A 60,948-nucleotide genomic window follows, 5' to 3' on the forward strand; every position below is an offset into this window, starting at 1 on the left:
CTTCCCCTGCACCACAGATTCACCACTCCCACTTCCCCATGATTTCCTGAGCCTCCCCAGATGCACCAAATCAAGTTTTGCTCTTTATAGATGCATAATTAACCCCTTGAGTAAACATCTATTCAAACCTGTATAATCACTACTTATTTTTTCAAAAAAGCTGCTGAAAGGCCCTTTTAGGTTCCTTAATTGGCTGCTGCTTCCTATTAGTCAACTCTGGGCATGAACTATCACCATGGGAAATGCTCTGTATGGCAGGAACTGGGAATGCAGGGCTGGAATGCAGGATGGCCAAGGATCTGGGTGCAGGATCAAACACACCTCGTGTGGGTTTGTGCAACACAGATTAAATGTGATTCAGGTGGAAGAAATTCAACCCCAACCCCAAACCCTCCAAGTTTTATCTTTAGGTCATGGGGTGGTTGTAGATTCTGGGATGGTTGTTTGTACAGTGGATCAGGACATGTCCTGGAAAGACAGTTTCCATGAAAACAATGTCAGTACAGGAGATGTGCAAGCTGGAATTATTTAGGGACAGATAATCAAGCTGTGCAGTAAATATACCACTGGACAGCTTAATTAGCAGTACATGCCCATCAGGAGCTAATTTCCTGATTCTTTACCATTTTAAAAGAAATGGTTAACACATAGTTCCCAGGACATTCATGACCAGGAAGGCTCAAAACCTGTGGCTCAGCTCTTTGGATAACTCAGTAACCAATTTAACCACTTATTTTCAAAAATAAAGCCTGAAGAGAAGAGCAACTCTTTCCAGTTGAGATAATATAGATTGAAAGAACCAGCATGTAGATCCACAGCAGCTCCTCCAATCACACTATAAATGAAGGATCCTCCTTGCTTTACAACATCCCTGGTTTAAGGCAACAAAGAAAATCAAATAATGCTTCCAGATTCCTCTTGGGAGGAACGAGTTATTGAATTGCACATTATTTCAAGGAGTTCATCTAGAATTACATCCAGTGCTTCCCCTGACCAAGCACTCAGAGTCCCAGCTGCACTGCTCATACTTTTATGACTTTTCTTTGAATAAGGACTTTCCCTTATTCCTTTCTCTTTGCTCCAAAGGCCAGGTTGATCCATTGGCTGTGCTGCAGTGCTCTCTGCTGGCACCAGCCTGGGAGTTCCCGGGATAATCCAGCTGAGCAAAGGCAGTGGCAAGGCTGTCCCACCCCCTGTCACAGGGTCAGAGAATCACAGAATCGTTTGGGTTGGAAAAGACCTTTAGGAACATCGAGTCCCACCATTAACCCAGCGCTGCCAAGTCCACCAACAAACCATGTCCCCAAGTGCCACCTGGGATTGTCCTTCTGCTGCTGCCAGGCACAAAGGTTTACAATCCCTGAGTCAGGCTCCTGGGAAACCCAGGGATTACCAACATTGCTGCTTTCTATTTGTCTTCTGAGTTTGTATTTCCATTCAGGGTGTTGTGTCTCAAAACTTCTCTGTTTGGAAATCCCCTGTGTTTGAAAACCCTGCTGCCCTGTTTGCCCTCTCACTGATAACCACACAATCCCCCAATGGTTTGGGTTGGAAGGGATATTAAAGATCCTCTATTTCCACCCCCTGCCATGGGCAGGGACACCTTCCACTAGCCCAGGTTGCTCCAAGCCCCATCCAACCTGGCCTTGGACACTTCCAGGGATGGGGCAGCCACAGCTTCTCTGGGAAGCCCATTCCAGGGCCTCCCCACCCTCACAGGGAAAAATTTCCTCCCAACATCTAATCTAAATCTCCACTCAGTTAGTTTAAAACCATTTCTCCCTGTCCTATCATTACCTACCTGTGTCAAAATCACTCTCTATTTTTTTGTAACATTCAGGAGATATTTTCTTCTCTCATTCTTTGCCAAACCTCCCAGGACTGTTCCGGGTTCCTTTTTCCCAGGAGTGAGGAAAACAGCTCCTTCCAAACCCCTCTGCAAAAGGGGCTGCTGTGATCTGTGCATTGTGCTGTTGTTTCCATCCCACCTCCTCACTCTGATTCATGCCATTAAAACCTGCATTGCTGCTCACTCTGAGTGCCTATGGTTAATAACTGCTATTTTAGCTCGAGCCCACGGAGAGCTCAGCACAAGTCCCTGAACTGAATTGCTACTGTCCCAGATTTCCATCAGGCAAGAGCACACAAAGGAGCCTTTCCCTCTTGCTCCTGCTGGTTGTTGGTGTTTTTCTGTGTGTCCCTGAAGGCCACACTGGACACTGGGGATGTTGCAGTTCTCACGTGCTGAAGAGCTCTGCTCTCCTTCCTTTTTTTTCCAGGCAAGTTTCTTCCTGCTCTAACTGCCAGTTGCCCCCAGCACTGCCCTGCTGCAGTCATGCCCTTTCTGTGAGATTTATAACATGTTTGCAGCAAGTTCTACAAGAGCAAGACAAGCCATGGCCACCTGCTCCAGTTTATCACAGCCACCTCCTCCTGCACAACTCGACCCCAAGGGCTGCAGGGGAGTCGATGCTTCCCTTTTGTTCTCATTATCTCCATCTTAAACTTCTCCAAAGCAGCCACAGGATCACAAATCATGTCATTTTTTCATTTCATTTGCCCTCAATCACCCCACAGTGAACCCAGCCTGGCTCAGTGCTGCCCCATGACAAACAGACAGACCCCGGAGTCAGACATAGCATCACAGGGAGGATGGATGCTCCTGTATCCCTGCCAGTTTGTGTTCCTTATTGGCATTCTGTTTGGAATTAGATCATAATGACCCCACTTCAGCAAAGCACTTGTTGCTCTCCTCCTCTGCCTTCCCTGAGCACGTCTCCCACCACCTCCCCAGGACCTGTGGGCAGCACCCAGCTCTGCTGTGGGTTCTTTCCACTGAATCTATCCTAAAAATCCCTCCCTGGTCCGGGGTGTCCTTTCTGGGTCATCTCACAACACAAGATTAAACCGTGGCTGTTAAATTTCCAGTTAGGATACAATGGCTGACAGCTTGTGGGAAAGCAAAATAAATTGATAAGAAAATCCAAAATCAAAAAATCGTTAAGTTTGGGAAAGGCCTCCAAGATCATCAAGTCCAACCTTCAACCAAACATCACCTTGTCAGCTAAACCATAGCACCAAGGGCCACATCTGCTGGTTTTTTGAACATTTCCAGGGATGGAGAATCCACCACTTCCCTGAGCAGTGTGTTCCAAAATCAGAGCAAGGCTTGGCCTGCATGTCCATGTTTTTACCTACTCACATATAGGGCACATTTCTGTCTGTATGGGGTAGATGTACCCCCAATAAACCACCTCATGGCTCTCTGGGCTTGTCCCAGCAGTGGGACTGGTTCCCCCTCACTCCAGAGGTACAGCTGAGGCCACAAGATGGATTTCAAGGTAAAACCAATGCAAATCCCACCAAAATGTAGCACTGAAGACAACCTGCACATTCAAACCCACATCCAGAAATTCTGACAAAAAGCCACTAATCCATTGTGGAGTTCACAGAGTTGGAGCCTGGCCAAAAAAAGAAAAGAAGAATATCAAACAGCCTTTGCCCTGGAACGAAGCTACTGAGAAAAACATATAAAGAAAAAGAATGTGATTTTCTAGTATTGCCTCAGAGCTGATTTATTCCTGATATAAAACTAAACTTCGCAGTGATATGTACTTTTTTCATGCATTATTCTAGGTGGCAGTGTAAATCAACTGAGAATGCAGTCAGTAAAGTCATTATTGCCAGCTCTAAAAATCCTCCACTGTAGAAGAGATTCAAAGAATTATTAATATTTCCTATATTCATGTGTGTTGTGCTGGAGGAGGCACTCACAGGGAGGGCTTGAAAGTCAAAATAGAGCCATTGTAGGGGTGAAAACAGCCCAAAAACTGGAGATGGAGATTAACCTCCGCTGTGATGGTTTTTCTCTGTGGGTTTGTACCATTTACAAATGGTGAGGAGCATCACTTTGCCAGGGTTGGAGCATCCTGGTGGGAAAACCTTGTCCTGGTGGGAAACCCTGTCCTGGTGGGAAACCTTGTCCTGGTGGAAAACCTTGTCCTGGTGGAAAACCTTGTCCCAGTGGGAAACCTTGTCCTGGAGGGAAACCCTGTCCTGGTAGGAAACCTTGTTCTGGTGGAAAACCTTGTCCTGGTGGGAAGCTCTGTCCTGGTGGGAAACCCTGTCCTGGTGGGAAACCTTGTCCTAGTGGGAAACCCTGTCCTGGTGGAAAACCTTGTTCTGGTGGAAAACCTTGTCCTGGTGGGAAAACCTTGTCCTGGTGGAAAACCTTGTCCTGGTGGGAAAACCTTGTCCTGGTGGGAAAATCTTGTCGTGGTGGGAAACCCTTGTCCTGGTGGAAAACCTTGTCCTGGTGGGAAGCTCTGTCCTGGTGGGAAACCCTGTCCTGGTGGGAAACCTTGTCCTAGTGGGAAACCCTGTCCTGGTGGGAAACCTTGTTCTGGTGGAAAACCTTGTCCTGGTGGGAAAACCTTGTCCTGGTGGAAAACCTTGTCCTGGTGGGAAAATCTTGTCCTGGTGGAAAACCTTGTCCTGGTGGGAAAATCTTGTCGTGGTGGGAAACCCTTGTCCTGGTGGAAAACCTTGTCCTGGTGGGAAGCTCTGTCCTGGTGGGAAACCCTGTCCTGGTGGGAAACCTTGTCCTAGTGGGAAACCCTGTCCTGGTGGAAAACCTTGTCCTGGTGGGAAAACCTTGTCCTGGTGGGAAAATCTTGTCGTGGTGGGAAACCCTTGTCCTGGTGGAAAACCTTGTCCTGGTGGGAAAATCTTGTCGTGGTGGGAAACCCTTGTCCTGGTGGGAAACCCTTGTCCTGGTGGAAAACCTTGTCCTGGTGGGAAGCTCTGTCCTGGTGGGAAACCCTTGTCCTGGTGGGAAACCTTGTCCTGGTGGAAAACCTTGTCCTGGTGGGAAACCCTTGTCCTGGTGGAAAACCTTGTCCTGGTGGGAAAATCTTGTCGTGGTGGGAAACCCTTGTCCTGGTGGGAAACCCTTGTCCTGGTGGAAAACCTTGTCCTGGTGGGAAAACCTTGTCCTGGTGGGAAACCCTGCCCTGGTGGGAAAACCTTGTCCTGGTCCAGTCCCACCGGCCCCACAGAACTCCCAGCGCCACACAGAGGAAAGTGGGGTGTTTTCTAAATACCGGGAGTCATCTGTTTGATTAAGGCAAATTAAATTCGCATCCCCACCGGGGGGATATTTCACCGCTGCCGAGGAGCTGCTGCTGCTGCTGCGCCTCCTCTCCCGGCGAAGGAGGCGATTCCCGGTGGGAAGCTCTGGGGTTCCCAGGTCCCGCCGCCTCCTCCTCTCACCCCCCTCCCAGCTCGTGCTCGTGGTGATTTCCTCGCCGTCAGGTGCTGCCTGGTTACCATCCCAGCAGCTCCATCATCTCCTCCTCCTCCTCCGGGCTCTAATCCCCGCACACGGAGCCGGGCGGGAGCGGCGGCCGCCAGGAGTTGCTTTGTTGGTGCTGACTTGGGTAAGCGAAAAACATCCTTTCCTTGAGAGCCATTTGCTTTTCCTCTTCGCCTGCTCCGGGCGCTGAAGCGGAGGGGGGGGGGAATTCCTGCTAACCTGCCCTTTTTTTTAAAGATGAATTTTATCTCGGAACTCTGTGCAGGCAGAATCCTCCAGCACTCGGGTTGTATTTAGCATTTCATAGAAAGCTGCCTCTGGCATTTTACTTCCAAAGTATTCTGTGGAACCTGGAATATTTCTAATTAAAATCGAGCTTTTGCAAGTGTCCATCTTTAACTACTAAGTTAAAGCACTCAATCGATGGAGTGGAGGGGGGAATAGAAGGTGTTTGAGGTGGGTTTGTTTTTCATGGTGAGCTCGTGTTTCCAATTTCTTGTTCTTTTGTCCCTGAACACAGAGGCTGCCCTGGCACTTCATTCATTCACATGCAGATTGCTTGCTTCGGTGTATTTTTTTTTTTTTTTTAAATCAAAGCCCTTTGAGTTTGCATTCTCCTTTTTTTTTTTTATTCCTCTAAACTTCTAATTCCAAAGGCAAACCCATGAAAGCTGCATGTCTCTTCCCAACCCCTCCACATGTAACTTTGTCACGAGACTATTAATCATGCCTTACAATAATTTTGCTAATGCAGTGCATCCATTCAGAAGCAGTGGCTGCCTGCAGATGGATTTGCTACTGTGGAAGCAGAACAAATTTCCTCAGGAAATATTTAAGCAAGGTCATAATAACATTCATTACACTCTGATGTGTCGTGCTGGATCAGAGTAGAGCAGCAGCCACGTTTGTTGACTTAGGCTGTAGAGGAGCCCAAAGGTTAGACATTAATGTAAATGCTGTTTATTACTTTATATATATATATATATAAACTCATCAGAATGAAGCCCATATGCTGCTTAATTTGTTCTGATGGGGAGGAGGGAAGCTGAACAAATGAAAGCAATGTTATCTACTTCATTTTCAGCTCTAAAGGTCTTCACCTGCCTTCGTTAATGAGCTTTGCAATCTTATTATGCAACCTTAACACTCCGGTGTGATTGCACTGCCCAGAGGTGAAGGGGCAAAAGGGGCCACACAGACCCTTGTTTAGAGCAGGTGTTTGAAATAATGTGTATTTTGGCTGCACTGTGTGTGTGCATCCCACTTTTGGGGCTGGAATGCAGGGTTTGGAATGCCCCCTGAGCCGGGGGTGAGGTGCACATGGAGGGGGTGTCAGGATGGACCTGACAAGTGAAGGAGGGGCAGGGGCAGGATGGACACATCACCTGGCAGGAAAACCTGCCAGTGCCAGCACAAAGTCTCTTTGCCCACCTGTTGTTCTGTTTTCTATTCCTGTGGGAAGTAAAGTTTCTTCAAGTAAGCGAGTAAATATGATAAATCCTATTCACCCACGTGCTGTGTCCCAACAGCAAGAAAGGGATTGGAAAGGTGAGGCCCTGGCACAGGTTGCCCAGAGAAGCTGTGGCTGCCCCATCCCTGGGAGTGTCCAAGGCCAGGTTGGAGCAACCTGGGACAGTGGAAGGTGTCCCTGCCCTGATGAGATGAGTTTTAAGTTTCCTTCCACCCCAAACCATTCTGGGGTTCTGTGGTTGTTGGGCCAGAGCTTGAATAAATAACAAAGCCCAGACAACAAATACATCAAACATTGCATTCTCACCAACTTCTGTGAAGTGCAACAGGTGACTTAACCAGATTGAGAGACAAAGACAAGCTCCTGGAGCATCAAGGAAGTCACAGGTCTCTTAATCCCATAATCCCAGCTGGATTGAGAGGTTGTTGTGTCCTGCCCTGAATCCCTTTGCAAATACTTTCCCTTGTACCAAAAGAGGAACAAAAAACACTGAAAAGGATGTGATCCAACACAAGGAGGAAGGTGGGCAAGTGTTCATCACCTGAGCCCATATGGAATCCCAGGATGGTTTGGGTTGGAAGGGACCTTAAACATCCTCCACTTCCACCCCCTTCCCCCTGCCATCTGCAGCTTTACATTTGAGGTAATTCAAACCTGCCATTATTTTGCTCTCAAAACAGCACCACTCACTCCCCTTTCCTGCAGAAAGGGGAGAGGAGGCAGGAAATGACTTGCTGATGATGGCACAGAAAAACTGAGAGAGCAGGAAATCAGCTCCATGTGCTGGGAGTCAGAGCTGCTCATCCAGCCCAGCAAAGCAAATGCCACACACACACACAGAGTGACAGCAGGAGGAACTATAGGATGAGCAGATGATTCACAGGAGACTAAGGAAAACATGATACCACCTTCCTTCAGAACCAAAATCCACTTGAAAACAAGAAAGTTGTTGTTTTCCCGAGGAATTAAAGAGATTGATAAGGGAGCGGCGCTTAAATGAGCAAATATTGGGCAAATTTGACACTTGGGTGTGAATTTATAGAGGTTCCACTGTACATGGCTCCCCTGTCACCTCCCATGGGGGGGACACAGTCACCTCTGCCCAGCCCAACCTCCCCATGAGGGGCTTCTCTGCCCTGTGCCCCTCCTGGGCTGCCCCACAGAGCTCGTGCCAACCAGGATGTGCTTCCATGCACAGGAGCAGAGCCCAAAATGCCATTTGTCCCCAGGGCCAGGCTGACCTACTTGGGTTTTTTTTGTCTTTTTTCACTTCATAATCTTTGTTTGGCAGTAGGCTGGGAGAGAAATGGAGGGGTCATCTCAGCTGTACCTGTCGTTCAGCACCACCCTCCCATCACGCATTTGGTATTTATTTCAAGTGGATAAAACTCACCTTTCACCACCAGCTGAATGGCTCTGCCAGAAAATTCTCTTTTCGTGATATTCCACATCTGTAGATTAGGGATGGGTGGGTGACTGCAAAGAAAACATCATTTAGGGGCTGAAAATAATTGGCAGGAAGGTTTCTACTAGTTGATCAGCATTGTTGTGAAGGACTTTTGACCTTCACTGATTCCAAACAACAAGATAAGGCTGGTTTTTATGGGGAGTTGTATTTTTAGGAGTTACCCATGCATCAGAAAACAGAAGGTAAATAAAGGCCAAGTGCATGTGGCCTTTGGTGATTTTATGGACTGAAGCCTTCAACTGTTTACAATGGAGTCAATTTTGTTTTCAATAATGTTAAATTAACCTTTAAAAATTGTGTCAAGGAGCTGAAAACCCCGAAAACGTGCTAATTAAGGAGATAAAGTAGGTTCAGGAGGAATTCAATACCTAAACTGCCTGTCATGACAAAAGATCCTTCAGCTTTTTCTCTGCTTTAATACTTCTGCCTTTCCCAAACGTTTATTTATCCGTGAAAGCTTCTGCTTTGTCTTCTGAAGGCTCAGCTGTGTCCCACAGCTTTTGGGCAGCCCTTCCTGCTCTGGGAAGTGGGATGCTCCATGTCCCAGGGGATGCTCCATGTCCCAGGGGATGCTCCATGTCCCAAGGGATGCTCCATGTCCCAGGGGATGCTCCATGTCCCAGGGGATGCTCCCCATGCCCAGGGTGCTGCTGGCAGCCCCCCAAGCCCCTGCTGCCTGGAGATATTTTCAGTGCATTTCTTTAACATCCTGATAGTGAGGACAAGCTACTTTAACATGTATTTTTTTTTTCTAGTCTCAGGGGCTTCTTTCTCACCTTCCAGTCCTTAGCCCTGATCTCATTTGGGGTGCTTAGAGGTTTGTGTAACCTTTCACACCTCCCGGCCCTTGTTCAAGCTCTAATTCTCCCTGTGCTCCCCATGCCCACAGCCCCCCTGGGTTCCAGCAGAGCTGCCTGGCCTGGCTCTGAAGAGATTAGAGCTGGGGGGGATTGGGACATCCCCAAGGTCACACTGCCACGAGCAGCAGCGAGGGTTTCAGGCATGGGGATCACCCAGAGCCTGCACTCACACAGGTTTGCTGCAGTTACACCCTCCAGTGCTGGTGACACACACCTGAACACCTCTTGCAGAGCTGGGGTGGCTCCAGGAAGCTGCATTTTTGGTGGGCTGCTCCCACCACCGCTCTCAGGGCACTCAGAGCTGGGCTCCCCTTCGTGGCATCACAGAGGAGAGGGGAAGGTTGTGACTCAGAGCAGAGGCAATCTGTCAGTGAACAAAAAACCAGAGATGTCAGCAGCACAAACTGTGTGAGACACACCAACAAAAGGTTTTCTATCAAATCCCCTCCCTGCTGTCGTGATCTCTTCAAACTATTTATTATTTGAGCAATAAAACTGTTCAGCCATCACCCACCCCCATCACTGCTTGCACATAACTCAAAATCCATCAAGTTGGGGATGTTTCAGTTAAAATTAGCCACTGTTCAGCAGGGCTTTTTTAGCCACTAAATGTGAAGCACAATGTAAACATTTGTATTTGCCAACATGCTCTAAATGAGTACAGTGACAAGAGAGAATTACCATATGGTCACCAGCTCCTCCCCAGCTGATCCACTCTTCCATCCCTTGCAGTGGGACATAACATCAGGGACACGGGCAGCACCAACAGTTCATGGAATCACAGGAGGTTTGGGGCTGGAAGGGACCTTAAAGATCATTTTGTTCCACTCCCTGCCATGGGCAGGGACACCTTCTACTAAACCAGGTTGCTCCAATCTGGCCTTGGACACTTCCAGGGGTGGGGCAAGCTGTGAGCAGCAAGAGCAGCACAAAATTTCCCGTGCTTGAAAAGTCAGATTCCTCTGGCCCAGCAACCCCCACCCACAGCATCCTGAATCCAGCCTGTTCTTCATGTGAGCCCAAGCCATGGCAGTCACCTCTCCTCCTCCTCCTCCTCTTCCTCACAGCGTTCCCTGCTTCCACTCTGGAGGAGATGGGTCGCAAGGAAGAGGATGACAGCAGCTCCTGGAAGAAGCAGACGAGCAACATCCGAAAAACCTTCATTTTCATGGAGGCCCTGGGATCGTGAGTACCACAGCTGCTCCCAGGGCAGGGAACCCTCCAGATCCCACCTTCCCAGCCCAGGGCAGTGACTCCCTTGCTGGCACTGGCTCCCTCTGAGACAGCCCCTAGTCTCAGGTGAGGGTGGGTGCCCATCCTGCTGCAGGGATGCTGCTGGTGCTCTGATTCATGGCTCATGTGTGCCACGAAGCACCAAAACAGCTCCTTCCCCCCCAGCCCCAGGCACAGCTCCAGTTCCACTCTGCCCTTCCCTCCATCCCCTCTAAGACTGCAGGAAACCTTAGCTGAATAAGTTCTAGGTCCATTGCTGCTGAGGAATATCACAACAAGTCATATATTTAGCTCAGAAACCCTGACTCAGTCGGGGGATGAAACAAAAACAAGGATGTTGGAGTCGTACAATCCCTCCCTGTGAGTTCACAGCTTCATTTGCCTATTCATGGGGATGAGACAAGAAAACATTTCCAAGGTGGTGGAGGAGGAATTGAATTACCTCCATCAGCATGTTCTGTCATGGAAAAACGTTCTGTGACTTCAGAGCCCACAACAAAGCTCCCAAAAAACAGCCACACCAGAGCTGGGTGACGTTTTGATTGCGTCCCTCAGCAGCCCCAGAAATTAGTTAAATTATCCAGCAGCTTTCACTAAAGGAATGAGGTTAGAAAGAGCTTTGTTCTCTCCTAGCCAACTTGTTGATTCATCATTTTTTAATAAGGGGCATAATTATTATAAACTGTTTGGGACAGATATATAGAACAGATGCCCCAGCAGCTGATTTGTAGGTTGTTCATTTCCTACTATTACATTAATAGGAAAATTTAGCATTAGAAATTGAGATTTTTTTTCCACATGCACTACTTCAGCTAGCTGAAGAATTGAAATGAAGATCTGGGGCCTAAAACTGCCTCAAAACTTGTTATCACCTTCCAGCACCACGCCCAGCTGCATTAGGGACCCTACAAGGATGTGCCTGCCTATCCCCCAGGAGCTCTCAGGGATGTGAAAGGCATATCCATGAAACAGCCTGCACAGTTTATGTGGCTAAAGGGGCAAAAATGTGTAAAATGTGAGGAAAGTCCCAACACCACCTGCTTTTTGGGCCAGAAGAGAGAAGACAGTTACATATAATTTACTAAGTGAGATTAAGAGTTTATCTGTTGGGATGGCTTCCCAAAAATCTATGGTTGCTTTTTTTTTTGTTCAAGGGGTTTTTTTGGGTGATTTGGGTTTTTATTTCCCTTGCTATGGACCAGTCCTGGCACAGCAAGTCCTCAGGGTCTTGCACAGGCATTCCTTGTAAGTGGATTACAGGGGACACAGGACTTGTGCCCTGGTTTATTGGGTTTGCTGCACCACCATCCCCACCCAAAGGTGCTTTCACATCACTCACCTCCCTCTCCTTGCAGGGCTTTGCAGGCTCAGGGGCAAGTTCCATTTAATGGCCATCAATTAATCTGTTGCTCATTTGATGAGGATTATTGAGGACTGACCTGGCAAAATGTGCACTGTCACTACCCTGAGCCACGTGCTCAGCTCCCTGAGACAAACCTTTAACAGGATTGGGAGCTTTAGGCATGTTATAAATACCTGCTCAGGGTTGCCCTGGGCTGACCCCTGCCCAGGGGGGGACAGGACACTCACTGTCACTTTGTCACTAAGGGTGCACAGGTATTTGCAGGCTCTGCAGGCAGGAAAACGCAGCAGATGCTGAAGTAAAATACGAACTCATATGTAACTGATAAATAACCCTATTATTTTGCATTTTAGACATACAGAGGGTTGGGTGATAACACCCAAACTGCAACATCACTGGGCTGCTTCCACTCAGCTTTCTCAGTCCTCAGGGCAGTGCTGAGCAGGGGAAGGGCAGGAATACCTAAAGACTGGGGGGGTTTTGAAGAAACGTGATTTTAGAGTGGAATTTGGCCCCATTAGAGCAGAGGCTGTTGAGATCTTCCCACAGGGGTTTAACCCCAGTGAGCACCCAAGCTCCAGACTGCTCCATTCTCAGGAAGGTTATGGATACAGCCCCTCCCTGAGCTTGTGCTTAGCCCAGGAAAATCCCCCCAGTCCCAAGGGATTCCAGTGCAAAGGTTCCTTGAAAGGCAGAGAGCTGTGAGCCCAGGGATGTGCTGCAAACCCTGTTTGCCCTCTTACTGGAGCTCAAGTTCACCCACAGCCAGGCCCCTGCAGGACTAAAACACTTCAGTATCTTCCCAGGCAGTCCTGAAGAAGCTGCTTTAATTTCATCCTTTTTTTGCCCACTGCCTCAAAACAGCTTCATGGCCAACTATGCAAAAATAACCTTTTCTCTACGGAGAAAACTTGGGGGTTTATCTCCATATTGCATAATCCTACCTTGGATATCCTGAGTTTGGGGCTGCTGGAGACACAGTTGTAGCTTTATAATCAGCTTCCACTTGGAGTTAAATTACTCCCATGTTGTTTTTTCTTGCTATTCCTTCTCTCTGTAAGTGCCCTCCCAGTTCCCAGCAGCAGCTTCTACTGAAACACAACTTCTCCTCCTCTTCTGCAGAGGTGCCTTCTCAGAAGTTTTCCTGGTGAAGCAGAAAAGCACTGGCAAGCTCTTTGCTCTGAAATGCATCAAGAAGTCTCCCCTCACCAGGGACAGCAGCTTGGAGAACGAAATAGCAGTGCTAAAAAAGTGAGTGGTGTTGTGGTGTAAAGTAGAACAAACGTCCTTCCCTAAGATCACAGAATATTTAGGGTTGGAAGGGACCTCTGGAGATCATTTGTCCAACCCCCAAGAAAAGAAGTGTGGCTCTACAGGAAGAATAATATGAGGAAATTACTATTTATTTTTAAAGAATATATAAATATCACTGTGAATCAGGAAATTAGTAAAGTTTCTTCTCTCATTCCTCGGCTGGGTTTGTAACCTCAACACAGCCACACTGCCCCAGAGCTGGGGAAGGAAATCATGGAGTGGTTTGGGATGGGAAGGGACCTTAAAGCTCAGAGTCTCTGTCTCCTGGTAAGCTAAAAGTAACATTTGAAGAGCTTCCCATGGGCAGGGACAGCTTCCACTAGAGCAGGTTGCTCCAAGCCCTGTCCAACCTGGCCTTGGACACTTCCAGGGATGGGGTATAACAGAAATAAATTAAGCAGAGCAGCAGACAGGGAAAAGGGAACCAGAGCAGATGCTTTTGCAGCCCAAGGAAATCTCCTGCTGTAGGGGTTTAAAAACAAAGGGTCTGATCCCCAACTGTTGGTGCCTGGTGCTCATAAAAGAATTGGTAGGGGCATCAATGGTCCTCTGCCACTCAGGGGAAGGGAGATCAGCCACAAAACACCCCAGTGGACTTTCACTGGTGATTAAAGCAGGATGACTGTTGGGTTTTCCACTTCAAAAACCATTTGTTTCCTCACCAGGTTCGTTTCTGACCCACCTTTATCTTTGCAGGATAAAGCACGAAAACATCGTGACTTTAGAAGATATTTATGAGAGCACAACCCACTTCTACCTGGTCATGCAGCTGTAAGTATGAGCAGAGCCACTTCTTTGTGGGCCACAGAGGAACCACAAAGACTGGCAGGACCAGGGTGGTGCCTCATATTTCCCACTGGAGCCCCTCACAGGGACCATTCAAACCCCCCTCACTGCGAGGGCTGCGTGGTTGGAACCAACCTGGACACTTCTCCTGCTGCCTTGGCCCACCCCTCGTTTTAGCAGCAAGTTTTCTAAACCATGATTTGGAGCTATTTATGCAAATTAATTCATCACAGTTTAGCAGGGCAGAGACAGAAGTATTTCTAATTAAAGCTGTGCAGGGTTTCTAGAAATGAATATGGGCACCGTGTCAGCAGCAGAGAAAGTGCTGTGAGCACCCAAATCTGAGCAAGTTTAGCTAAAGGAAGCAAAAAACTATATCCATTCTGTGGTGGAGCCTGGAGTAGGGCTGGATAGCTGTGGCTCAGTCCTACCAGGACTTGGGTAAAGTTTCCCCTGGTTTACCAGCACTCCTTACAGGAGCATCCATCAGCTCAGCCTCACAAAAACTGCTGCCCAAGGAATGGTTCTGCTGTAGGTGGAGTTGTGAAAGGACCAGAAAGTCAGCTTGCCTAACCACAAAAGCATGATTAATTTTGTTTAATTTTTTTTTTTCCCCAGTCGTTTTCTTTCTGAATTGCCTTTTCCCACAGGGTGTCTGGGGGAGAGCTCTTCGATCGAATTTTGGAGCGAGGTGTTTACACCGAGAAAGATGCAAGTCTGGTGATCCACCAGGTGCTGACAGCAGTGAAGTACCTGCATGAGAATGGGATAGTTCACCGAGACCTCAAGGTGAGACCTGGCCCTCAGCAGCATCTCAAGGAGCTGCCCTGGCTGCCAATCCACCTGCTCTGCCCCAGGGCTTCCTGCTCTCCCTTTGCCATTTTTTGTGCCACAGATTTCAACCTCTGACCGCTCTTTCACAGCCTGAAAACCTTCTTTACCTGACTCCCGAAGAGAACTCCAAAATCATGATCACGGATTTCGGCTTGTCTAAAATGGAGCAGAACGGCATCATGTCCACGGCCTGTGGGACTCCAGGATATGTGGGTAAGCCAAGGATCAGGAATGGGCTTGTGCTGGTGGATTGCCTGGAAAAAAAGGCCGTGCATTGCCTAGAAAAAAGGGAAAAAAAATAAATACATAATTATGTTGATAACAACACGCTGCTCGCAAATGCACTGCACGGACCACGTACAGGCTGGATTAAAAGTGAGTGTGGAATCTCAGCATGCTTAAAAATGCAAAGAAAAGGATAATTTTAGGAGCTCTATATTTATTGAATTATCATAAAAATAATTGAAATGCAATGGGGTTGTGTTAAATGCCCACCAGCCTGCACTGCCTGGACCCACAGCTCCCTGGTCAAACCTCAGGGTACAGGCAGAGCTTGTCCGTGGTTCTTTCTATCTAATGGCATAAAATAGATACAAATAGCACAGACCAATTTAGCTGGTAAATGCTGCTGTTAGCAGCTGATCTCTGCACTGGCACCTCAGAGGCCAAGTGTACCAGGAACTCCTGCTTTTCCCAGTATTGGAGAACTCATTATTGCTCAGAATTCCCACGTGGTTTTGCTGTTCCGCAGCCCCCGAGGTCCTCGCCCAGAAGCCCTACAGCAAAGCCGTGGACTGCTGGTCCATTGGAGTCATCACTTATATCCTGTGAGTAGCAGCAAGCAGCATCCCACTTGTTTTTCCATGAGTTTCCCAGCTCCTCAGTGCTCACCCACCTCGGTGGAGCAGCAGCGTGAGCGGGGGCGATGCCGGACCTGCCGTTCCCGTGTGGAGCACAGGTTCAGCAGGCACAGAAATGAAAAGCATGTGGGTAACCAAGTACAGGAGAGGAGATGAAAAGAATCCCATTTTCTCCCTTATCTGCCTCATCCTATGCTTTGTTTTTTTACCCGTTGCCTACAAATACCATTCAATCTTCCCTGGTACTTTTTGTTTCCTCCCACACCACTCAGCTCTGTACCAGCTGTGGCTTTGTCCTCTCGCTGCTGCAGTGAAGTTTTTAACTCTTTCCTGCAGCTTTGCTGATCCACTCAGCAGTGAGGGACAGGTGGATGGGCAGAGAAACCTCCTCTGTCACTCCTCACTCGTGTTGCTGGAGGAGCCTGTGCTGATGGGGGTGGTGGCATTGAAGACCTCTGGCTTTCTGCTCTGTTCCAGGCTCTGTGGGTATCCCCCTTTCTATGAAGAGACTGAATCCAAACTGTTTGAAAAGATTAAGGAAGGCTACTATGAGTTTGAGTCTCCGTTTTGGGACGATATCTCCGAGTCAGGTAAAGCTCTGGTGCTGGGAAACTCCATGTTCCCTCCCAGCAACTTCAATCCCAAACTCTGTAACCGTGAGCCTGCACCCCCAAAACACCCAGTGCTTGACTTGGGAGGGATGGGGAAGGATGAAGCCATGAACTGAGTCACCCTGATTTTCACAAGTGGATTAGTGAGCTCAGATTTCCCTTGGAAGTGTTCAAGGCCAGGAGAAATCCTTCCCTGTGAGGGGGATGAGGCCCTGGCACAGGTTGCCCAGAGAAGTTGTGGTTACCTCATCCCTGGGAGTGCCCAAGGCCAGACTGGACAGGGCTTGGAGCAACCTGGGCTAGTGGAAGGTGTCCCTGCTTGTGGCAGGGGAATGGAATTATGTTTTCTTTATGGTCCTTTCCAACCCAAACCATTCTATGATTCTGTAAGAAGGGGAAATCAAGGAGCTTTTCCCCTTTATTTTCTATGGGTTTTTTTTCTTTTTTTTCCCCCTTGTTTTCCTTCCCATCAAGTGTCAGCCACCACTGGGCCCTTCCACCAGACCAACCTACTCATGGAGCTCACCTGTACACAGCCCACCATATCCAGCATCTTCACAGCATATTTTAAACATCAGTCTTTTACACATACAAACAAAACTAGCAGGGGGTTTGTTAGGATTTAATAACAAACACTGCAATCCTTCCTGCTTAAAAAAAAAAAAAATGAAAGGAAAAAGAAATGGGACTGATGTAAGTGCTCTTTAGGGCAACTCCTAAATCCACCCAGTTTACTCTTTAATGGCTTTTAGAATTATTTTTTCTAGCTGAATAGTCCAACTCAATTCACATAATCTGAGTGTTTAGTACATCTCCAGTTAATATATTTTCATCTGGAGCCCTTTACTACAAACATGTCCCTTTAATGGAGTTATCAGAGAATTGTTAAGGTTGGAAAAGACCTCCAAGATCATCAAGTCCAACCTTCGACCGAATCCCACCACGCCCACTAAACCACATTGCAAAGGGCCACATCTACTCGTTTTCTGAACACTTCCAGGGATGGTGACTCCACCACTTCCCTGCACAGCCTCTTCCAATGCTTGTCCACTCTTTCAGTGAAGAATTTTTTTTCCTTATATCCAACCTGAACCTCCCCTGGTGCAACAAACACCTTCTCCTCAGGGCTGACCTCTGTGACATTTATCCACCGTATTTCCCACGCCCCATTAGGATCGTGCCTTGGAAGAAGGAGAACATAACCTTTTCCCTCTGCTTTTTTTTCCCCCCCTCCCAAACAGCCAAGGATTTCATCAGACATTTGCTGGAGAAGAACCCAGCTGTGAGGTTTACCTGTGAAGAAGCCCTGAGGCACCCGTGGTGAGTGGACAATTCACCAGCCCCCTGTCCCTCTCCACGTGCTCCATGGAAGCTGAGAACAGGGGGGTCTCCCCACCCCATTATTAACATCACCATCTGCCTCCACGTGGCCCTGGGTGTTCCTTTTTTTTTTTCATGTCCAAAGAAAGAAAATGATGAATAATTAAAGATGCCATTTGTGCATAACTGCCTCCGTAAACAGCGGCAAAGCCGAAATCCCACCCTGAGCTCTCCCAGGCTTTGAAGTGTGTGTTTGCACTGCATTCCTGTTGCTGTTTTTCCTTTGGGTTTAATTATTGCTGATTGAACGTAGAAAGCAGTGAGTTGCTTCCAGAGTGTGGAATGCCTTACAAATGCCATCTGCCTACGAGCCCGTTTTCTTCTCTTCCCATCTGCAGGATTAATGGAAATACAGCCCTTCACCGTGACATCTACCCATCTGTCAGTGCTCAGATTCAGAAGAACTTTGCAAAGAGCAAATGGAGGGTAAGTCATTGCTGCTGGGAGCCCAGAGCCATTTCCCCAACAAAGCCCAGTTGCTGTCGTGCAGCAATAAGCGAGGCTTCAGCTGCGTGGGTAAGCACCAAAAAACTGGGATCCTCCACACCTGTATCCTCCAAATTTTAAATTGTGTGCAGTTATTGTTTATTGGGTGTTTGGAGCAGTATTTCCTGCTGCAAAAAGTACTGGTAAATTCACCACAAACATCATGCTGTAGTAGCCTCACCACGAAAGCAAAGGGGAGGGGGAAAGGATCATAAAATCACAGAATGGTTTGGGTTGGAAGGGGTTGGGTTAGAGCTCATCCAACCCCACCCCCTGCCATGGGCAGGGACACCTTCCTCTATCCCAGGTTGCTCCAAGCCCTGTCCAACTTGGCCTTGGACACTTCCAGGGCTGGGGCAGCCACAGCTTCTCTGGGCAACCTGTGCCAGGGCCTCCTCACTCTCCCAGGGAGGAATTTCTTCTCAATATCTAACCTAAATTTCCCCTCTTTCAATTTGAACCCGCTGCTCCTTGTCCCCTCACTTACTGCCTTTATACCAAGGGAGTGAAATTGGAGCTCCATCAGCAGATTTTTTTGGGAGCTTAATTCAGCTTTCCCTCCTTCCAGCCTTGAAGATAAATTAGTACTTCAGTTTACATCAAGAGTTTTAGCCAGTTTAGCTGGAGAGAGGGATGCCAGAGGCACCATGTGCACGACAGCATTTTAAACAGCTACATTCACAGCTCAGCTCTAGTCTCCATCTCACACTGCTGGGTAATTTACAGCTGTTCCTACACCCTCCTCACGTGGAAGCAGTTGTAAACTCCAAAAGCATCAGCAGTTTGTGGAAAACGTGGTGTTTATGCACGTATCACCTACCACACATTTTGCAAACAGCGCTGACCCACCCAGTGCCGCGCAGTCGTCACCTCGGGGGGACAGTCTGTCTGTCCCACCCAGCCTGGCACCACCAGGGGCTCACCAGGGTGGTTTTGTCTCCTTCCCCAGCAAGCCTTCAACGCCGCAGCCGTCGTTCACCACATGAAGAAGCTCCACATGAGCGGCCACGCGGCGGCCGAGAGCCCCACGCCCGCCACGCCCGGCCCGGGGGCCTCCACGCCCAGCACGCCCTTGGTGGCCACCCCGCCAGCAGCTCCGAGCGAAGACAAGGACACACCACTCCCTGAGGTCCCCACGCAGGGCTGTGCAAACCCTCAGCTGGAGCAAGACACGGGAATGGGAGAGGAGGAGCTGGGAAGCCACCCGGAGAACGGAGCGTTGCCCGCGGGCAGCAGCCTGGTGCTGCCGGACAACAACCACAGCCCTCCAGGCAGAACCTCCTGTGGCTGCAGCCCGGCCTGTGTGGGGCACGAGAAGACAAAGACATCCTTCTGCTCCGAGCCGGTGCTGCTTAAAAAACCTTCCAAGTCCCAGTAGGTATCCAAGCCGTTAGACAGAACTTCCAGCACGTTATATGGGAATAACCACCTCCTGGAAGGGGTCGCCTGGCACGTGGGTTGCCAGGTGGAGGTAGAAAGGGAATGAGCAAATGCTTTGGCGGGCTGGAAGCTGTGCCCAGCCAAGTGCCTGCTGTGTGTGTGTGAGCACAGGGTGAGGCAGGTGCCAGGACTGCGGGCACAGCTCGCTCCGAGCCGAGGCTCTGCTGCCTCCCACCACGGGCTGGAGCACATTTGTTCTCCAGTAACTGAACTGCCCAGTGATCAAAGCTGCTGGTGCAGAGTGACCAGACCCTACCTCTGCTGCACTCTTAGCTCCTGGCACTGATGTTCTGTATATTAACAACACAATTTCAATTCCCCCCCCAGAACGATTGTAAATGTTGCTGTTTCTCTCTTTTCTTCTTTCTGTTCCAACTGTTCCGTTCCCAACCAGTCATTTCAAAACAGAAGTTCTTGTTCCAATGAAGACCAGTAAACACTCCTCTCACTGTGGCACTGGGCAAACTGGAGTTTGTTTGATCATGTGATGGAGGCAGCTGCTGGGCTCTCCACATCACCAGTGGTAAGTGCTCTGCAATCCAATCACCAGCTGCTTTTAATTAATCCCATTAGGGCATGAAAAAGGGAAAGGCACAACTAGCAAAGTGACTGTGCATGAAAAAAATGAACTCACCCTTTTTTTGCAACGGAAAAAGCCTTTAAACTAAAGCACCTTTCAGGAATGAATCATCTCTCAGCTTCCATTAAGGCCAGTCCAGTGACTCTGAATCCAACTTCTGCATTACAACAGGGTTGCCCAGGAACACGGGAGAGGAAGCCAAGCATGGGCTTGTCATATCAAGCTCTACAATTATTCCAAGCTACTCACTGGGAAACACACTGATCCAAACAACTCTGGCAGCTGGGATTGGGGTTTTTCAGCTGTGACCATGAGCAAAGGGCTGACAAGAGGCTGCTGGTCCAGGGCTGGGAACAGCCAGGATGTCTCTGTAGCCTGAAGGGCCATTCCCTTTCCCAGATTTGGTCCAGGCAGGTCTGAGTGTCTTTGTCAGCAGAGAGCAGAGCATGGAAATGCTCAGTTTTTAGGCGAGCAGCGTAAAATAATGAAAGTTTCATCCTGTTTGACCCTGGCTTGGATAAATTCTGTTATCACATGGTATGTGAGCAGTAAGAAGCACTGCTATTAGATCCTGCACTAAAGAATGCTCCCCAAAGGTGAGCACCTGCTGGCAGAGCTCTCCTCAAAAGCTGCATCAAGTGAGCTCCCCCCTCTCATCTCCTGTGCCAGTCTCTGCTGATGAGACTGTGTGAACAGGACTGCAAGGTACAAAGGATTAACAGCACAGACAAATGCGTGTCAGATCCACTGTAGGCTCCAAGAAGGTTCATTCCAATGATCAGTCATGTAATAACCCATTATAACTAAGCACACAAAGGGATCTAAGCTGCTCCTAAACCCCTGTGCTACTGCTCATTAACAGCACATTCTGCAGGCAGCAGTCTAGTGAAACAAAGTTCAATCCTCAGCTGAGATTCTCTCTCTCTCTTGCAGAAACAGAAAGGGCTGGTTTACTCTTTTCTGCACTTCAAAGCCAGACATCACCAGTGCAAGCAAGAAAGGAGGCTGTGTCCCACCAGCAGCTCTCACAGAGCAGTGACCAGCTGGGGACAGCAGCACAAGTCCCAGGAATCCATCACTGCAGTGACCTCGGGGTGTTTCTGGATCATTAGAGCTGGGAGAAGGCAAGGGAAAGGCTGAGGGTCCTGCTGGCATATCCAGTGTATATTATCCATATGGCATTGCTCATGCTACAGGCTTTTGTTTTCCTGTTTAGTTGTCCAAGGCATAAGTGCACTGCACAACATCAACCCTCCAAACCAAAGCCATGCAGAGCTTTACCCAGTGGCAGGGCAGTTATTTTTACAATCTTCACCCTCTCCACTCGTTGAGGTTTGGTTAGTCCCAGGCTTTGGGAGTTCAGCATCTCCCAGCTGCCCACTCAGGCTGCTCAGCTCCCACCACAGCCATAAGAGGAGAGAGAACCTGCTAGAAACCTCCCTGTGTCTGATGAGAACACAGCAAGGTCTGAATCCCCTGCTTTCCGAGCCTGTAATTGCACAATAAATACTTGCTTAATAAAGCTGGGTTTTGTTTTGTAAGCTGCCTCTTGGTTATTCATAGAAACCTGATGTGGAAATGGTCTGTCAGGTCCCTCCTAAAACATTCCCTGTGCATCCACAGACCTGCTCCCACTGGTGTTTTCTGGCAAAGTGTTACAACACGGGCAGATTGTGATAGAAAATCAAACAAGACACTTCAGTTGTGCAGAGGGAGATAAAATTCTCCATTTTGGCAATCTGGTTATTTGAAGAAAGATCTCTGATGGAAGCACTGAAGCCATGGCAAATTCGAAGGATTAAAAAAAAACTATTTAAAAAGAACCCACGTGGCAGTTTTAATTTGAACAGTGAAATTCAGCTTAAAGAGCTTGAATTGGCTAAAACAAGAAAAAACATTTCTTGGTTTATAAACCCCTCTGGAAATAACACCCTGGGGATGTTTTTATTTGTCATGGGAGGCTGATGTCTCTCCCTTTTTTTCCTCCAACCACTGAGCAGCTTTGGCCAGTCCAACCTTCTCCATGGGGTTGCTCCTTTGGTCCAGTGCAGCTCTTTTCCAGGGGTACAGAAACTTAATTTGCTAAAAATAGAGATACTGAGCCGGAAAATGGGAATAAATACAGCAGTCAGTGTCTGCAGAGGAGGCAGGCAGTGCCTCTGGAGTGTGGTGGCTCTCTCAGGAGCAGCTGTCATAGTAGGAGACTTTCTTTTTGATGGCATCTCGGATCTTTCCCACCTGCTCCTCCAGCCCCGACAGCCTGGACCACTTGGACATCAAAGCCTTGTTGCTCTCCTGGATTTCTGTCTCTAAAGCTGAGAAGAGAGGGCAGGGAAGGGTTATGTGGTGGTTGGGCTGAGCCTCCTTCCTGCACATCTTGGGTGGGGTGGGAAAAACCAATGTCCTGCATTCCCTCTTCTCTCCCTCCAAACAACCCCACAACAGTGGGGAATGCTTAAAAAGGGAAGTAAATATGTGGAGGAAAACAGGGCCCCCCTGGCACTGCAGGCAGGGATTCCCTTCTATGGTGGCCCCCTGGAAAATTCCAAATTTATGGGCACAGCACCATCAGATACAGCCCAAATCCCACCACCACACTGCCAAAAGTACGTTGTCTTCCTCATAATTTCTTTCCCTCACACCGTGGGAGCCCAAAGCTGTTCCCCAGTGCATGAGATTGTTACATTGAGTTCATAAGTCTTACTTTCCATCCTGAGCATGATGCCCAAGGTTTCCTCAAAGAGAGCCCGTGCCTCCTGGCCTATGCTCTGCACTCTGCTGCCCTGCTCTCCCAGTGCTGGGCTCTGCTCCATCCTGCTCTTCAGCTCAGAGTACATTTGCTTCACTTGTTCAAAAGCCTGGGGAAAAGCAAATAAACAGTGCAAGTAGGATCACTCAAATGGGCTGTGGAGAAGGGGTTTTTCCAGTGTTGAATCCTGTTTAAATGTTAAATGGATATTGCACTGGAGCTTTGTCCTTGATATCATGCAAACGTGTCACAGTCTCTACTGATGAGGTTGTATGAACAGGGCTGGGATTAACAGACACAGGATTAACAGAAGAGACAAATGCAAGTCAGACCTACTAGAGCTCCAAAAACCTCCATTTGTGATGCACTCAAAGACTGACTGACAGCTCAACGAGCTGCTCTGCCTCAGGCAGGACGAAGAGCAGAAATAAGTTTCCAGCAAAGGGCATCAGGACTGAGACAGATCCTGTAAAAACTCAGCGGCGGGATAGACACCGCGGCTGATTCACAAGCACACGAGCCGTGACCCGAACGGGAAAACTCGCTCGTCTCATCTACAGCCACAGCTGGCTGGGCTGGCCAGGGAGGGGGGCACAGCCGTGGCATTGCCCCGGGGTGGTACCTGCTGGGCACTGCTGGCCTGCTGTGCCGCCGTCTCGGCCGTGTGCCGCGTGTCCGTGGCCCGCAGGCGGTTCTGGTTGGCCCCGCGCTGCAGCCGCTCGAGCCGCTGCCCCAGCCCGTCCAGCTGCGCCCCGATGGCAGCCACGTTCTCCTGGGCTGGCCCAAGGACGGCCTCGATCTGGAAGGTGACAAGGAAGCCACGTTCAGCCCCAGCTCCTCGGGGTTTTCCCCTCGGTGCAGGGACCGGCTGCGACGGTTCGCTGGTTCAAACTGCGGGATTCCCCGGGCAAAGGTGGGGTGGCACCAGCGATTTCTGTCCACACAGGGGTTGGTGCTGGGTGTGTCTGGTGTGTTTGATTCCACTTGTGATATATAAGTAATCGTGATCCGTGAAACAGATGGGTGATGACGTCAAAATAAAACAAACGGATTGTAAAACTTAATTACACCCCCATAAAGAAATAAAACAGACCCTCACAAGGTCAAGAGGCCTAAAACCTCCTTACTATCCTAAGAATGAAATATAGTAGAACTTTAAATCTTTAGGTGCCTGTTTGTCCAAGAATACATGAATTATGACTGGTTGTAGAGATAACCCTTTTAGCTTCAGCTGTAAGAAAACCCATCTATTAAATACTTAGCAAAAACCTGTAGAATGTATATGTATATGATATAATTAATATGCATGAAGTAGCTAAGATAAATACTAAATGTACCCTGTAGGAAGGGTGTGCAGATTTGGGAAACTGGTCCCATTTTTGTCACCCAGTTGGCTGCTTGCTTTTACCATATAATAAACTATTATTCGAAACTTATAGAAACTCGAGACTTTGTTTATCACACACTTTAGGTCACCTACAGTGCCTTAACCACCTCACCTGGCTCTGTCTTGGAATGATGACAGCAGAAACACAAACCAGGCCTTGTGTTCTGTCTGTGCTGTGCTCCCTGTGCAGCCAAGAGTCCAGCAGGGACCGCGACTGGAGTGTGGAGAATCACACCAGCGAGGCACATTTCTACAGCCAAAGCTTCCCTGGATCCCACTTCCCTGCTGCTCTGGCTCAGGACTCCAAAAGTGGCCTCCACAAGGACTCTGCATTTCCAAAGGAGTGGTGAGCAGGGCGCAGGAGCGTTGCTGGGAGGCATCACTCACCTCATCAACGCGCTCCCGGATGAAGCGAAGGGAAGAGCCCGAGCCCCTGATGGCTCCCTGGGCCTCCAGGAGCATCGTGTTTGCTCGCTGCAGGTTCCCCACCACCTCCTCCACGTTGCCCTCCACAGCGTTTGCCCGGTTCCTGGGGAAATGTGGGAAAGCAGGACTGAGTGTGGGTAACTGCAGAGGTAAAATGAGGAAGCTTGAGAAGCAAGAGAGGATTGCTACTGAGAATGTTGTAATCTCCCTCCCCCCAAAAACCACAGAGCCACACATCTGGACTCCTGCAGGTTTCCTCTTAGAGAAGTCTCAGTTCCACTTCATAGCCCCAGGCAGAGGAGACAAACTGAGAAGGGGAGAGAAACCCCTTCCTTCAGACTGGTCAGAAACATTTATTTTGTAAATGGTGCATGAAAAAGTATCGAAGGGAAAGTAATAACCACTGAACCAGCTTCAATGAATACTTTTCTGCTCACAGTGGGACTGTTCAGCCTGGGTGGCAGAGCTCTCCATAGAAAACCAGACTCCCCTGTCTCATCACTTCCAGCAGGTTAAGCAGGTGTCAGACACTGTCAAGGAGTTTACAGACTCATCCCATTAACCTTCTCGCTGGGATATTGCTGCAAGTCAACACGTGACAAAGCAGATGCTCCAAATTTGCAAGGACACCCTGTAATTACTTTTTAAGGGACCATGGAATAATCCTCCCAACTTTCACCCAGAAAACAAATAGCCCATTTAATCTCCTCGTGCTCTCTTGTGCAATTGGGATGCAGGTCACCAATATCAAGCAGCACCAGGGCAACCCTGTCATCTCCCAACACAGAGATAAGAGAAAAGCCTCCATTATTCAGGTGAAGCCCTTCTTGTTCTGGTATCTACAACAGGATCTGTTCTTGGCAGCCAGATTTATTTGCACTGGGACCCCAGGGAGGTGTCTAGAGATTGCAGACTCATTCTGGATGGACACAGAATACCACGGCCTGGAACTTCAGATTGTGCAAGTCAGCACAGCTCAGGCAGAGCGAGATTTCAACCCAGCTGAGAACCACCACGTTCACCCCCTCAGCTGCCAAAGGCCCTTGAACCCCAACCCACCTGGCTTGTTCTGCCTCCTGCTGAAGCTGCTTGGCCTTGGCAATGTCCTCGGCTGTCTGGGCAAGGATGTCCTTGGGGCACTGCAGCTGAGTGGCCAAGTTCTGGATCTCAGTCATTTTTCTCAGGACTGCGGCAGCGTCCGTGGGGAGACGCAGGGAGAGGACTGACTCACTGATTTCCTGGATGGCAGCAGGATCCGTGTCCTTGTCTGCAGAGCAGACAGACAGACAGCATTAGGAAGGGGAGAGGAGAAGGTGGGAGTGCAAATGCAAGGGAGGAGGAGGGCAGCCAGCCAGCCTTTCATGCTCTCACACACTCAGTCTCCTCATTCCAGACACCTGCCACCATCCACCCTGAGTTCATCTCCTTGAATTCAATGTACTCCTCATTTCCCTTTCAGGAAAGGGCTGCAATGATACCTTTAATTTGGCAATGAGAACACCATGGCTAAACCCAGAGCACAGGCAGGCAGATCTCACTGAGCAGATGAGGGTGTGTTTCAAGACAAGCCCTTTTTTACTTCACAAATAGAAGTTAATACATCAGAAGCAGGCAGAGCCCAAGGGACATTAGCCCAGCGATTAGCTGAGAAATATCTTCACTCATCATTAACCCCAGGCAGCACCAAATGACCTGATTTTCTCATTCAGCTAATGCTCATGAGGCTCATTATGTTATTACAAACAATAAGTCATTGGGTTTGTAGGACAACAAGGAGTTCTCATCTGATTAACAGTCTCCTCCAGAGAAGGGTCATCTGTCTGTCTCTGGTCAGTGAGTGTGGCCAGAAAACATCTCTGCATCGGGTCACTGCTGGCTGCAAATCCTCAGAGAACATCAGCCATGGGGACAGGTTTGTCTTCCAGCCCCAGGGATGGCACAGAGCAGGACTCAGAGGGAGCTGCTGTCTGTGCCACAAACAAAATGCCACCTCCTCCACAGCTTTCCACTTCTGCCAGCTCACAGTTCACCTTTCTAGAGGTGATATGTGAGAGCAGTGCTTGTGAGGATGTTGGAAACATCTCCACAGAGCCCCACTCACAGCAGGTCAAGGCTGTGTGGTGTCTCCTGCTCCATGGACCTCGAAAGTGGTGCCCAAATGCCTCTGTAAGGAAGCAGGCAGGGTGACAGCCCAGCAAATCAACACAGGTAAGAGCTGGGATTATTTGAGCTCCATCTGAACAGCAGGGTTAAGCCTGAGCAAGCCAATGGGCCAAACTACAATTGCTGGTGAAGTCACAGCCTTGGGTGCTGCTGCAATTTCTCTGTTTTCAGAAAACACCATCCCAGCCAACCTTGCTGCCTCAGAGGACATGTGTTACCTTTGCTACACAAACACCCAGATAAACTGGATATCCAAGAGCTTAACTGGGCTGAGCCAACCAGCTGCTTCCCTCTCCTGTGTGCTCTCATACATAACATCAGCAGGGCAGTGATTGTCCCCCTGTACTCAGCACTGGTGAGGCCACACCTCAAATCCTGTGTCCAGGCCCATCACTGCAAGAAAGACATGGAGGGGTGGGAGTGTGTCCAGACAAGGGAACGGAGCTGGGGAAGGGTCTGGACTGTCAGTCCTATGAGAAGCAGCTGAGGGAGCTGGGGGGGCTCAGCCTGGAGAAAAGGAGGCTCAGGGGGGACCTTCTCACTCTCACAACTCCCTGACAGGAGGGGGGAGCCAGGGGAAGTCAGATTCTGCTCCCAGGGAACAAGGGACAGGAGGAGAGGGAACGGCCTCAAGCCGTGCTGGGGAGGGTCAGGTTGGACATCAGGAGGAATTTTCATCATGGAAAGAGCGATCAAGCATTGGAAGGAGCTGCCCAGGGAGGTGCTGGAGTCTCCATCCCTGGAGGTGTCCAAGGAAGGACTGGCCATGGCCCTCAGTGCTCTGGGCTGGGGGACAAGGTGGGGATCAGCTCTTGGTGTCTTTTCCCACCTTAACGACTCCGCCATTCTACGATAACTCTAAAAACTAGTTTTTTCCATGCACAAACCAGCACCCCCACCCCCTCCTCCCACCCCCAGGCTTTACAGGTGGCAGAACTACCTGACAAGAAGTCTCGGACCCTCTGGATGAGCTGCCGGACGCGCCGCACGTCCCCTTCGATCTGGGTCCTGGTCACCCCCAGCTGCTCCGCCAGGCGCCGAGCGCTGCTCTGGATCTGACTCGCAGACATCTCTGTTGTTTTAATCTGCAAACAACAATGGCCCCATGGAGCCACTTCTTCTTGATCTGGAACCCCACAGCCCTGCCTCAACCCCGAGTGAACTGAGAAAGGCGCTTGGAAACGGTGCCGTTCCACGTTCTTAATGTGCCAGAGCTTTTAAGGAGTGCAAATGTTGAAGACTGAGGGTTGGACTTGCAAAGGAAGCTCTCAAAGAGGAACAGCACGATTTAGGTTTTAAAAAACACGTTTGAAATGGATTTTGAACGACTTTGAAAACTCACTTTGTCTTTGCAAGCCACAGAAAGAAGCTGCGAGAGCACGAACACATGAACTCGAGCAGAAAGCACCAAATGCTGGAGCAGAATTAGTGTTTTCCACATTCCCACTCATTTTTCCATGCTAATCCCAAACTAGGAGGAAGACAGGTTTCCTTTTGACGTTTCCAAAGCCTCTCACACCTTCAGGTCTGTGGCTTCTGTGCTGGGGGAGGCAGGAGAGAGTGTGCAGGAGGGAGTCTCCTGCTCAAAAATTCCTGAATTTCTGAAGCTGCCCCAGGGATCAAACAGAGTTTGATGTGGGGTTTTTATCACTGTCTCCACAGCTGTCCCCCCTCAAAGGGTCCGAGCAGGGGGACAGGCAGTGCTGCCCACACTCACCAGCTGTGCCGTCTCCCGGAGCCGGGTGCTCAGGCTGCCAAATTCCCTGGATGCTTCCCCAGCTGCAGCCAGGGCCCCAGTGGCCAGAGGGAAGATGCCATGGCAGGGCTGGCCAGGCCTGCAGGCAGAGCTGTTGTCCCGTGGGCAGAGCAGCCCCTCGCAGTGGCCGGGTGTGCACGTCTCCACTCGGAACCCACCACACACCTGGGGAGGGAAGAACAGCCGGGCAGGAGGGAGCTCACCTGGGCAGGAGGGAGCTCACCTGGGCAGGAGGGAGCTCACCCAGGCAGGAAGGATCTCACCTGCCTGGAGACACCCCAGTGCCCTCGGGGAGGGAACCCAGCACATCACAGGGGTCAATAGTTTGACAGCTCCTCGCCAAGGGAGCTGGGAACTGGCTGTGCTGGCACTTCAGGAGCTCTCTGTGGGCACGGGGATGGAACCTGCCCTCCCCAGTGGGGCTGTTGGCAGCACATGTGGCACAGCCCAAGGGACTGGAGGCTGTGACAGTGCTGGGGAAGGGCAGCCAGAGCTACACACAAGCACAGCAGTGCTGGATGCTCACACCTGAGCCAGCAACACCAGGTCAGCACCTCCTCCCTGCCCCAAACTGGAGCAGGAGTAGGAGCAAAGCAGGAGTTAAACCCCAGTGGCTCACAAGCATGTCTGCATGGAGCAAACATCTCAGCAAAACACCCTGTCCAACCTGTAGTTTGCTTTGAGAGAGAGAACTGGATGAGAAGCCCCTGCCCTCCTGCCTGGACACCAACAGTTTTGATTGCATGGCACCTTCTGGAGTTACCCCCCAAAAAACACACTGCAGCAGAGGCACGGGCAGACCCAGAGCCAGGCTGGTGGCTCAGGAATGTGTTGGTGGCCTGAAAAGCAGAGAGGGGAGGCTGGTGGTCTCCACAGCAACCATGCATTAGGAGACATCGAAATGGATCTCCATGGCAATAACAAAGCAGTGAAGGAGAAATAAGAGAAACCTCATCCAGAAATTAAGTGGGTCTTTGAGATACAAGAACCGACACATGTGAGAGTCCCTGGAGGAAAAAACACGTGGCTGGGAGGGGGTGGTGGGCAACGTTTTGGTATCAGTGATGCCCAGGCAGAGGATGCTCAGCCAATTCTCCACTGATGCCCACAGCAGCAGGTTGCTTTGATGCCATTTCTGAGCCTGTCCTGCCCTGCTGAACTCTTTGAGGAAAGACACACAACTGCAGGATGAGATTTTTGCCTCCTGAGCAATTCCAGGCCTTCTGAAAACCAGGTAAACACAGCTGGGAGGTCAGAAAACCACTTTGCATCTTTTACCTTGTTTATGACAGGGGTCAGGTTGGGGGATGAGGCCATCTCTCCCTGCAGGGTGAGCAGCCTGGAGCTGGTCCCTGCCAGCCCCCCCTCCAGCCCCGCGGCGCTCCTGCGGCTCTCCCGGGACTCAGCCAGCAGCCCAGAGGCACTGGTGGCCACTCTGCTGGCATTGCTGGATGTCTGGTAAGCAGATCGGATGGTCTTGAAGGCTCCTGCAGGAATCAAACCCCAAAATGACACAAAATGACTCATAAATGCAGCGCAGCTACCTCGGGGAAGGCACTGACTCTGCCCTGCCGGTGGATGTGTGCAGGGAGGAGCGGGATGGAGCCGGAGTGATTAGTCACCAAGGCACCACCAAAACGCTGCTTTTATTTCCAGATGCTTTTCAGCCATTCCTCTGGTGAGCTAGAGGTCTCCTGAAGGACTGAGCTCCCAGCTGGGGCTAAAAGATTAAAAGAAAACTGAAGCAAGATGACGTGCACGTGCTGACCCTGGGCTTTGGTGGGGGCAGGACAGTTTTCAGAGCCTTCTCCCTGGTTCCTGAGCAGCCCCACCATTCCTGGAAAGAAGGTGGTCAGAACATGGAGCTCTGAGCCCTGCATGGATGGGGAGGTGCAGAGTGAATCTGTCCCAGCAGTGGCCACTCACCACAGCTGGCACATCCCCAGCCAGCTGAGCATGGAGGGGACAGGAATGAGACCCTGGGAGAGCAGGAACTGTAGCAGGATCTCATGGCAGCCAAACCCAGCATTGTCACAGGGCTTAATTAGCTCTTCTCCCCAGTGCCTGGCAGCAGCCTGGCTCTCCTCCCCACCCCTCCAACTCTCCCATCTGTGCACAACCTTCATTATCAGCTGCCTCACGGGTTTAGGGTTGCTCTCCCAGCAGGGTCTCCCCCCTTCCCACTGCTCCCCAGCAGTGGAGCTTGTGCTGGTGGGGAGCAGGGACACAGAGTGAGCTGCCCAGCCCCAAAAGACTGGAGCATACACCTCAGTGGTGTGAAATCCCAGGTCATGGACCAGAGACTGGGTGGAGGGAGATCTATGTGCTGCTCCAAAGCTGAGAGTGGGTTAAAAACTCCATTACTCTTTCACATGGCCAGTGGGAAACCACCAGGCATGGTCACATTGAGGTAAATTAATAGCTGCAAATTAAGAGGTATTAAAGCTGCAGATCTGTACCTGACAGGTCCGTGCTGAGGCTGGTTTCAAACTGGGTCTTCTTGCTCTGATACTGGGAGTTAGTGAGCAACAGGCTGCTGTTGAGGGCTTCCAGCTCCCTCGAGAGGGAGGCCGTGTCATCCAGGAAACGAAAGTCAGGATTTATGCCTCGGACTTGCTCCCTGGGAGAGAGGAAAACAGAAAATGTGAGTTCAAGTAAAGGGCAAAGCATCAGCAGAGAGAGAGCAGGGCTGAGCATGGCCATCTGTGCTGGGGCACTGCCAGCACCCGGCCAAGTGGCATTTCTGAGCCCAGAGATGGCCAAGGACATGCCAAAGGTGGCAGAGAGCAGTGCTGGGCTGCAGCTGCCCCACCCCAGAGCCATACCCATGCAGGGACCAGGCATGCTGGATGTGCCCTGGGAATGCCAACCCCCCCCAGCCTGCCCACCAGCCTCCTGCCTTGGTGACACGTTGCACAGGACAGGCACACATGGAAGGGCTGTTCTCCTGCATCCCCGCCCACCTCGTGAGCGGAGCAGGATATTTCAGGGGCAGGAAACCGAAGCAGGACACGTGCAAGCAGCTCGGGGTGGCGAGAGCACCCAGAAAAACATCAGCACCTCCTCCTGGATGAGGAGGGTGGACAAGGGATGCAGCCACTGCCCCTCACCTGATGGCAGCCAGTGTGTTGCCCACCTGGGCCAGGCTCTGCTCCGTCACAGAGGAGTGGTCAAGGATGCCCTGTGCCTGCTGCACGTTCCCCTCAGCCTGGGTGAGGCGGGGGCCGAGGTGGGACCCCCCGGTCCCGACGGGCAGGCGGGACGTGGAGTTGGCAAGCCCGGCCTGGCGCAGGTGCAGGCGCTGGATGTCCCCGTCGTAGGTTTGGAAGCAGGGGTGGCACAGCTGGCACTCGGGGTAGGTGCTGCAGTGGCCCCGCTGGCACTGGTCGCAGCGGCGGCCGGTGACCCCCGGGCGGCAGAGGCACTGCCCCGTCACCTTGTCACATCCCGCCCTCTCCGTGCCCTGGAAGTCGCAGTCACACTCTGGGGGATGGAAAAGCAGAGAGGTGAAGCCCACTGAACACGTGGTTGTGGTGAAGAAGTTATATCTGTACAAAACCGGCCCCTGTTAATGAGGTGCCAACCCAACCTGGCATCCATCCCCACCCGTCAGCTCCTGCAGCGTCTGGGACAAAGGTGGTAGGAGAACAGAAAGAGCCCCCAAGTCCAGGAGCTTCCCCAGCCCCTGACCCTGCAGGGTCATACCAGAGTGGCCCAGGAGCTCGCCCAAGGCTGCTGGGAGAGGACTGGTGGGCACCTGGAGACGGGGGTGAACTGGGAGGCTGTTCCAGAGAGGAAGATCTCTCTTGCAAAACAGCACAGGAACACGGATGCCAGGACATGGGCCAGGTGCTCTTTTTCCCAGACAATCCATGATTTCCCAGACAATCCATGATTTTCCAGTGCAAGGAAACGCAGAGCCAAACCAAAACAGGTGGTGCCTACCTGTGCAACCCCCCCGGGCGTCTCTGTAGTGCCTGTCTGGGCACAGCTGCTCCTGCATGGCCGAGCACGTCCGGCCCGTGAACCCTTCTCTGCACGGACACTGCCCTGAGAACTGAGGACAGAGGCACATCAGGGACACCCAGCTCTGGGCACTCTCCCGGGAAAGCTCTCCCTCAGCTGCTCTTCACCACTAAAACCAGCGCATGGACCATCTTCTCTACTCAGCCTGTGCCCCAGGACGTGCCCGTGCTGCTCGTGCCAGGCTGCAGGCACAGCCACAGGGCTGCAAACAGGCTCCAAACAGCCCAAGCACTGCAAGGAGGGTGTCAAGCTTTGTTTCAAAAACAAAGCAGTCGCCCACAAGCAGCTGCTTTGCCATCTCAGGTCTCCTCCCCGCACTGAGCTTGTTTGGGACCTATCTTTGGCTCTTAGAATTCGTCATGTGCTTGGGTTTTTTTACATTCGACTTTAATTTTCCCAGTTGCCTCTTAAGCCTGAAGTGACACACAAATGCTTTTCACTGACAAATGAGGATAATTAACTTCCCTTGCCTGTATGAAGATGTCTTATTAGGACTTCCTTGCTAAATATCAGGCTTGTTAAAATGACTTAATTTTGCCTTGATAATTACCACCTTCTTTCATTCTCCTGAGTAGTCTGTCATGTGTTTTCTAGGAAAGGGGAAAAGGAAAATAAGAGTGGGATGCACTGAGGGATGCACAGTGCTTTTTGTGAAGGCTCCCACGGATAGGATGGGACAAATGATCCCCCAAGAGGTGGGTTTGATGCTCTGAGAGATCCCCAGTGTGGTGCTGCCCAGCGGGGACACGGAGCCACTGGCAGCCCCTCGCAGCAGCGTTTTTGGGGCCGGGGAGGGGAAAAAGAGAGCAAGCTCAGGGAAACGAGAAAGAAACACTGCTGAAGGAAGTGGAGCCAGCCCTGAGGGTGCTCAGGGTGGGCTGGGTGGTACCTGGTTGCAGTGGGGGCTCTGGGAGCCGCGGGGGTGGCACTCACAGGGCCGGCAGCCCTGCCCGCCGCCCATGTCCCAGTGCTCGGCCGCGCACTGGTCACAGTCGTTGCCCACCACGTTGGGCAAACAGAAACACCTCCCTGTCTCATCGTCACAGGGCATGTCCTGCCGTGTCCCCAGAGAGTTGCAGGTGCACCCTGAAACAAGGAGGGGTTTGTTAAAAATGGGTGCAGAGCACCCAAAGGTGAGTTCTCCCATCTCCCTCTTCATACCCGAGCTCAAGAGACCTGCACCCCTGCCCTAACACCACCCCTGCCCTAACACCACCCCTGCCCTAGCACCATCCCTGCCCTAGCACCACTCTTCAAGTGCTGCAGCAGAAATTGGACCATGAGTGGGCTCAGCATCCCCCCAGCACTGACCTGACCCACAGCTCCCTCCCGCTGCGTGCAGCCCCACATGGCATCACCTCCTGCATCCCCTGTGGCTCCCTGAGCCCTGCACACCCAAGGATACAGCTCAACACATCCCCCAAACTCCACTTTCCACGTGCTTTTTGCCACACTTACACCTAAGACAGGTCACAGCCTGAGCAAGGAGGTTTTATAAAACCTTTGCAAAACGGGGCTTTGGCTCAAGAACCCCCAAATCAAATCTGGGCAGGACTCAGGTCCCTCTCAGAGCCACTGAGGGCACTGAGGTGGTTTGGGAGCACCTTGGGAAGCAGGAGGTGTCTCAGGGGGTACTCACTGCGGCACCCCAAGGGGTTGGGGTTGGCCAGCTGGGTGAACCCTGGTTTGCAGAGGTGGCAGCGATCCCCCTGCACGTTCTCCTTGCAGACACAGCGCCCTGTCACCGGGTCACAGGCTGAGCCTGGCACGGTGCCATCGGGGTCACACTCACAGGCTGGAAATGGGGAGGAAACATCACAGCTGAGGGGTGACAGGGGGCTGGGGAAAGTGGGAATGTCACAGCTGAGGGGTGACAGGGGGCTGGGGAAAGTGGGAATGTCACAGCTGAGGGGTGACAGGGGGCTGGGGAAGGTGGGAATGTCACAGCTGAGGGGTGACAGGGGGCTGGGGAAGGTGGGAATGTCACAGCTGAGGGGTGACAGGGAGCTGGGGAAGGTGCAAACATCACAACTGAGGGGTGACAGGGGGCTGGGGAAGGTGGGAATGTCACAGCTGACGGGTGCCAAGGGGCTGGGGAGGGGGCCACGGGGGGCTAGAGGGTGTAGCTGTGCACTCACGCAGACAGGCTTCAGGGTGGGCGAGATCCTGCTGCTGGTTGCGAAAATAGTTGGTTTTGCAGCGCTCACAGTTGATGCCCTCAGTGTTGTGCTGGCAGTCGTCACACACCCCCCCGCTGGCCCCTCCAGTGGCCCGGTACAGCTCGGGGTCGAAGTGGCACGAGGCCGAGTGACCATTGCAGTTGCACCCTAAAAAAAACCCCAAGGAGTTGGAGCTGCCACCCTGCAAACCCCTGCGGCAGCGGCAGCTGCGGCACTAGAGGGTGCCCGAGGCTCCTGTGTGACACGGTGACACCCGTTTAACCGCCCCAGCATCAAAGTGGCACCAGTCAGACAGCACTGCCGAGCACTGGTGCAGCCCGTGAGTGGCATCGCCCGGAGCAAAGCCTGCTGTGCCAACGTGCCAGGGGCACCCCTGTTACCGTCCAGCCACACCAAGCATCCCAGGAAAAGGTCTCAGAGCTCACTCCTGCTCACGGCTGGGAGGATTTAGGGGAAGGAAAGGCAGGGAACATACTCTGGCACTCGTGGGGGTCATGGTCCTCGGCGGGTGCCCAGGGCCGGGCGTTGTAGAGGTCGGCGCAGCGCTGGCAGTGGGCACCGGCCGTGTTGTGCTGGCACACGCAGTGCCCATGGACCTGCTGCAGAGACACTGGGTCACCCCTCCTGGCTGGCAGTGGCTCAGCTCAGAGCCCTCATCCTCTTGGCCTGCTCCTACCCCCATTCCCTGCACGGGGATGAATCTCCAGCACCCGGGACAGGCTGTTCCCCGCTCGCTCCCATCACCCCTGACACCCACCTGAGGGCAACCCAAGTGTAATATGGGGACAAGAAATTCCCACAGCAACCAACAACCTTGCACTGGCAAATCCTCCTGGGCGTGCAGGAGCCTGCTGAAACTATCTGTGTGTCCCCCACCCTGCTGAGTGCTGGCAGGAGCAGTTCCCCCCAGAGCCAGACTTCCCGCTGACACTGAGCTTTGTCTCTCCTTAAAAAGCCCCTCCGCCTTCTCCCCGACACAAAATGGGGTTACACGGGGGTAGCACAGGCTGCTGTCTCACAGCCACCACCCCACTGCTTCAAGGTAATATTGGGCACTGTTTCCCTCAATTATGAGCATTGAAAAGCCTCCCATGCCCCATTTCTGGTCGTGCCAGCCAAGGTCTGCCAAGGAGCATTCTGGGCACGTGGTGGAGCCTGATACCATGGAGCTTCTGTTCAGGCTCTTGGCTTTTCCCGAGGCTCACCGTGGGGTGCTGGCCTCCAGAAGGGGCACACTGGTCAGCATGTCCATGGCAGAAGCAGCTCCCCAGCACCCTCATCTCTGTCACAGCATAGAAGGTGCTGGGGGAGTGGTACCCCTGGCGTGGGATGTGCTGCAGCTCCGTGAAGTTGATCCGCAGGTTCGTGAACCGCCCCAGCTCTGTTGGGGACCAGGGAAAGGGGTGAGGGGGCAGCAGGTACCCAGGAGCTGCAGAAGAACTTTGCAACTCGTGTGGAGGGCTTGGAGCAAGACAAGGGGGCATTGGCCATCAGCAAAGGCCAAATGCTGCTCCGTGGTACCCCAGAGGCACCAAGACAGCAGCTCAGGGTCCTGCTGCCCTGGGGTTACCCCAGCCCAGTCTTTCCACCACCTGTAGGAAGAACCACAAGGTGCCTCGTTCCCCTCTCCCTTTCTCAGCTATGAAAGAGGAAGGTCACTCACTCTCGACAGCCTGGCTGTAGGAGGTGCTGATAGTAGATGCAAGGTCTTGGACGCTGAATGTCACCTTGGAAGGAACAAAAAAAAGAGGTTAAAAAGCAGGACACTCGAGGTGCTCTCTGCTCATGGTCCAAGCAGTGCGTGCTCTGGATCTGCCTCTGCACAGCATCACTGAACACAGGGAAAAGACTTCAGAGCTGCAGAGGCTTTTGCAGGAAGACCAGCACAACACCTCTCCTGCCACAAAACAGCGAAGGCTTTCCTGCCAAACGAGCAGGAATCTTCCCAAGGACTCCCCTCAGCAGTGCTGGATGGCCATGGGCTCCATCCCTCAGGTGTAAAAGACTTCCAGGCCACCACGTGTCCCTGCAGTGTCGCCCAGTCCTCCCACCCCAAACCCAGGGCCACAGAACCCCCCAAACCCTACCTTGCCCCCATGCATGGGGTGCCCCTGCAGGGGCTGGCACCGAGTGTCCTGCCAGCTCTCAGGGGAGCCCTGGGGCACGTGGGGGAAGGCGGTGGCACAGTCAGAGGCCAGGTACTGGTACACCTGCCAGGTCCTGCCGAGGTCGGTGGAGCGCTCGATCAGCATCGCCGCGGGAAGTGGAGACTGCAGGGCAGGGAGAGGGGCACAGCTGTCACAGGCACACCACAGCCAGCTCCTGCCCTGGCAGTGCCTGTCCCTCCTCGTCCTCCCTCCAGGCTCAGGTCACTGCAGGCTGCTGGATTAATCCCCTTCCCTGCAGGTTATCAGCAATTTTTGGGGTCCCCCCACCCCGGCCAGCGCTGCTGCAGCCACAGAGCACACACCTGCAAGGAGGTTTTCATGGGATGGGAGCCCACCACCCTGCTCTGCCCCTCCCACTGGAATGGAATTCCCAGTTCTCATGTGAAAAACAGGGGGGAAAGGAGGGATGGGGACCTTGAGGTGCTTGCTATCAGGAGCCTGAAGGAAGCTGCGAGATCCCTGCGGTCATGGGGATCCAGCAGGGCCCATCCAGTGCCATCTGTGACCTCCTGGGGAGCAGAGATGCCACACACAGCCCCAAACACACACCCTGAAGAGCAGCACGACGCTGCCCAGCTGGAAGGTCTGGTCCAGGTCCAGCTGCAGAGACACACGGTTGGCACCTGCGGGCACAGAGAGGCTGCTTCAGAGGGGCACATGGGGGGTTTCAGGAGGATAAAGCACTTCACTGCCTGAGCCAGCTTGGTTATTTCCTTCTTTCCTTCCCATCTGCTGAAGTCAACACCTTCTCCTCTTCCCCTCCAGCTGGTTGCTGCCCCAAGCACTCACCGTTCTGGGACTGCCACCAGCGCGCGTGTCCGGCCGAGGACAGGACATTGTCCACCCGGTGGCCGTTGTAGGTGTGTGACAAACGGGAGTCACACCTGCAGCATTTCATGCTCCACTGCAAGACAAAGGACAGGTGGGAGTGACCATCCCAGTTTGGCTGGAGGGAAAGACCTCGGAGACGAGGGGCCCAAGTGCAGCTCGGACTCGACCAGGAGCAAACGGCGCCAGTACAGCCAGTTTATGGAGAGCTGAAGGGCTGCAGTCAGCAAGGCTGACAACACACAGGAATCAAATGCTCCCCTTCACACCTCCTTAAAAACCACAACTCCTGGTTTTCACTGGCTAAAAACTAAAACCAAAACGCTTTCGACCAAAACAGATTTTTGGCAAACCAGCAAAAATGCCTTTTTTTTCTAAGCACTCCCTACCCCCATTTTCCACGATGCCAACACTTGATAGAAAGTTCTTTTCAGCTTTTCAGGACCAGTTTGCCTTTTCCACACAGCCGAGGGAGCTGTTTGGCTGAACAGAAAGGCTTTTCTCTCTCCTCCAAAAGCTCCGGGCGATGCTCGGCCCCCCCTGAGCTCTCCCCTGGGAGCAGAGCGGGAGCAAACAGCTCAGGGGGTGAAGAGTCAGGGGGTGGGAAGTCGAGTGGCTCAAAGTTCAGCCCTTCACTTGAGCAAGTAATTCAAGGAGCAGACAGAGATGTAGCACAGGCAACGTGGGGCCGGGAGAAAACGGTCCCCTGGGAGCAAACAAATCCTTCGGTTTTGAGTAACCAAGCAACGCTCCCTGCAGCCACCACCACGGGGGGGACGGGTCCTGCAGCCACCACCACGGGGGTGACAGGTCCCTGCAGCTCATGAGCAGGCTCAGGAAGGAGTAGAAAGCAGCAGGGAAGAGGTTGAGCAAGAGAGGGGGAGCAGGGAAGGTTTGGACGCTGGCCAAGGGGAGAGGCAGGCGCGGGGTGGGCGAGCAGGTTGGGTGAGGACCACCTGGAAACGGGAAGGAGACACCCAGGTGAGGCCAAGGTGGGGAAGGGCAGGTCCCAGGGGAATGGTAAGTGAGCTGATGATGCCAGAGCCTGCAGCAGCATCCCATGGGAACATCCAAAACACTGGGAGTGGAACAAACCACAGGGACTGCAGAGACCACAGGGAGGGGAAAGCTGCTGCTCAAGGCAGGAAAGGATCACCAGCATCTACAGCCTGGTGAAAAACAGGTTACCCAGAGGAGCTGTGGCTGTCCCATCCCTGGAAGTGTCCAAGGCCAGGTTGGACAGGGCTTGGAGCAACCTGGGCTAGTGGAAGGTGTCTCTGCCCATGGCAGGGGGTGGAACGAGATGATCTCTAATGTCCCTTTCAACCCAAACCATTCTATAATTCTAAAATACCAGTGGCCTGAGCAGTAAAGCAGACTCCCAAATGGAGCAGCAGGACACACGTGTCACCCTGACACATCCCAAAGCCTGAGGAACTGGGGAAGGTGGAGCACAGGGTTTGCCAGTGATGGCAGGAGCTGCTCTTGGTGGTGCAGGGTGGGACAGCTCAGAAAGGTCACCCTGGGAGGAAAGAGGGTCCAGGGCAGAGGAGCAGAGTGTGTCTGGCACAGCTGGCACAGGAGAGGCAATGAGACATTCTGCTGCAAGGCCTGGCAGTCACTGCAGTGGCATTAAGGTGACACCAGAGGCACAGGCACCTCTGGGACCCCAGTGATGGGATCAGCTCTCAGCGACAGAGCAGGGACATCGGGTGACAAGTGACAAACAGCACTTTATAGCCACCTCTGGGCTAAAACCTCCCGTCTGATACTTGAAACAAATGAGCCAATTCCAACCAAAACACTAAACAAAACGTGTTCTGGGGTAAGGAGGGGCCTGTGCCCACAAGGGCAGCTGGAGGTGGCATTCAGGGCCACAGCAGCATCAGGATTACTGATTTCCCCTTTCAAAATTGATTTATGGTTTACACCTATTGCCTTACTCCTGAAACAGGCTCAGCTAAGCCAGTCTCTCATTTTTACAAAAAGGGACTTTGTTTCATAAGAACCAGCTTTTTTTTCTTCACTATCTTTAAACTTACAAAACATTAATGACACATTTTGTCCAGAATCACGTTTTTGCTTGCACTCCCACAAAACTGCACAAGGGGGAAGGTGGCCTTGGCCAGAAGGCACCAACTGGTACCACAGCAGCTGCAAAGCCACCCAGGGAGGTGGTTGGGCAGCAGGGACAGATGTGGGCTCACACCTTGGGCTGGTTTTAATTCCTAACAAAGCCCAGACTTGACTCTGCTCTGTCCCAAACCTGGGAACCTTTCCTCACCTGGGTGGATTATGAGGAGAGATCCTCACTTTAAACTGATCTGTTTCCACACTGTTTTCCCCAATCTTTACATTCTCTGTTTATAAATGTCGCAGAACAGGAGCTGTGTAACTACAATATTTATAACAATATCGCAAAGTAAGCAAACAGAGAAACCAAAATGTATCATCTTGCCATTTCCCTGGCTCTACCAACTCCTCCTGGCTCTGCCAGTGAGAATCACAAATAATTCAATCAGGTCCAGGCAGAAGAACTCATTTCAGAGAATGACTACCAGCAGCAAATTGTCAGGAGCTGCAGGAATTACCCACAGAAATAATCTACTGAACAATTGCCAGCAGTGATTAAACTTCCCAGCGGTTGTGACTGTGCTTAGCAAAGGGGAAAGGAAGGCTTTCTGCAAGGGGGAAGGTTCATCTCGGCTGCAATTTGTGCATACTTATCGGGTCGTTCACACAGCCACAGACAGGAGCGCTCTCTAGTAGCTACTCTGCAGCTGCAACCCCACTTAAAATGCGGTGCTAAGTAAAAACGAAGATTAAACCGTGTGAGACAGACCCTCCCCAAGCAGCCTGGGGCTGGGCTGCGTGCAAAAATCTTCTTTTTTTTTTTTTTCTTTCCCTCAGCTTTTTAAATCAGGCTAAAATTAACACTGGAAGCAAAATTCATTTCACGTCCTGGGAGCAAATTGTGAAAGCCCCGAATTGCACAACAGGAGGGTTTGCTCTTCCCAGCTGTGACTATGTGTCTCAAAGTTCCTTGGAACAGAGGGAATTACCAAAAATGACGGCCCAGAGCCGGGCTGAGGGGAGATTTACCAAGTACAGACCTTCCTCCAGCTCCCTCCTTTTTTTACCAGGCTCAGCAGAACCCTCGGAGCTGGGTCAGGAAGAGACAAGAGACGGTGAAGAGATCTGGATTTAAAGTGGGCCACCAACCCTTGGGGCATCCCTGGCTCTCCAGCACATCCTCCCCTCCCTGCCAGGCAGAGGAGAACTGCTCTGAGTGTGAGGAGGTGTGGGATGGGGGCTGGAAAGGACAGTAGGAAGGTCAAAGAGGTTGTAGTTCTGCATGGAAAGCACTGATAGCCCTCCGTGCCCCCAGGCTGCTCTTAAGAGTCACCAAAAATAGGGTGACTGGAGTGGAGAAGGGAAATTCATTCCAGACTTGAATGATAACTCACAACACAGTCATTTCAGAGGGAAAGCCACAGTGTTGGGAATAAACAGACTCATGTCTTAGAAATAACGGAGAGGGGGAAAAAATCCACGCAGAGCAACCACCAGCTACTGTAAAAATGTCCATGTGTGACACACTTCTGCAGGGTTTTGCTGCTCTCCTCCTGCTCTGACTTTATGAACCAGCTCCTGAGCAGCCTCCCCTGCTCACATAAGCACTGAAACCTCAAATGATTTTAAGCTGATGGACTCTGACCAAAGTAATTTAAGGAGCTGCCATTTTAACACGAGTAGAGAGCCCTCGAAATAAAACCTCCTGGCAGAGGAGCACAACCCAAAATAAACCGAGCTTATTCATCAGCAAAAATAGGAAGCTGCTGCTCTCCAGTCATGGAACAGAGACCTTTCATAGCTGTGGAGACCTCGGTGGTCCCACATTTGACCCAGCTGCTTGTCAGGGAGTGAGAGCACTGTGTCAGTGCTCCTGGCACAGCCTCCCAGAAGGGAGCCCTGTGTGCTCTTACACAACTGATATTCTATAGGGACAGCAATCCCTGTGCCAAGTCTATTTTGGGACAAGCTGGAAAGTGGTGGGAATTTATATATCCACAGAGAGATTAAAGGTTATTAAAAACTAGGGTGGGCAGCAACAGTAAGTTACCTGGGGAACAGAGGCACCTGCAAAGCCAAGTTATGCAATTCTCTATTCCAACCCATTTTCATGCCCTGTTAGCTGCAGGGCATGGATTGTGGAGCAGGGCTTGTGCTTGTGAAGTAATCTATACATTTTCCATGGGAAAAGGCAGTAGAAGTTACCCACGGTTGTGTCACCATGGTTAAGCTTCCCAGTGAGCAGCTGGGATTTGCTAAACTGGACTGGGTTTCCATTTTGAAACACAGATATGTCATAGACTGGGTTTCCATTTTGAAACACAGATATGTCATAGAATCCCCTGAGTTGGAAGAACCCCACGAGGATCATCGAGTCCAACTCCTGGTCCTACACAGGACAGCCCCAGAATCCCACCCTGTACCTGTGATTCTCTTAACCACAACTTTGATGTCACATCCTTGCTTGGCCTGTTGGAAATGACACTGAAAATGAGCCCCAGGGTTATGCTCAGAACACAAACAGAGGGCTCTGCCCCCCAGCTTGGTCTTACCAGTGACCCCAAATTCAGAGGCAACAGCAGAGATGGGGAGAAGACACAAGCTGGCCCAACACCCCAGGTCTGGGAGGTAAGGAAATGGAGTTCATTCCTCTTGCTTTTAAAACAAGCACGTGGGGGCCTGTTTTCCTCACCCTGTCTATTCTCTCACCAGCAAACCCTGATGTAAAATCTGCCAGGATGGCAGCCTGCAAAGCCCAAACTGCACCAGTTTATCCCACACCCTGCAGGCCTTGCTGGGGTCCTGCTGCCCCTGCAAGGCAGTGATGTGCTGTCTCCCAGCACGTTTGGTTTGCAGTCATGTGGCAAAAATAAAAAGGATACAGAGAAGGGAGGAGGGAAAAAACAATGGAAAATAGGCTTTTTCTTCTGCACATCCACTGCAGGTAGGGACATATCCCAGCAGCAAGGAGCAGGGTGTGTCTGAATGCCTGAATGAGATAAGCACTGAGCAGCAACATGTGGTTGCTGTATCACCTTCAACAGGTTGGGAACACAAATTATTCAGGCCAAACCCTGGACTTGAGGAGGAAAAACCCCCAAAGTAGAAGCCCTGCTTTGGTCGCATCCTGTCACAGCTATTTCATGGTTTTGTGGATGCATTTTTCCATGTAAAAAGCTTGAGCTTGACTGATGATGTGGGTCTGGAAAGAAAGTGAGCTGGGAGGCACAGCTTTCCTGCCTCCTTCTCCCCTGTTCCAACATGCCAAGGGCCTGCTGGAGCACCCAGGAAGCTTTGGCTGGGCACCCAGCTCCCTGACTGACTCATGCAGGTGGGCAAAGCAGATGGAACCATCAGACAGCAGCAGCACAGCAGGCAGAAGCATCAGTCTGGCACTTACTCTCCCTCACAGACACTGGAAGGGAGTATTTTTGGAAGCAGCCAAGCAGGAGCTGATGCTGAGGCACCAGAGATGCTGCAGCCCAGCCCTGCCAGGCAGATGTGACCATCCACCAGCACAGGAACCCCCTCTGCTGTGCCAGGAGCTCCAGCAGGCTCACATCTCCCTCCTCCTGACTCATGTAGGGCTCAGGCTCCTCTGGCACCTCTCAATTCCCACCTGGATGACTCCGTGTCACCACGACACAAGGGATGATAAAGGTGATTTCCCACCCTTCATATCCACCAAATGCCCATGAAGAGCAGGTGAGAGAAGGTTGAAAATCCTGATCCTTATGCCAACAGCTTTTAACATCCAAAATCTCTCAGGGCTGGGATGTGAGGACCCACACAGTTGTCACATACCCCCCTCTCCACTGTAGGATGCAACACAAGCACAGGGACACCCAGCTCTGCTCCTCTCCTACCTGTTCTCTAGGAAAAGATTTCACAGGGATGTGCAGGGGGTTTGAGGTGCTCTTCTAAACTAATAAAACAACCAGAAAAACCTGTAGATGGTTTCTAGGTGTGAATATGTCCAAGCAAAAGCGTTGTATGAGCCTGGAGGAAAGAAACACTCTCCCTGCAGAGAAATGCTAATCTTTGCTGGGTGTGAACGTGGCATGGCACAGGTCCCACTGCTTCCAGCAGCAGAGCAAGGAGCCACAGGCAGGCACAGCCCTCCTGCTGTCACTTGGAATGGCCAGGCCAGGCAAGGGGACCTGGGATTTGATAGTCCATGTGAAAGCCACAGTGTGCCTTCCCTGGGCTGGAGGCAGCCAGTGGGAGCTACTCTGCACTCCCATCACAGTGCTGTGCAGATGTTTATATTTGCATCTCTATAATATGTACATTTACATACATATTATATCTTTGCAAAGAAAGAGATGTGTTAACTGAGCCTTGGATCACACCCCAGTCCACCAGAGTCTTTCCAGAGTATCTTTGCATCAGTCTTTCCCACCGAGTCTTCCCTCTCCGACTCCAAATCCAGGCTCGCTTCTTTTCCTGTTTTATTTTCAGTTTCCCTCTTGCTTTCCCTTTCCCTGCTGGCTCCACCAGCCATTTCCCCAAGCACTGGGTGATTTCCAGGCCATGCCATTGGCCTGCCTGGTTTCCACCCCCCACCACTTCCCTGACCCCCAGTGCAGTCCCCTGTGCTATAAATGGCAATGCTGAGTGTCCCTCCTGGATTTCACTAGACTGAGCCTCCAGCCAAGGAGTGGAGCAATCAGGAGTGCAAAGTATAAAGGTTAGAGGGATCTGGAGCTGGAGCAGACAATGGAGCAGAGGCTGAAGTCGATAAGTGACCCACCAGAGTTGCAAAAGAGGACCCTGGGGCCAGCAGACAGGCAGCACTGACCAGCTGGCACCAGGGAGAGCAACCCCTCATCCCATGCCCTCTGCTAGGATTGCAAAACCACCTCCAGATTTGCACCTATTTGGCAAAAAAAAACCAAACAAGAGCAAGGCTTGTGACCAAAAAAGAGTCACAGGAGTCTATAAATTAAATGTTTTATGGGATGGGAATAGGAAAATTGGGTTCAGGGGATTAAATTTTGCTTAAATTAGAGAAGGAGAGGAAGGGTGGGAAAAATTAGGAAATGCTGAATCCATGGGGATTTCTCCCATCGAGTTAAGAGCTGGTCTAGTCAAAACTCCATTGGCCATTACAGTTGCAGAACAGGAATCAGGGAATTTGCTAGGAGTAACTCTGCATCTTTCATTTCAGTAAAGGAAAGGATCCCATGTATGTAAGGAAGCAAAGACCCCATTCCCAAAGCCAGAACTGGAGAATCCAACTCAAATTATCAGTGTTAATTGTTCCATGTCTCTCTTAACCCTGGTTCTTGTAAGGCAAGGGACAAGAAATACGAAAAGTGAATAGTTTAGGGATTTGTAGACTAGAAGAGACTGCAGCAAACTTGCTCCCTGCCCTCCTCCACAGCCCCACTGTGAGCCCTCACTCACTAATTCTGCACCCAAAGGATCATTTCTGCTCCAGGAACACCAGAGACATCAGAGAGGTGTCCAATCTCCACTTCAAAGATTACAAATGATGCAGATGATCACAACTGATGCCCTTCAGAGTGATCTCTCAAGGTCAGGCAAAGGGAATAACCAGCACACTCCAGCTGGTATTAACATGACCAGAGTAATCAAGGGTTTTTCAACATTTGCTCCCCACAGTACAAGCCCCCCCAAGTCCCCTCTTCAAGTAAAAGTCACTGTCAAAAGTCAGTGTTAAGTGGAGATTTCAGAGGTACATTTATGGAGTTTTCCTCATCTATAAACAGAAATTGGGAAGCAGAAGACAATTAAGTCAAAGCAGAAATCATTGATTCCTTTTCCCCATCCACAGCAGCCATGGGAAGCAGCAGGGGTTTGCTTGGGAGGGGAACTAACAGCCCTGATCCCTGGGAGCAGCAAAACAGCTCCAAAAAAAGTGAGTGGGAGCCTGCATGGAGGAAATGCCTGACTGTGACTGTCAGCCTGGAAAAGGAGCTGACAGAGGAGAGGTGCTGCAGCCAGCCCAGCATCCCGCAGGATGTGATGCTCACACCCCTCTGGGCCAGGGAGCTGCCTCCTCCCTGAGCTCACAGAGGAGTGGAAAGCTCTCCAGCCCAGAGAACACCACTGGCTCCACCACAAATCCACTTACTGCCACATCTTGGCCTTCAGTTTGAAGGGGAATTAAAACCAGAGGAAGGCTGACTCACTCGAGCTGGATTTCACTGCCGAAAACAGCCTCGCTGGAGGGGGGCCATTTGCTTTCCTCTGCAGCATCTCCTCCAAGACCCTTTCTGCCTGTCCTCCACTGAACTCACTCCCTTTAGAGCTCCTCCCCCAGCAGTTATGGAGTTAACAGCAGGCAGAGAAAGGCTTTAGGAAGTGCTCACACCAGGGACATCACCCCTGCAGTTTTCAGCTCTGTGCTCGGGCAGATTTATCCTTAAACTCCCCCTCTGATTTGGTGGCAGCTTTGGGGAATCTGCAGCTGCCTGAAGCCTCATCTCCCCCCCAGCACAACCTCCTGCCCCCACACAAGCAGCATGATTGAAAACAGTTGTTCAGTCCAGCAGCTTTTCCAAGTCTTTGGGAAAGACCTGAAACGTTCCCGCTTTTGACAAGTGAAATACGAGTTTAGCTTATAACTAAAACATCCAGAGATAGGAGAGTTTGGGATATTTTGGATGCAAAAGCTTCTGTTTTGCCTTCAGTGCTTTGTGGTAGAGCTTTGCTGCCCTTTTCCTGACTCGTCCTTCCTGGCCAGCTTCTCTTCTCATCCATGGGAATGGTAGAGAAGGGCTCGAGGGGACACTGCAGTGCAAAGACCCAGCGTGGTTGGAGAGGGGACAAATCATAAAATCCCAGAACAGTCTGGCTTGGAAGGGACCTCAAAGCTCATCTCATTCCAACCCTCTGCCACAGGGACACTTTCCCCTAGCCCAGGTTTCTCAGAGCCCCATCCTGCCTGGGCTCAATGGGTCAAACACATCCCTGCGAAGGGGCAGGAGGGCTGGGATGGGTGAAGGCATTTGCAGCCCTGCAGGAGGTTTGGGGCCGTGCAGGGAGGAGGTGAGGGGGTGGGGGTACCTCTCCATGGGGTGTGCAGTAGGTCTCAGGCCTGCTGAGGCCACAGGTGGAGGAGGCTCTCAGGTGGTGGGCTCGTCCCAGCAGCAGGTCTCCGGAGGGGGGGTAGCAGGCTCCCTGGGAACAGTCTTGCTGTGCATCCAGCAGCTGTGGGGCAGCTGGGACAGCAGGAAAACAGGATTAGGGGCCCTGTCAGGGTGGCACACAGAAAACAATCTGCTGCTTCCTACAACAGAGCAACAAAGTCGTGCTTGAGACAACCGACCCCAGGCATCTGCCAGTGAGAAGGAAGCTATTTTGCCCCTGAACTACCTTTATTTTTAATTTGAAAAGGTACTTTTCTCTCTCACACTCTTCTTTGCCCTGACCCAGAGTTTGGGCTGCTCAGTGCCCTCACTGCCCATCATCCTGCCCAGCCCTGGTTGGTGTCCCCTCCTCACACAGCCAGTCTGGCAGCTCAGCCTTTTGCCAAAAACCAGCACTGTTATCAAACCCCAGTCTCCTACTGCTGCCACCACACTGCTGCTGATACAAAGCTTACATTAGCAGTGTTTCTATTTAGTCAGCTTGCCCCATGTCCTTTTAATAACACTGCATGGTGAGCCTTACCCAGCAGGACAAATAATGCCCATGGCCAAGGCTGGCAGAGAGACTCCATTGTGCCACGGACACACCTAGGGAAGAATGCACAGTGTGAGTGAAAATGAGCAGAAAATACCAGTCAAAACTCAGCCCATGTCCTTCACCCTCCTGCTCAGTTTACAGGGAGATGATTTTAATTGATCCACACAGAATAACATGGGTGAAAAATCAAGAATTGTGAAGAGGAAAGTCAGATTGTGTTAGTTTATAAGGTACAAAGAACAACGGTTTCTCATCCAGCTCACAAAGAGCACACAGGATTCTCCCAAAGTCTGTCAGAGATTCCCCTCTTCCCCAAAAGCTATCTTTGGATCTTTATGTTACTGCTGAGGTGAACCACAGGTACCAGTAGGCTCCTTGCTCTCAGCAGTGATTCCCGACTGAGGAATCACTTCTCTCCAGGGACAGGGAGAAGCCACAGACCCCGGCACCACAATCCACAGTGACCAGGGATCGGTGGGAGTGCACAGCTGGAAGGGATGCTCCAAGGAGTGTGCACACACACTCATCCCCCACACAGCCCCCAGCCACCCCGTCCCAGGGTGCACTGTCTGTTCCTCAGCCCCACCTTTTGCCTGCGTTTCCAGAATCAGCTCCAGGTCAAAACTCATCACGAGACGGCTCAAAGTCCCATTTTATGAAACGAAGAAACCCATAAAAACCAACCGAGAGTAAGTGTCTCCCACAGAGCCCAGGCAAGGAAGAGCTGCCAGCACACCCCCAAGAGCCAGAAACCTCACCTGCCCGCTTCCCTGGGGGAGCAGGAGAGCTGTCCCTGTCCCCACGGTGTCCCCGGCTCGCAGCGAGGGCTCCCTCCCCCCGCACCGCCCGGCAGCCGCTCCGCAACCACAGGAGCCCTCTGAGCCCCGGCTCCCTCCTCCCTGGCTTTTAACAGGCAGCTGCCTCACCTGGGCCAGAAGGTGCCCGTGGGCGCAGCGATGATAAAGGCAGTGATTCAGGGATCCCCAGACATCCCCACCCTGTTACCGCAGAACTCCCGAGACGGGCACAGCACACGCACAACTCACTCCTGGGGAGGGTGAGAGCAGCCTGGACCAGCTGCTCTGTGGGCAAGCAGCAAGTAAGAGCCCATCCATAACCCACCTTAACTCCCCCGGGGCTGGCGTGGACCAAATTAGCCCGAAACCAGCTCCCTCCAGAGCTGCTGCTCTGCTCGCCATCGGGGGATTCCCTGGAATGTTCACCCGCCCTCTCAGACAGGTTTATTGTGTTTTGCTTCTCAGTGACAAGGCGCTGCCACCATCAGCACCTCAACTGGATCATTTAAAGCCTAACTCGGCACGTCCACGTGAGTTATAATCACGCTGTGTGTCCACACATCAGACTTCCAGCCCAAAGGCGACCTGGGCTGCACAGGCAGAGTCCCCCCTCCTGCCCGCGGCACCGGAATTCCTCCAGACACAAAATCACCCGAGACGAGCTCCAGGGTTATCTGCTAAACACAATCCTGTGGACTCACCAGCTGTGAAAAGAGTAATTTTTTAAGAACCAAGGTTCTTGTCTGAGCTCCAGCCCCATGCCCAGCTGACGAGGAGCCCTTCTCCCCTGCTTCAGATCTAATTCAGAGTTATCTTGCACTCACCACCTTTCAGTGGTGTCTGATGCTTTACATGACTATTAAAGGAAGTAGTTTCATAACTTTATTTTTTTTTACTGTGGCAGCAAAGTAACAAACCTTTAAGTAATATGTTTAAACTAAAAAGTGTTCAGTGAAGGCAACTCAGCAGCCTCCACATCTCAACACCCCCATCCATTGCTCCCCTGCACCACTCACACACTACATTTCACCTAAGCTGCGGGTTTTCATCCTCAAAAAGACTTGCATGGAGACTTTTCCACCGTCTTTACTGAAATAACCCCAAAATCACGACCTCTCCCATGCTGGTCAGGGGCTCAGCAGGTCGCTCCAGATCCCTCCTCCAGTTCCTCTGCTGTTTGTGTCACCTACCTCCCCATCCCCGTGCTGAGCGACACAGGCACGTGCAAGCTGAGGACTGGAAGCTCAGAGAAAGGGGATACAAAGAGCTGGGGGAGAAAAAAAATACTATCCCTCAGGCTACAGTGCGTGAAAGCCGGGCTCGGCTTCCTCCTGGCTGAGGTGTGCCCAGCCTGGGCGTGCCCGCCCCAGCTCCTGCTCAGCAATGCGGTAACACCACATTCCTCCTCCTGCAGCCTCCTCCCCAGCTCAGCTGGCGGCGAAAAGGAAGCGAGAAGGAGCGCTGGGATGTTTTTTAAAGCGGAACGGAGAGGGGAGATGTGCCACGAGGTGCCGGCGCGGGTCCTGAGCGCCGGGTGTGTCGGACCCCTCAGTGGAGCCTCGTGTGGTAAAAGTGCTACCACCGACTCCAGAAATCCCGTCAAACCTCCTCCTCCAGTGGAGTGACTGCCAGAGAAGGCAAAGGAGAGGAAGATATGACCAGTCTGGGTTTCTACAAGGCTGCTAGTGATGCTGGATGTAGCCAAACACCCTCTGCAGGTTGCCCATTCTGCCTGGTTTAAAGCCGTGCCCTAAAGCACTGGCAGTCAGTCAGGAGGCTGAGGTCTTGGAAAGACTGTAAATGCCACCTATTGATCCCTCCAGAGCCAGCAAATTTCAGCATTAATAAGCTCTGAAAAGCTGATGCACCACCCTATATTAGTGAAAAGCTCAGGACGTTGCAATTCTGTCACATCAACAAGGGTAGGACTGGAAAACACTACTCAGGCCACAAGCTGTTTGACTAAACTACCCAAAATACCTTGATCTGTCCTTTCCTCCTTCCCCTGGACTTGCCAAAGCAAGGTTAAACCTGGAATTTCAGGCCCTACAAGTTCAAACAAGAACAAAAGCAATCATGGGTTGAGTAGCGCAGATCAATAAAAGCAGGAAAGGAAAAAATCAGCTGTGAACAGGTTGGTGCTCAGGGATAGCATGGCTTGGGCAGGGGGTCCCTGACAGCCCTGATGGGAGATTGAGGCTGGAATGCTGCTCCAGGCTGTTCTCTGTCCATTTTACCATGGACAGTGTTGTCCTGAGTACCAGGAAGTGAATACACACCAAGGCAGTGGAGCTGGCTGGATGCAGAGGAGACAATGCTAAAAATGAACCACAAAAAATAAAAGCATTGGAACAGTCTGGGATCAGTGGGATGGAAAAGAGAGATGCTCACAGGACTCCCAGTGCTTCCTCATTTCAGCCTGTGCTGACCTGTGACAAGCTGTGTCAGAGCCCACAGACCTCCGAGGGCTGGGCCAGACATTCCCTGGAAAACAAATAATATCATCCCCTGCAGGAAATCATGCTCTGAGTCATGGGGCATACCCTGCCCAGACGTGGTGTTAGGGGTCACTGCTCTGCTGGAAGCACCTTCTCCAGGGCAAGATCACCACCAGCTCCTGAGGAGCTCCCACTCCCCACCTCAATCCCGGAGCTGCTGCCTCCTCGTGCCCTGCAATGTTCATGTGAGAGGGATAATCTGAGCTCCTGCTCTGTGGGGCACGTGTGTGACCTGCCAAGCAGGTTCTCTATCCTTTCCCAGCTCATCAGAGGCAGAAAAGCTTCACCTCAGGTCATCCTGTACCCATGCAGTGGGCATCACACGCTGCCAGCAGTGGGCTGGGAGGGACACGCTTTACAGGACACAGCCCGTGCCACACTGGCAGCAACCAAGGATTTAAGCTTCAGGTGGAAAAAAGTCCCAGCATCAGGTACAGAAATGCATCACAGCCAGCTGTTTAAAAGCCAGTCTCCCTCTAAAAACATGTGATGGTGCAGAACAGCCCTGCCTGCTGGGGACAGGAGTGTCACTCGGTGTCACAAGGTCACACCCTGCAGTAACACCAGATTAACACCTGCCCAGCCTCTGCTTTTAGAATTAGGCTCTTCAGTTGAATCTGCCTGAGTAGGCAGATTCCCAACACTTTCCAGGCCTCAGGGATGGAGCAGGGGGAGCTGTGGGGGAGGAAGGAACCGTGGGTTCACCATCCCCTGCAGCTCCCCGGGTGCTGCACCCAGGGTGAGCCCAGGACCAAACACCCAGGTGGTGGCAGCCAAGGTGCAAAAGGATGTGACTCCTGCATGAGTAGCTTTGTTTTCCTTCCTGCCATCTGACATCCAGATTAAAGGCACGTGACCACTTTACTCCCTTGGGAGCTTTCCCAAGGACACCATCCCAGATCAGCAGCTTTTGATTCAGCTGCTGAGGTGTGATACCAGTTAGTCAGCACTGACCAGTCTGGCATCATCATATTTGATTAGTTTTTAAACTTCTCTCTCTCTCTGGAGTTCAGAGGAACACAAAAGAAGCTGAAAATCAGAGGCAGAGCACTGCATAAAGAACACTTAATCCCTTGAAATGCAAAACCTCCATTAAGGAAAAAGGATGGACTGAGGATGGATTTATAGTTCAAGCATAAAAAAATTAAGCAGTACTTAATGCTGCTGGTACGTTTTTCATTAAAGGATTAACAAATGCCTGAAACACAAGTCCTGACAGCACATTCAAATGGAAAAAATCAGGGAGAAAGATGATTTGCTTGGTGATGCTGAGCAGAATCTTGGCACAGGGCAGGGCAGACTCCAAAGCCCCAGTCCCCTCCAGGCCCTGACTTCCCAGAGCTGAGATGAAACCTCACATCATTAGAGCAGGTACAACCTGTCTGTGTCCTGTCAGGTGCCTGCAAACCTTCTTGGGAAAAGCCTGGAATGAGGTGCAGGACCTGGAGCCAGAAGCACTGAAGCTGCACGGGAAGAGGGAAACCTGGGAAGATTTTTCCAAGGGTAAGAAATGCTCTTCCTTGTTGTAATTTTTTGGCAACTCTCTCAGTTGCAAGACTACTGATATCAGCAATAAAACAGCTTTTTCTTTACCTAGATTTTTTTATTTTCCACCTTAATTAAAACCTGACCAGGAAACAACCTCCTCATTCCAGCACAGACGATTTAAAACACCGACTTTACTAATTACCATGATTTCTTTTAAAAGCTTCTCAGGAATTTCTAACGAAATTCCAGTTCAACCCTACACCTGCCCTGAAAGCAAATAAAACTTTGAACCCAAACCCAACTGACCTACTTTAGGTTTAAATTCAAACAACCCTGGGAGCTGGTTCCAAAGGGCAGAGGCCCTTTGACCCGTCCTGCTGCTGCCTCCCTTTGCAGCCCTGGGGGCAGTGCTGCCATGGGCTGTGTCCTGCCATGGAATCAGAATGTCCTCAGCTGGAAGGGACCCACAAGGATCATCAAGTCCCACTCCTGCCCTTGTACAGACACCCCAAAATCCCACCCTGTCACTGGGAGTGTTGTCCAAATGCTCCTTGAGCTCTGGCAGCCTTGGGGCTGTACCCACTGCCCTGGGGAGCCTGTTCAGTGCCCAGACACACTCTGGGGGAAGAACCTTTTCCCAGTATCCAACCTAAACCCCTCCTGACACAGCTCCAGCCCCTCCCTGAGGTTCTGTCCCTTGTCACAGAGAGCAGAGATTGGAGCTGCCCCTCTGAGGAAGCTGCAGCCCCCGGTGAGGTCTGACCTCAGCCTCCTCTCCAGGATGAACCCAGAGAAAGTCATTAGTACCCCATGAAGATCCTCACACCAACCACATCACAAACTCTTCAACATTCTACTACAATTAATCTTTTTCACTGTTTCCTCTGCAAACATAGGAGCAAATCAAGCATAAGTGGACAAGTGTGAAAACTAAGGAAGACCCTGACTTGGCATCACAGAAGGGGTCAGTTCTTCCTGGCACAGCAGCACAGGACCTGCTAGATGCTGCCTGCCGCCAGCCAGATGCTGGAGGGCAGCTGATCTGGGCAAGGCAGTCACCCCAAATCCCAGGAAAGGCAGGACCAGCTCTCCTGAAGGAGCTCACACAGTACTCAGCATTTGCCCCTAAACTGGATTTTCCTTCTCTCCCCACCAGCTCATTCCCACAGCCAGTGGAGTTCCACGTGCCCTGACTCGTGCTGGGTCAGTACAGGATGCCACATGGAGTTGGAGGGTCTGTGGCCCCCACCCCCTGGCACAACCCTCCCCGGGCACACAGTGACACGGTGCAGAGCTGGCAGGGCCAGGGGCTGGGCTGCCTGCCCGCTTTCCACCAGGAGCTTGATAAAACTATCCTTGCAGGGAGAGGACATCGTTATTTTTGTCATGTCCCCGTTTTCTAAACAGGAAAATATTCCATTAGGAAAGCATGCAGCTCCCCTCGGGGGGATTTTGGAGCAAACAGGGGAATGAAGGGGGCTCTGTATCCCTGCTGCCAGCCCTCAGCACAGCAACCCTGCCCCCCCCTGCGACATCAACCTCGGGAAGTTTAAACTAATGGGTCATTTAGGAGCCTCTGTTAAGCCGTGGATCCTCCTTGACACCGCAAGTGTGACAGAAGTGAAGGACACGCTATTTTCTGCTCCTGGTTGCCACTTGTTTCTCCCCCCCAGCTGCTGGAATTAAAACAAAGCACTCGCTGTGCACGGGGCTCGACTCGCTGGAATTCAAACAAGGGCCTCGCTGTGCACGGGGTTTGACCTGCTCAGGTAAAACACGGTGTTTTGTCCCACCTTTGCTCCCCTCCCTGGTTGGTGCATCAGCCCCTCGTCCCAGACCACCCCGTGGAGCTCGGGCTCATCACAGCCAAGGTCCAGCAGTGCCTGACCCTTGCCCACACACAGACATGTGGAAGATGAAGCAACACACCTTTCCACCTCAGCTGTGCTCCCACCAAGACCACTGAGATGCCACATTTTGGGAGATGACACCAGGAGGCAAAGGTCAGCTCAGCATTTTGACTCAAGTTCCCCTCCACGACTCTGCAAAACCTGGAGTCACAGCCCTGGACTGGTGAGAAAGGACCTCCTGTGGCCACAGAGACCAGGGTGTCACTTGGGGTGGACTAGGTCAGGGTGGGCCCCCAGACTCAGAATTCTTGCACAAAAGCACTCTGCTAATGATGCTTGAATGTCTTCCCCCCAGGTAAATAATATCAGGTGAAGAAAAATAAAATTTGGATTCACAATTTGGGTTGAGACGGGAGAACAGGCCGGCTGGAAGAGCACCTGGGTGCAAAACCACATGGCAGCATCGGGCACCAAGCACCAGAATCCCTGTGGCTGCTCCTCTGTGACATCTCCAGGGCAGCTCTCAGTCCTGCAGGCAGCACAGCAGAGCAGGTCCCCACACTGCCCAGGTCACCAGGGTTGAGCCACGGGGCCATGTCCCACCCCACACCCCACACCCCACACCAACCTGCCTTCCCTCTGTGCCCATCACAGCCCATGGGGAGGCTCCTCTCTGCCCACACACCAAGCAGGCACACAGTGCTTCAGTACAGTGGGAACTGCCAGGGCAAAGAAACCAAAATTATATTATTTTATTAATTTTTAAAAGGGACAGATCCTTAATCGGGCTTGCTGGGCTTTGGGGTTTCCTTTTTCTTTTTATATCCCTCTTTCGAGTGTTTCAGGGTGGCAACGCCTACAGCACGTTTGTGCCTGGGCGTGTGAACCACCCTGCAGATCCCTTGGAGCTTCGTATGGGGATGTTCTGGCAGCAGGGAATGGTCCCTTTCTCTTCCAGCACCTCCCAGCCCCTCTCCTGGCAGATCTCCTGCCCTCTGAGCCCCCAGCACGCACCCGCGGCGTGCCCGGCGCCTGCCGTGCCCCTGCCCTGCACTGGCAGCTGCTCGTGGCCACAGCGCCAGCACAGAGCTGTGTGACAGCCAAGGGACACTGTCCTGTGTCCCTGAAACAGGAGCTGAGCCACCTGAGACCTCTCCAGAGCTGGGAATGCTCCCTGCTCCTCTCCTCCTGCACGTCCACCCCCAGCCAGGACCGAGCTGCCGGTGCTCCCGTTCCCCGGGAGCATCACCGAGATTATCCCAGTGCGAAAGGAGCCATGCCAGGAGGGGACTTAAATTTGGGCTGCTGCAGGCAGAGACCCCCAGATGACACAGCACAGCATCACCTGCACCCTCCAGAGCAATTCCAAAGCAGCTTTTCCCGGGCTGGTGGCTCCGGATGAGCTCGGAGGTGCAAAGCTGGTGAGCAGAGCTGGGCTGTGGAGCATCATCTCCCTGAGTCTTCACACATCTCAGCCTCCCCTGTCCAGCAACATTTGGGTCAAGCCTCAGGTGCTTACCCTGCTTTGGAAATTCAGGCAGAGCCCTTCCTCCAGATGACGTTAAACTCGTGCAGTTCTCCCAGCCACAAAGCCTGGTTTAAGTTGCCATTAAACCCCACAACCTCCTTGTGCAGACTCTCCTAAATAAGATTGGGAACAGCTAAAATTAGGCTAATTTAGTTTAGTCATTAATCCTTTTATCCACACATAATCCAATTTAAATGTCCACAGGACGAGCTTGCACAGTTCAGTTGCTGAAATTTAAAACAAAATTGAATTAAATATTGTTTAATTAGATCAGCACCATCTGAGTGCTGCTCTAAGAGGTGTTTGCCACAGATGATTATCAGCTGCTTGGTTAATGCTCCAAGTTATCCTGAGCTCTGTGCTCTCCTGACAGCTCAAGCTCTCAGTACTCCAGGATTGCATGGACATCTCCATTGGTATTTAATGAATTTAAAAATACCCTTCCCAGCCCTCAGGTTGGAAAAGAGGCTTTCAAACACAAGGTTCGTGAAGCAAATAAAACCCTGCCTGGAAAAAAAGCAAACAAAAAACCTTTTTTAGGTGAAATGTCACGATTCCAACACTTCCCACTGACCTTTGTTTCTGGGACTGGGACAGCCCAGACACTGGAGTTGAGCAGGGCCAGGGCAGCTCTCATCTCTTGGAGCTGGAGGAGACAGCACATCTTACCCCCCAAAAAGCCAGAGGGAAGAACAGTAACCTTGAACTTTCCCTGTCTAATTGCTGTGCTCTCCAGCTATCTTCTCTGCAATGGCCATTTTTCTAAGCTTTGCAGAAGAGAAAAAACCCCACAGCCCAAATGCAGGAATCAGCTGCAACCTTGGCTGCCAAGTTGGCAGGGGAGATAAGGACCTTTTATTTAAAGAAAAAAAAAAACCACCCAGACGCTGAGGAGGGAAAGACGAGTCTTTAGCAACTTTTACAGCCAGTCTTGCAATGCAATTTCCTAAGCACATTCAAAACTTGTTAAAAAAAAAAAAAAAACAACAACAAAACCCACCAAGTTTTCACCGGCAGCGTTTCCTCAGAGCTCTCTGCTCGCTGTGGGGGCGGGGGAAGCCTCCAGCCTCCCTCGGACGTGCGGGATGTGAGGAGCCAGGGCTGACTCACTGCTCCACACATCCCCACGGCACAGCTCAGCAAAGAGGGAAAGGAAAGGGGAAAACCACCAAATTGAAGGACCACGTCCCTTTCTGAGGCGGGTCAGCACTGCCCACACTCCCATGGGCAGGGAACCGAGGGGGGTGTGGAGCATCAAAGCCTGGGGGAGTGGAGGGGAAGGCAGCTTGATCCTCACCCAGTTTGGAATTGTGACCCCCAACACAGGCCAGACTTCAGGCTGGTTTTCATTGTAGAATCAGAGACCAGTTTGGGCTGGAAGGAACCCTAAGGATCACCTAGTCCAACCCTTAGGAGCCACTTTGGTTGCTGTAGGGCAGAACTGGGGCAATATCACCCTGTAAGGCAGCTTTTCAGAAAGGGAGGTGTTCAAATCCTCCAGCAGAAGGCATCTGACTAAATAACACACCTTCCAGCCATTCCCATCTTCCTCAGAGCTCTGTTCAGCCACTTTCTGAAACTCAAGACACAAACCAGTGCTCAGCCTCAGCCGTGGCACCAGTGATGCTGCAGGGGCAGGAAGGGGAAACACGGCACCAGCCACTCACGTCACGAGTTATTCCCGTCACAGAGAGGTTTCCTCGGCGTGGGCTGAGATAAAACCCAGCTCAGAGTTATCAAACCCACGTTCCCTGTGCCACAGGCCCTCTTTTGCACTCCCTGGTTTGAGGACAAGCCCCCCTTTGGCTCCAGCTTGCTTTGGGGGCTGCCTGCCCACCCTTTGAGGGTTTACAAACACCCCCCAGGAGGTGCAGCCTCCTTTAGAGCATCCTTTGAAAGCTCCCTCTGAGCTTTCCCTCTTTCCACATACACCAACTTCTCCCTAAAATCCCTGCTATCACATCAGCTCATATTTTAATTTCTGTATACTGTCCTGACAGAGCAATTCTCATCATCTCAGCCAGAAATCTGTCCAGTCTCCACCATCTGCTCCGTGAAATCAGAAGCTGTAAATCCCAACAAATTCTCGTGGCTTTAGCAACTCCCTGAGGTCAGCAGCTGCTGAGGTGTGTGTGGAATAGATATGATTCCTCCAGCCAGAGCAGCACCTGAGCATGGATGGAGCCTGCAGTGGGAGCAGATGATGGTGGTGGTGGTGATGCAACGTGCTGGGAGGGATTGATGCAACACTCCTGGCAGCAATCCAGGGAAGCAGTGTGACAGCACGGCCTCCTGCTTCTCCCCAGAATGGAAACAGCCCCGGCCTTCAGCTGAATCACAAGGAGTGACACAACAGAGTGCGACACAGCTCCAGCAGCAAGTGTAAGAAAAGTGAAAAACAGGGTTTTAACAGGCTGATGTAACTTTTACTAACTCAGAAAATTCCAGTTGTTGCTATTTCTAAGAAATAAGGTGCTGCCACACCTGCAGCCATCACCTGCTGATGGCTGTCTCTGCCAGGAACCACCTCTAGAACCTTTAAGAAACACCTTCACACCTTGGCCTGGGTGACACCTTTGCTCTCCTTCACTCTGGCATTTTTTAACCCATTTCACCCCAAGAAAAAAAGAGCAAGGCAGAGATATCCATTTTGCTGAATTGACTGTGCACAGCCCCAAGCCCCAGATCCAAACCTTACCATATTTTAGGAGCTCAGGACACAGATCCTCTCTTACTCACTCCCAAGCACCAGCTCAATAAAACTTCTATTATCACATTAAATATTTCTTGCAGAAGCAGCTACGGAGCAGCACAGCAAGTGAGAAACAGAAACAGATACCTGGTGCTGGAATTAGACTTTGGGATAATTATTTTTTGAGGGGAGGGAGGAGGGACATCAAAAAGTTTTGTGAAAGAAAAAAAGGAGGAAGAGAAGGAGGAATAGAGGGAGAAATAGAGGGAGATAGAGAGGGAGATACAGAGGGAGATAGAGAGGAAGAAGGTGAAAAGAAGGAAAAATAGAAGGACAAGAGAAAAACAAGAAAAAATAGAAGACGGTAAAAAGAAAAAATAGAAGGAGAAGGTAAGAAAAAGGAAAGATAGAAGGAGAAGGTAAAAGAAGAAAAATAGAAGAAGGTAGAAAGAAAAAGTAGGAGAAGGTAAAAAGAAGAAAAATAGAAGAAGGTAAAAAGAAGGAAAAACAGAAGGACAAGAGAAAAACAAGAAAAAATAGAAGAAGGTAAAAAGAAAAAACAGGAGAAGGTAAAAAGAAAAAACAGGAGAAGGTAAAAAGAAAAAACAGGAGAAGGTAAAAAGAAAAAATAGAAGGAGAAGGTAAAAAGAAAAAATAGAAGGAGAAGGTAAAAAGAAAAATAGAAAAAGGTAGAAAGAAGAAATAGGAAAGAGACGGTAAAAAGAAGGAAAAATAGAAGTTAGAAAGAAAAAAATAAAAGGAGAAGGTGAAAAGAAACAAAAACAGAAGGTAAAAAGAAAAAACAGAAAGAGAAGGTAAAAAGAAGAAAATACAGAAGGTAAAAAGAAAAAATAGAAGGAGAAGGTAAAAAGAAGAAAAGACAGAAGGTAAAAAGAAAAAATAGGAGATGGTAAAAGTAAGAAAAAATAGAAGAAAATTTTTTTAAAAAAAAAGGAGGAAAAAATAAACAAATAAAAACAAATAAATGAGGCAAAATAAGAACTAGGGGAAGGAAAAAAAAAAAAAAAAAACCAAGAAAAGGAAAAAAAAAGAAGAGGTTTTTTCCCCCGTCTGGCCGGATTAAGGGCAGGAGCTGCCAAGCGGCGGCAGGGGGGGGTTGGCCCGCACTCGGGGCACGGTGCCCGCCCCGCCCGGCCCCGCCCGCCCCACGGGCCATATAAGGCGGCGGCGGAGGGTGCGGGCAGCAGCTGCCGAGCGGAGCGGCCCCCACAGCCCAGAACAGCCCGGCCCCGCAGCCAGAACCACCCTGCAGCGCTCCCCACCCTCAGCCTGGCCCCGCACAGCAGCACCGCCGCCTCTGGGTAAGGGGGAGCGAGGGGATGCCACGGGGAGCGGGATGCCACCGGGAGCGATGGGATGCCACGGGGAGCGGGATGCGGGGGTGCCGTGATCCACCTGGATCTCCCATCTCAGGCTCTGCCCTGCCGGGCGGTTCCTCCAGCACCGCGGGCACGCCGGGGATGCTTTTTCCTGCAGCAAACCCTCAGCAAAAAATCCCAAATTCCCCACTGAAAGCAGCGCTGGGGGCTCTGCGGGGAGTCGGGCTCTGACGCTGCAGCAGCTGGATTTAACTCATGTCCTCCTCTCTCCTCTTGCAGAACCGGCATCTAAACCCGCTGCAAAAAACAAACCCGCAAAAATGGAAACCGTGCACGAGCTGATCCCCTTCGCCAAGGAAATGCTGAGCCAGAAGCCCAACAGGAAGATGGTCAAGCTGTACATGCTGGGCAGCGTGCTGGCCTTCTTCGGGGTGGTCATCGGGCTGGTGGAGACGGTGTGCAGCCCTTTCAGCTCCGAGGGCAGGCTAGAGGAGGAGGAGGAGGAGGAGAAGAAGAAACCTGCCGCGACGAGAGAGCAAAGGGTCCCCCAGAAACAGGAGGATTTGGTCGTGGACAAGGGCAAGGCGCCGGGGGCGGTGCAGAGAGCCCTGGTGACCAGGCTGCACGCCTCGTAGGGACCCGCCGAGCTGCCTGCTGAGCAACCGAGCACAGAGACTCTGCTGCCCCGGCCTCCCTGGTGGTGGTTCCAGCACGAAGAGAGAGAAAGAAAAGGCTTGGCTGAAGGAGACTTGAGAGAAGAGAAGGGTTTTATTTGCTGCTGTGCAGCAGTGGGGGGAAAAAATACCTTTTGTTGGTATAAACCTGTGCCAAGATGCACAGCATGGTTTCTTATTTTTATTACAGATGCATTTTACACCATTTTGCAAGATCAATAAATATTTTATATGGTACCCAGTGCTCTCTGGCTGCGTTTATTTTATCTTTTACTGGTTTTACTCACTTCTGGCTCCTTCCAGGTGGCAGCTGGGGGGATCCAGAGAGTAATGAAGGGGCTGCAGACTCTCAGTAAAGTCCCCCCCGTGAGGCTGCTCTGGGGCCAAGGGGGTCAGTGTGCCTGTACTCCTGGCAGCTGCTCCCTTCCAAAATGAGCCAGCAGGGGAGGAGGTGGCATTTGTGTCACATGGGTGACAAACATGCCCCAAGCTGGAGGTGGAGTTGTATTTCAGGGGGTTATTTGGGTTCAGTGGCACAGATTCATGTCTCTGTCATGGCCATGGGTTTACAGAACTGTTTAAAAATCAATCAATAAAACCCCTGTCCTTGCCCTGGCAATCCTCCAGCTGGCTACAGCTGCTGCACAGCAAAAAAAACTTTAGAAATCT

At 51.4% G+C, this 60,948-nt stretch overlaps 3 protein-coding genes across 5 annotated transcripts; 2 read left to right on the forward strand and 1 right to left on the reverse strand.

Moving 5' to 3' along the window:
- Positions 1-5,208: 5,208 nt before the first annotated feature.
- CAMK1G (calcium/calmodulin dependent protein kinase IG) lies at positions 5,209-21,541 on the forward strand. 2 transcript variants are annotated; one of them, XM_032710602.1, is made up of 13 exons: positions 5,209-5,438; positions 10,181-10,298; positions 12,832-12,960; positions 13,720-13,794; positions 14,460-14,598; positions 14,733-14,856; positions 15,395-15,470; positions 15,981-16,093; positions 17,356-17,434; positions 17,833-17,920; positions 18,930-19,354; positions 19,815-19,943; positions 20,934-21,541. In XM_032710602.1, exons 2-12 carry the CDS (start codon positions 10,207-10,209, stop codon positions 19,906-19,908), a joined length of 1,434 nt encoding a protein of 477 aa, XP_032566493.1. In that variant the 5' UTR covers positions 5,209-5,438; positions 10,181-10,206; the 3' UTR covers positions 19,909-19,943; positions 20,934-21,541. The 2 variants fall into 2 exon arrangements, with proteins under 2 accessions (XP_032566493.1, XP_032566494.1); XM_032710603.1 differs by lacking the exons at positions 5,209-5,438; positions 10,181-10,298 and adding an exon at positions 10,767-10,952.
- A 282-nt stretch (positions 21,542-21,823) lies between these two features.
- LAMB3 (laminin subunit beta 3) lies at positions 21,824-56,214 on the reverse strand. Its single transcript, XM_032710595.1, has 24 exons — positions 56,148-56,214; positions 55,565-55,686; positions 47,398-47,462; positions 46,792-46,946; positions 37,645-37,759; positions 37,405-37,478; positions 36,775-36,957; positions 36,351-36,414; positions 35,893-36,068; positions 35,163-35,286; positions 34,646-34,834; positions 34,147-34,302; positions 33,397-33,593; positions 32,427-32,538; positions 31,592-31,964; positions 30,941-31,101; positions 29,760-29,968; positions 28,443-28,646; positions 27,666-27,810; positions 25,622-25,829; positions 24,524-24,665; positions 23,372-23,548; positions 22,705-22,858; positions 21,824-22,315 (listed from the first exon to the last, which is right to left on the reverse strand). Exons 3-24 carry the CDS (start codon positions 47,444-47,446, stop codon positions 22,179-22,181), a joined length of 3,504 nt encoding a protein of 1,167 aa, XP_032566486.1. The 5' UTR covers positions 47,447-47,462; positions 55,565-55,686; positions 56,148-56,214; the 3' UTR covers positions 21,824-22,178.
- G0S2 (G0/G1 switch 2) lies at positions 52,017-60,516 on the forward strand. 2 transcript variants are annotated; one of them, XM_032710606.1, is made up of 3 exons: positions 52,017-52,020; positions 59,278-59,293; positions 59,907-60,516. In XM_032710606.1, the coding sequence occupies exon 3, from the start codon at positions 59,926-59,928 to the stop codon at positions 60,238-60,240; it is 315 nt and encodes a 104-aa protein (XP_032566497.1). In that variant the 5' UTR covers positions 52,017-52,020; positions 59,278-59,293; positions 59,907-59,925; the 3' UTR covers positions 60,241-60,516. The 2 variants fall into 2 exon arrangements, with proteins under 2 accessions (XP_032566497.1, XP_032566496.1); XM_032710605.1 differs by lacking the exons at positions 52,017-52,020; positions 59,278-59,293 and adding an exon at positions 59,436-59,587 and having other exon boundaries at positions 59,885-60,516.
- The last annotated feature ends 432 nt before the right edge of the window (positions 60,517-60,948 follow it).

Source organism: Chiroxiphia lanceolata, chromosome 25, assembly GCF_009829145.1.
Source record: "Chiroxiphia lanceolata isolate bChiLan1 chromosome 25, bChiLan1.pri, whole genome shotgun sequence".
Classification (NCBI taxonomy): Eukaryota; Metazoa; Chordata; class Aves; order Passeriformes; family Pipridae; genus Chiroxiphia; species Chiroxiphia lanceolata.

Excerpts from the sequence above, each read along its gene's own strand:
- G0S2 (XM_032710606.1), top strand. The coding sequence starts at position 59,926 with ATGGAAACCGTGCACGAGCTGATCCCCTTCGCCAAGGAAATGCTGAGC.
- CAMK1G (XM_032710602.1), top strand. The coding sequence starts at position 10,207 with ATGGGTCGCAAGGAAGAGGATGACAGCAGCTCCTGGAAGAAGCAGACG. Across the intron at positions 12,961-13,719 it reads GAAATAGCAGTGCTAAAAAA|GATAAAGCACGAAAACATCG; the intron begins GTGAGTGGTGTT and ends TTATCTTTGCAG. Across the intron at positions 16,094-17,355 it reads GGACGATATCTCCGAGTCAG|CCAAGGATTTCATCAGACAT; the intron begins GTAAAGCTCTGG and ends CCTCCCAAACAG.
- LAMB3 (XM_032710595.1), bottom strand. The coding sequence starts at position 47,446 with ATGGAGTCTCTCTGCCAGCCTTGGCCATGGGCATTATTTGTCCTGCTG. Across the intron at positions 37,479-37,644 it reads CTGGTGGCAGTCCCAGAACG|GTGCCAACCGTGTGTCTCTG; the intron begins GTGAGTGCTTGG and ends CTGTGCCCGCAG. Across the intron at positions 36,069-36,350 it reads CTACAGCCAGGCTGTCGAGA|AGCTGGGGCGGTTCACGAAC; the intron begins GTGAGTGACCTT and ends GGTCCCCAACAG.